Below are 72,089 nucleotides of genomic sequence, written 5' to 3'. Positions count from 1 at the left end.
ATCATTAGGAAGATTCCTGTCGAGGGAATTTTCAAACAAGGAGAAGTAGAAAATTATTTTCAGTTTGACAACATTGTGTGGCACCTAGCCTATCAACCATCTGAGGCAGTCTAATATCAAACGAAAGCAATTAATATTTTCTTTAAGTATATAAAATTTTCTAAAGTGAATACAGAGCAGGTTTGCACATTTGTGTGGTTTTCTTTCGATCTAAGGTATTGATTTAGTTGGATCGAAGCTTATTTGCATTTTTAGCATACACATGTTCGTAGAGGCACATAGAAAGACAAGATTCAAAACAAGTTTTGTCATAGGCACAGATGAGTAACCTGTTGATTTCGAAAACAAATCCTTCAGGTCTATGAGGTTCGATGAAGTTGGATTTTCTTCAACTTCGATTATTTTCCTAAAACAACAGCAGGCAATAGACAATTTTCTGAAACAATAGTAGGCAATAATGCACCCCCCCTCTATTCAATATATAGTCATATAATTGCACATTGTAGGGAAAGGGAAAATTGAATGAGTGAAATTAAATAAAGGTCATGCTTTCATTCCTGTTTAATGCAATTTAATCTGGGAATAAATAGGTTGGGATCCTGGAAATAAGTTAATTGAGGTGATGTGGCTAATGAGCATAGGCTGGAGACTGCACAGGAATGGTTGGTCATTTCAAATACAGGGAATTGACACAAGAAAAATGGAAGACCTCAACTAATGGATGACTTAGTCGAGGCATAGAACCTAAAAACCTAACAAGACTATAAAGGGGCATGGAGTAAGTACCAGGATCAGCCCAAGGGATGTAAATGGACATGGAGCAAGTACATTTTGGAGCGAGCTAGCTTCTCATTTGGTAGGTGAAAAAATGGTAAGAACTCTGCCTTTGGAACTCTTAAATTCTCACTGGCACTCTATGTCTGGATATATAGCTTATGGCTCAACATGTTGCTAAAATAAAATCTCTCCGTGACAGGATATAGATATACATTCTAACTAACACTATGTGCAGGAGACAATTAATTTTTTTTTATCACTCCAGCAAACGACAAGAGATTGTATTTGGGATTCCACGCATCACTATTCATGGCTTCTCCACAAGATATTTGATGTACAGTCCGTCCAGTTTGAACATAAACAATATCAATAAAAAGAGCCTCATTGCGAGAAGCTATGTATTTCCTGTCATGATTGAATATGATTGTCAACAGTGGCTGCTAGAGTTTGGTAAAGGTTCGAACACATGACATCTCAAAAACATCCTAAAGGCTTACAAGGGCATCTGCATTTCCTTAGCGAGCTATAAAAATTCAACTATAGGTCACTACGGACCCTCTAACTGAGAAAACTTAGGTGCAGAGAATATATTTTGCATGGTGCTTTCCCTTTAGAGTTTTCAGATAACCAATAACAAGTATTACTCACATGGCAACAATAATGTAAACCACCTAAGTTACTCATAAACACACCCATAATAGGAATCCAAAATTCCTCTGATGTCTTGATTTCCTATGGATAAAAATGTTTGAATAGCTACAGTTTTGTTTGATAAGGTCAAAAAAAATTATTTTCACCTTCACGTTTGTATTTTAGTAGTTTCAATTTTTAAATACAAATGCAATGAGGCATAGAAAAAAGATGCCAAATCCATACCTTCTAAAGATGACCATACCTATTCTTTCCTTGATTATATTCTTGTCTTTATCGCTGTTTTTTTTTCTCCTATCCTTATAGACCTTAGGAATATAGAATAGGAATGGTTACCCATGACTAAGAATCACCATGACTGTGTACATTTAAAGAAAAGGGGGCGAAGGGAATAAACTTAAGTAGGCTAAATGCACTAGCCAGGTTCAAACACGTACCAGAAAAAATAGATAACAAGAACATCTTTTAATGGTACATATTTGGGAATTGTTTATAGCTCATACTTCTCTAGTTCACCTTGCATATATCATGCTTTCCAATTCCAATATTAAATGCACACCTCGTGATTATGGTTCCAACCAAAATGAAAAAGAATGCATTTACTGACACTTTTAGAGGAGACAAAGGGAGGAGGTACAACATAGAACGTTATCTAGCACCGAAGATTTAAATAAAAACAATGTATGTGTATACTTGAAGCCCTACATAGCCTATAAGGATCCTAAGAGATTGATTCTTCATACAAATTTACAATTTCTCATCGATGGTATTTAGTTGATACCCAAAGAAATTGTTCCTAATCAAAAATAAAAAAATGCCTTTACCATAAGAAACTGCCATGCTCACCATAAAAGTATGTGATAAAGAATAAACATCGTTTCCATCACAATTTCGACAATGAAATAGACATGAAGGTGGGAATTATATTTGAATGTAAAACCATGAAATCATGGTATGTACACATTTTCAAGGCAGGAGGTACAACACAGAACGCGATCCAACACTACATATTTAAATAAAAACAATGGGCAATAGAAACCCGCACTATGAGGGCAAAAGAGTATGATCAATATTTCTGTTAGGGCTTGGAATTTCACCTCAGGCTGAAAAAGGTAAACTCCAAGGCAACATCAAACCACTTAGCCTCGTAGCTAGCCCTACGGGGCAGGAGAGGGCTCTCTCCGGTCTATCTCAGTAAAGATCTTCAATGGGCGAGATGACCAATAGGGAAACACTGATTTTAGGCTAGTAAACTGATCAAGAGGTTTAATTTGGGATTTTTAATGTTTTGGTGGAAAATTGGGGAATGACAATTTCAGGTGCGGGGATTGGACACAGTTTTTGCAGGGGGTTCTTTGGGGCGAGGTAGGAGACAGTATTGATGCCTTTGATAGAGGTGGATGGATGAGAATGATTGGTGAGGAGTTAAGGAGAGCAAGCAATAACCTTGAATTCCCCTTAAACAGTTGAAAACATTGATATTAAGCAAACTTAAAAGCAGAGCATGACAGTCATGAATTCTACTTTAACACTTCATTTGCCTAATTTGCAGAAAGAAAAGTAAGGAAATGATTCACATAACACACTTACAAGTACAAAGAGAAACACACCATCAATACATGTGACCACAAGAATCCCAAAAAGGACTGCAAAACCCTGGTCTTCCTTTGCCAAAAATTGCAGAGATACAGTGAGTAATACAATAAGAGCTTCTCCCTCAAGAGTCCAACCATGAAAATGAGAAAGAAAGTACATAATATAGGCCATCTAACATCTTTCCCTGCCTCTAGGGGTCGAGCTCACTATCCTAGGAGCTGTTTCAACCAATTCTAAACTAAGCACTGAAAATTAGGCAATCAAAACAACTTGCCTCTATAAGCTAGGAAACCAATTCATTCATTAAATGCATGCTATTTCATGAATGAATCTTCTAGAGAAGGTAAATAAGTGTCATATCAACATGAAAATACATAAATTACATCAAAGAGGGTGAAAAATCCCATCATAAGTCAAAACTAGTAAAAGCTGGGCGCATTCCTGAGCTGTAGGTGAAAAATTGTGAAAATTGCCTGATGGGTCGCGCGCATTTCCTCGACGGGTCGCGCGCCTTTGGAGGCACTTTCGAGGCACTTTCTGGTGTCCAAATGCAGCAAAAGTGAGCTTGTTGGAAAGGTATGGATGTCTACTTTCCAACCCAAGTGGAATTTCTGAATTTGGTGATCATTTGCCCCTCCAAAATTGCAATCTCCCAAGACTGCTTCATGTGTGTCAAAAATGTGGCAGAAAGTCATTTTTTGCTTGTTTTTTGACTTTCTGGAGGCCCAAAACTTGGTGAAATTTCTTATTAATGGCTGAGCAAGTGTAACTTTCCATGAAAAATCCAGAAATGCTGAGTTTTTCCAAAATGGAGTTGCCAAACGAAAGGGTCGCGCGCCGTCAGGGAGGAAAACCTGTTTTTTGCCAGAAAAATAAAAAATGACCCAAAATACTCAAAATTTTTTGGAATTTGTGCTGGAGTTGAGTTATCTAGTACCATGCTCCTTCAAAAAAGCCTCATCCAAGATGTGGAGGGGGTCGGGCCTTTTCCTTCGTTTTTGTGCTTTGGCCAGCCATCTTTGGAGCACCTTCATTTTTGCCTTGCATACGTGCATTCGTGCCCAATAGTGATTTTTCATGTTCCTGAGCAAGTCCTTATCTTGGTTGGCCTTGGCTAGCAACCTCTCCCAATGAGCATTGACCCGGAGAAGCATAGCCTCTCGAGAGATAAAATCCTCCCATGGGATACCCTGCTGTTTTGACTGTTTGAGATGTTGTTTCAAGGGGACAAATAGCACAAGGGAAATGTTAGGGAAGGGAGATTTTGAAGGGAAATTGGGAAAAACATATGAAATAGGGAGTTAAGGGAAGGAATCATGATATATACCCCATCACATATTTATGATTTGCAAAGGCTTTATGAGAGGTAGGGTTTAGTTTGAGATTCTTGATTTTTAGGGATAGGGGTAGGGTTTAGGGCTTTTGGTATTTTTTGGTAGGGAGAATGAGTAAAATGATGAGGGAGGTGGAAATAGGATGTAGGGAAAAAGTGGGGGTGAAAAGGATAACCTTGAAAACAACAAGACAAACCCTAGCTCAACCAACACTTTGACCTTCTTGAGCAAATATGCATTGGATTCATTATTTCAAAATGATTGGCTTAAACAACATTCACATGCTTTTCAAACTTTGGTAAACAATGTATTTTCATGAGGAGAGGCCTACCTGCAACCTTGAAGCAATCCGGGGTTATTTGGCAGCTCACTGGCAAATTTCTGTGGAGAAATCCCCAACGGGTCGCGCGCCCTCAATGGGTCGCGCCCGTGTAATTTTTGCACTGGCAAAGGCACTCTGATGGGTCGCGCTCGCCCAACGGGTCGCGCGCTTTTGTAGGAGGCTTTTGGAGGCCTTCCCAGTGTCGGAATCGGGTGCAGGATAGCTCGTTGGAAAGGTCTTTGAGTCTACGTTCCAAATCAACTAAAATCTGTCAATTTGGAGTTCATTTGACCTGTCAAAAATCAAATCTCCCAAGACTGGTCAAAAAGTGCCAAATGAGGCTGCCTCAAGGAAGAGTGTTGTTGCAGTAAACTTTTGAATGCCTTCCGCAACCCCAAATTGATCTCATGATAGCTCATTGAAAATCTCTTTGTGTCTAGTTATCATTTTACCCATCAAGAAAATCATTTGGCCAACCAAGCTAGGAGAAAACTTGATTTTCCCAAGGTCACTTCAGAGGTGTTTTTGATTCTCCTAAAGAAACGGTATTCTTGACATTTCTCTCAAACCATGACACCTGTGCAAACAGTGAAGGAGGTTTTTCGTTTTTGGCATGTTGTGGATAAAAATGTCTCTCTGTTTCCCAAAATTCATCTTTTATTTCTCTAAAACATCTTTTGAGTGAAACTTATCCCGATGTGTGAAACAAGGAATTTTGTCGAAATGAAGCGAAATGAATGGGATAAGGGGCTTCTAAATTCTTGGGGAAATTTTTGGAAGTGGGGAGGGATGTTAGGAAGTAGGGGAAAGTGGAATCTCAGAGATTGAGTGAGGGGAAGGGGTCCAAAAGGGCAAAACACAGGCCCAACCTAGAAAATTGCCAGGTTGTAGCTAGAAACTAGGGTTTGTGCGAAAATGAGGAATTTGGGGAATATCAGTGATGGGAAGCATTTGGTAAGGTACTTTAAGGATAGGGGAAGGTGTATGAACATCTGGATACAAGTTTTGCTAATGATTTGACCATCCAAGAGAAATTGGTTTCAAAACCCTAGGGGAGGGAAATGACCTTGCCAAGGCACAACTGAAGCATGAACAAGGTGTAAAATGACTCATTAGACACTGACATGATAATGAAAACCCTATGAATGATGATAGACTCAGCTGAATGATGACATGGACTGCCATTTGGACAAATTTGAAAAGAGTGAAAACAAACCCTAGACCTAATGCCTAGTGACCAAATTTTGCTTGAAGACTCACTGAAATGACGAAATTTGACCTTGACACTTCAAAATCACTTTGTAAGAGCACATTTGATCACTGGAGGAAGGCTGGAAAGACTGACACTAACATTGGCTCCAATGGGGATGGTAGCTCCTTGGAGGTGCCAAGAACCGCAGATCTCTGTAAGAGCTAGACAGTGCCTTCATCTATTGGGCAATGGAGTCAAAAACTCAAGCTGCAATGCATGACTGAAAACTGATGACTTGACAACACAAATTGACTCTCACTCAACTAAAAACTGACTCAATACTTAAACACAACCGACAAACTGAAAATGATGCTCAAAGTGGAGCTTATTCATCAAAACCTACTCTAACAGTTTCATTCATCACCTGATCAAGTGAAATGAAACAACCAATGCAACCAAGTAAGTATTTTGTCTGCTGGTTGAATTCTCCACAAGTTCTCGCTTATGAATAACAAGAGAGAACTACTGAAAGGCAACTCCCATGACAACTTAGAAACAGATCCGTTGAAAGATATGAATTTTCTATCCACCTCCAAAAACACTGCATAAGGATCTTGAAATTCAAGCACACTGGAACTTAGCTCATCCAATGGATTACTTCTCTTTCCTTCATACCATGAATGCAAACTTTGATCTGAGCCTTGTGACGAGACCTTTGCTGAAAATAAGAAAGAAATTGGCTGCCGGATCAAATTCATATCAGCACATGTTTCAAGCTCACATGTAGTCAATGGAGAAATACTTTGACTGCAAACCTCATCCAAAACATCAGCTATTGGATCATGAAAAAATTGAAAAGACTGCTGCAATGTATCCATTGAAAATGTATGACATCCTTCTAGCTGTTCATCTTTTTCTTGAGATATTTTACGAAGATTCTGCCTTATAAACTGAAATGCTTCGAAACAAAAGGGCATAGAATCTTCCTGCATCATCAAATCATGTATTTCGGCTGCCATACCTTCATCTGTAATCTGCCCTTCAAGTTCATTTGGTGGCTGTAAATCTGATGCTACAGGCTGCTCAAGAATTTTGTTATCTGTCTCATCCTCAACATTAACACTAAGAGATTGTTGATTTGTTATAGGCTGTTCATTTGAAGATTTACTATGCAATCTACCCTTCAAAAACTGAAATGATTCAAAACAGAATGGTACGGAGTCACCTTGAATCATTAAATCATGTGTGTCCACTTCCAAGTCTTCAGCTGCAACTTGACAATCAATGGCTTCCGGGGGTTGCAAATCTGAATATGTAAAGTCTTGAACAAAATTTTCATTGCTCTCAAGATGATTCAAATCAAGACTTGTTGACATTTGATTTCTGATTGCATGGTAGTTATCTCTGATGAACTGAAACGAATCAAAACAAAAAGGCAAATATCCTTCACTTACTTCAAACTTTGATGCACTTTCCTCGGCAATGTCATAGCTGATATGTGATGGCTGAACATTGTATTCAAGCTGCTGAAAATGAACTTTTTCCTCCCACAAACTAGCTGTTGATTTGTCTGCAAGATTAGCTTCTGTTTGGAGAACATAATCATCATCATACTGATCAAACTGAGGCAAATCATCAGTATAAAAGACATCATCAAGCATACATGTCATATCAACAGATCTCTCTTCTCCAAGGTGATCTACAAAACAATCATTATCAGATCTATGACAACTAGGATAAGAAAGAAAATGTTTTGGATCAGCAACTTTTTCCTTTTCAATCAGCGAGCCTTGAACTTGAACATCATAATCATTCCTTGTGTTGATCTTGTCCATCATCTTTTCCACTGCACTTACCAAAATGGCAAGCTTCACCTCTAGAGATGTTGATTCGGCCGGATCTATGTTTTTCATCTCTTCTTCTTTCAACCTTGCCCTTCGGATCAACAGATGAGCTTCTACATTTACTGCACTATTTTTCATCTCGTGAAGTGTTGCAATATCCCTTTCTCTCAGCTGAAACTCCATCTCCGGATCAAAGGCACCCGGATAGTGCAAGAGAGAAGATCTAGGAGAAGGTCTAATATCAACTGGCATCGAATAATAAACTTGGTTAAATCTGGCTGAAAACTGTTGTACTGTCTCCCCTGGTAGTCTTTTCAGCTGGTTATACTCTTCTATAATCAAGAAAAGGTTCTGCCCGATCATCCACCTGTCGAGAAAAACTTTGACAAACTGCTGGAAATCTGAAATGCTTGCATCAGGCAGGGTTTTGAACCAACTCTTCACTTTGGCTTGCAAAGAAAGAGCAAAAAGCCTAATACTAACATCTTCATCATCAACTTCAAAAAGATCTAGAAAAGTCTCAACATTCTGCACATGTTGCTCAACGTTGATATTCTTACATTCACCGTCAAACCTCGGCAAGTATAGATCATAGTTTTTGGGGAAAGCATGGAGAACAGAAGGTAAAACAAGAGGTTTATACCGATCTGGAATTTTACAAGGTATAGGGGTATGTACAGAAGGTATAGAATCAGTCTTGGTCTCTTGAGATTCATCAATCTGAAGATGGTCATCACAAAATTTAGAAGAAAGGTCTTGATCAAGCTCAAAGGTATGCAAATCTTTGGTATTCACAATCTTCAAAGGGAAAGAATCAACTGCAGGCCGAGGATCTCTTCTCAAATACAATATACTTTGCAAAGCCTTCTTGACATTCTTGGGAAAAGAGAAGAAATAATTTATGACAAAGAACAAAATGTCTTGGATGAAATTCCAACTTGAGTACCTGATATGTCCATATTGTCCTTTCATGTTTTTGTTGGTCGGGATCATCCTCCAGTGGAGTCTTTGGATCTGATCTCAAAAATGATTTAGAGTCACCAAGTGAATGATTTCAGCCTTTCAAGTGTCTGATCGTTGTTCACCATCAACAATCAGATCTGAACTTGATACATGTACTGGGGTAAAATACAAATGAAGTGCTGTATCCACAAGCTCACGGAGATTGACTGAAGCAGCGTTTATCTACTTCCGCTAATGCAAAGCAAAAGCGTTTCGAAGGCTACCTGGCATAACTTCAGGCTCCGTCTAAGACTTATGAAACAAACACATCAATCAACAAACAATTTGTTCTCCCCAGTATGGTCGCCAGTATGTTAGCACTTGGAATTTCACCTCAGGCTGAAAAAGGTAAACTCCAAGGCAACATCAAACCACTTAGCCTCGTAGCTGGCCCTACGGGGCAGGAGAGGGCTCTCTCCGGTCTATCTCAGTAAATATCTTCAATGGGCGATATGACCAATAGGGAAACACTGATTTTAGGCTAGTAAACTGATCAAGAGGTTTAATTTGGGATTTTTAATGTTTTGGTGGAAAATTGGGGAATGACAATTTCAGGTGCGGGGATTGGACACAGTTTTTGCAGGGGGTTCTTTGGGGCAAGGTAGGAGACAGTATTGATGCCTTTGATAGAGGTGGATGGATGAGAATGACCGGTGAGGAGTTAAGGAGAGCAAGCAATAACCTTGAATTCCCCTTAAACAGTTGAAAACATTGATATTAAGCAAACTTAAAAGCAGAGCATGACAGTCATGAATTCTACTTTAACACTTCATTTGCCTAATTTGCAGAAAAAAAAGTAAGGAAATGATTCACATAACACACTTACAAGTACAAAGAGAAACACACCATCAATACATGTGACCACAAGAATCCCAAAAAGGACTGCAAAACCCTGGTCTTCCTTTGCCAAAAATTGCAGAGATACAGTGAGTAATACAATAAGAGCTTCTCCCTCAAGAGTCCAACCATGAAAATGAGCAAGAAAGCACATAATATAGGTCATCTAACATCTTTCCCTGCCTCTAGGGGTCGAGCTCACTATCCTAGGAGCTGTTTCAACCAATTCTAAACTAAGCACTGAAAATTAGGCAATCAAAACAACTTGCCTCTATAAGCTAGGAAACCAATTCATTCATTAAATGCATGCTATTTCATGAATGAATCTTCTAGAGAAGGTAAATAAGTGTCATATCAACACGAAAATACATAAATTACATCAAAGAGGGTGAAAAATCCCATCATAAGTCAAAACTAGTAAAAGCTGGGCGCATTCTTGAGCTGTAGGTGAAAAATTGTGAAAATTGCCTGATGGGTCGCGTGCATTTCCTCGACGGGTCGCGCGCCTTTGGAGGCACTTTCAGGTGTCCAAATGAGGCAAACGTGGGCTTGTTGGAAAGGACTGGATGTCTACTTTCCAACCCAAGTGGAATTTCTGAATTTGGTGATCATTTTCCCCTCAAAAATTGCAATCTCCCAAGACTGCTTCCTGTGTGTCAAAAAGTCATTTTTTGCTTCTTTTTTGACTTTCTGGAGGCCCAAAACTTGGTGAAATTTCTTAGTAATGGCTGATCAAGTGTAACTTTCCATGAAAAATCCAGAAATGCTGAGTTTTTCCAAAATGGAGTTGCCAAACGAAAGGGTCGCGCGCGGCGCGCGACCCGTCAGGGAGGAAAACCTGTTTTTTGCCAGAAAAATAAAAAATGACCCAAAATACTCAAATTTTTTTGGAATTTGTGCTGGAGTTGAGTTATCTAGTACCATTCTCCTTCAAAGAAGCCTCAGCCAAGATGTGGAGGGGGTCGGGCCTTTTCCTTCGTTTTTGTGCTTTGGCCAGCCGTCTTTGGAGCACCTTCATTTTTGCCTTGCATACGTGCATTCGTGCCCAATAGTGATTTTTCATGTTCCTGAGCAAGTCCTTATCTTGGTTGGCCTTGGCCAGCAACCTCTCCCAATGAGCATTGACCCGGAGAAGCATAGCCTCTCGAGAGATAAAATCCTCCCATGGGATACCCTGCTGTTTTGACTGTTTGAGATGCTGTTTCAAGGGGACAAATAGCACAAGGGAAATGTTAGGGAAGGGAGATTTTGAAGGGAAATTGGGAAAAACATATGAAATAGGGAGTTAAGGGAAGGAATCATGATATATACCCCATCACATATTTATGATTTGCAAAGGCTTTATGAGAGGTAGGGTTTAGTTTGAGATTCTTGATTTTTAGGGATAGGGGTAGGGTTTAGGGCTTTTGGTATTTTTTGGTAGGGAGAATGAGTAAAATGATGAGGGAGGTGGAAATAGGATGTAGGGAAAAAGTGGGGGTGAAAAGGATAACCTTGAAAACAACAAGACAAACCCTAGCTCAACCAACACTTTGACCTTCTTGAGCAAATATGCATTGGATTCATTATTTCAAAATGATTGGCTTAAACAACATTCACATGCTTTTCAAACTTTGGTAAACAATGTATTTTCATGAGAAGAGGCCTACCTGAAACTTTGAAGCAATCCAGGGTTATTTGGTAGCTCACTGGCAAATTTCTGTGGAGAAATCCCCAACGGGTCGCGCCCGTGTAATTTTTGCATTGGCGAAGACACTCTGATGGGTCGCGCTCGCCCAACGGGTCGTGCGCTTTTGTAGGAGGCTTTTGAAGGCCTTCCCAGTGTCCGAATCGGGTGCAGGATAGCTCGTTGGAAAGGTGTTTGAGTCTACTTTCCAACCCAGCTAGAATATTTCAATTTGGAGTTCATTTGACTTGTCAAAAATCAAATCTCCCAAGACTGGTCAAAAAGTGCCAAATGAGGCTGCCTCAAGGAAGAGTGTTGTTGCAGTCAACTTTTGAATGCCTTCCTCAACCCTAAATTGAGCTCATGATAGCTCATTGGAAAGATATTTGTGTCTAGTTATCCTTTTACCCATCAAGAAAATCATTTGGCCAACCAAGCTAGGAGAAAACTTGATTTTCCCAAGGTCACTGCAGAGGTGTCTTTGATTCTCCTGAAGCAACGATATTCTTGACATTTCTCTCAAACCATGACACCTGTGAAAAAAGTGAAGGAGGTTTTTCTTATTTGGCATGTTGTGGACAAAAACCTCTCTCAGTTTCCCAAAATTCATCTTTTATTTCTCTAAAACATCTTTTGAGTGAAACTTATCCCGATGTGTGAAACAAGGAATTTTGTCGAAATGAAGCGAAATGAAGGGGATAAGGGGCTTCTAAATTCTTGGGGAAATTTTTGGAAGTGGGGAGGGATGTTAGGAAGTAGGGAAAAGTGGAATCTCAGAGATTGAGTGAGGGGAAGGGGTCCAAAAGGGTAAAACACTGGCCCAACCTAGAAAATTGCCACGTTGTAGCTAGAAACTAGGGTTTGTGCGAAAATGAGGAATTTGGGGAATATCAGTGATGGGAAGCATTTGGTAAGGTACTTTAAGGATAGGGGAAGGTGTATGAACATCTGGATACAAGTTTTGCTAATGATTTGACCATCCAAGAGAAATTGGCTTCAAAACCCTAGGGGAGGGAAATGACCTTGCCAAGGCACAACTGAAGCATGAACAAGGTGTAAAATGACTCATTAGACACTGACATGATAATGACAACCCTATGAATGATGATAGACTCAGCTGAATGATGACATGGACTACCATTTGGAAAAATTTGAAAAGAGTGAAAACGAACCCTAGACCTAATGCCTAGTGACCAAATTTTGCTTGAAGACTCACTGAAATGACGAAATTTGACCTTGACACTTCAAAATCACTTTGTAAGAGCACATTTGATCACTGGAGGAAGGATGGAAAGACTGACACTAACAATTTCAACAACTCCATTTCTTGTCACCACATACCACACAGCTTGCTTTTCTGTTCAGATCCCACCACCACGTAGCTTCCTGGTTGATAGCACACTGCCTGTGGAAAGTACACAGAGTCCATGTAGCTAGCTTGCTTTCCTGTTCACAATCGACCACCACGTAGGTTCCCCATTGACAACACACTTACGGTTGATAGCACACATAGTCCATGCTGGCAAATTACAATTGGGTGGAGGATGATGAAAATCAACGCTTGTGATTGGATTCGATGAATAGGGTTTGCCCACCCGAAGCCCACAGTGAAAGACGTCTATCGGCATAAAAATTGATGTGGAATTTTCTTATTTTTTAATTCTTCGGTCATCATGTATAGATTCTATTTGGTTATTAAAATATTTTCCACCTAATTTCATAAAAAAAGTGTTTATAGTTTTAATCCAATTGGCCATTATAGAATATTACTCCAATTGGTTCTAATCTCATGAGATATTTATATAATAAAATCCTCAAGATATTAATGAAATTTATAATAATAAAAGCACTTTCGCAATATTTTCTCCTCGCTACACCCTTCAACCATGGTCTACCATTTTTTACCAAAGTCAACCATGGTTTACTATCCTTAACCTTGGTTAACCATATTCAATCCTCAACTATTGTAATCGATATGCCAATTAACAATTGTAATTAATACTTAGCAATGGTCAACCATGGTAACCATGCTCATGTGACAACCCTTTTTATTTTTTCCCCATTTTTGTAAATATGACTGTGTAATTCTAACGTGGGAGCCATGGTTGGCTGAAGATATATCTTGTAAAGACATAAAACTATTATTTTGATGGTTGATTGAAATAGGGGATGACTTATGCATCCATTATCTAAGGGCATTATATTTCATGTCTTGAAAGACCTAGACATAAGCTTAATGTCGAATTACCATTATACGCCAACTAATCCACTCCTTGATAAAAAAATCCGTGTGACATGATTTGGGTGGTGATGGCAGAGAATAATGCCCATCCACCCTCACAAATCAAAGAGGCAAGCTGAGTGACCCCTCAAAGATGTAGGGATATGAGAGGAAGAGGGGGACAGTGGAACACTATGGAGGAGAATGAAAAACACACAATGGAGAAAAAAATGTTGTAGGAGAATCAAGGTAACCATTATTGTCTAGGCCCTAAGGGGGTCATGAAATTTCCAAAAGGAAAGAAATTCCCCTTAAATGTAAGTTATGTAAATTTGAAATAGTATGTTTTGATCTAATTACATGTGTCATGGTTCTATAAAGAATTTAGACGGTTAGAATACTAGGATATTCTAATGAGAAGATATTTTTCCCAATTGAGCATGTTTAATAGAAACAAGTGTCTAACTCAGTTGTGAGATAGTTTTAGGCATAGGGGAAAAATGTAAAAAAATAGTTGTGTGTTGGTTGGAGATATTCTGGAAAAGATAAATAAATATGTATATATATGTTTGTAGTTTGAGAAAATAAAAAAGGAGTCCAAGTAGAAAACGACCAAGTGCGAAGAGTAAAGCTCCTAAAGTTAGAGGGCTCGGAAAAGGGTCCATGTGAATTATTGTAAATATTTCCTTGTCAATTAATCAATATACATTTAAATCCCATTCATGTATATGTATGGTTTCTATTTGTAGTTATATTGTATGTGTGACTTCGCCAGTGTGGAGCTCAAGTAAAGAGCCATATCTCTGGTTTTCGAGGAATATGATGTGTTTTCCTTTCGTGCAGTGTAGCTAAAAATATGTGAAAGTGTACTGTTACTCTATAGGAGTTAAGTGTGTTTTGATTCCTTGTGTAGCGATATTGCAATAGATAATTGTAAGTTTGGTGTCATCTTAACAAGTATGCTCTAATAAACAAATTCTGCGAGCTTTGGAAATTGAACATGTTATCACAAAATCAAGCACTGAAGGCTGCCAATCAGCAAGATTCTGTGTAACTATTTCAAACCATGCTTTGGACTAAGGCTTAGCCTCCTTAGTTTAAGAGGGCTCTCTCACAGATTATGAATATTGACTAATGACAAGAAAACATGGCTAACTCTTATAAGACACGTGAAAAATATGCTGGCTGGACAACATTGAATTTATTCCCATTGGGCTTATGGAGTCTCTCATATCTCAGCAAACAAAAACACTATCTTTTCATGGAAATCAGGGCACTTTACATCTAAATGTTCAAACATAAATTTGAAACCACAGTTTGCCAAGGCATACAGGAAGTCAGAGCATGATTCATGAGTTCTGAGTGATTATGCATTAACAAAACTGTAAAAGAACCTTAAAGAAAGAATACCATCACACATTTGAACAAGAAGATCCATTGTGAATCCTGAGAAGAAAACACAGTCATTTGCATTACTGAAATTTGTTTATACATAAACCAAAACAGTCTTCTCCAAAACATCCAACCTCCATTACATCAAAGTCTGATCTATATATAGAGATACATCCTTAACCACTATGAGCTTCCTCCTCCAGCATGAGGGGAGCTCGAAGACTATTACTAATTACCCCTATCTACCAATTAACTAATTCATTAAATACATTAAGTGCTGACTGTAATTACAAAGAGTGCTAATTAAACTACATATCTAATTCTATCTTCCTCGTATCATGATCCTTCTTTGCTCTTGGACACCTGTCTCCTTTCAGTTTGGCCGAGATAACTGAGAAGCTGATGCAATGAACAAGGTTAGCATTGGATACTGAATGCGCTGATGGTTCATTGATCATAAGGATAAACCCCTGTTTTTCCGGTCCTTGTCTCCCACCATCCTTCGAAAGTTAAGCAACATGTTCCCAGCTCTTTAATACCCCAAAATTGATGAGCATCACCATATTTCAGATGTGTTGGAGGCTTCGTTGATGGACATGTGTATAAACCAAAACAATACTCCTCGTATGCCATTTCTGCCAAACCCTAACTGGTCATAAAGTACCTTTATAAAAGTTTTAACTTGAGACAAAATATTTCACCTTTACAAAAAGGCACACTTGTCATTATCTGAATGGCTAGGATAGCCTCATGTGGTCTCCCTTATGTTCCTTAGGCGTTTCCTTCAAAAATTTGCTGATCTTACCATTAAACTGTTTGTCTTCATCATAAAACAACACCTACAGCAGTTTCGTAGCGCGCTACGAAACTGCTGTTTTTGCTAAAACAGAGTATATTTGCATTAAGGCGTTCTTTGCTTGAACCTATGACTCTTTAAACTTCCTCTACAGGTGTCAGAGACTTATATGTCTTCAAAATAATGGAGCTTAAACAAAATTGACCAAAACTAAGAATGGCACCTTTTTCTTCAAATCAGTGAGCTAGTTGACCTAGCTGTATCTTTAAATCTGCAACCTCCTTCTTCAAGACTTTATTTTCAGCTCTCAGGCTCATGTTCATTTTTCTGATGAGTTTAGCTTGCTTGAGGGCTGGAACCGTCCATGTATACACATCAGCCACTGAATCTACCTGACCCACTAGGTTTTTGCTACCTTTTAACACAGCTCTTCGATAGTTGGCATACCTAACTGCAAGCTACTTAGTAACATTCTTCGCCTGGGCAACTTCATCTTTTGCTGTCCTCGCTTGGTTCTTTATGGCTATAACATTTCCTCCTTGGGTAATAATAACTTTTATGTTCTTGTCTTTATGCTTGACTGCCTCCACTGTTTTGGACAATACTTCAATTACCTCTGTTCTGGGCATCTTTACAACTTTCTCTCCTTTATGCACTTTCTCAGCTTCTCTAACTTGTTTCCTTGTAACCGGCCTTTGTGGTTTGAAAATAAACTCCTCACCAGGTTCATCAAACCTTAGTCTCTTCGAAGCTTTGGATTTCTTAGTGCTCTCCGGTGATGATTGAGTCAAATCAACATGCATGGGTTCAATATGCACCAGTTCTACCTGCTCAAACTCAATGGCTTCAAGAAAATCACTTAAGCTGGCCTTTGATATTGGACTTTCCTCAACAGCTACTGATTTTCCCTTCTCTTTGCTTAATTGACTCCTTGTTTTAACTCTTGATACTCTTTCAGACCCACTTGATCCAGGTACATCTTTCTTGTGCTTAACCTTTTCCTTTAATGATGGTTGAGGTGGCTCTCTAATAACCAAGGGCTTTACTAGTTTTTTCAACTGAGACTTGGTTTTCTTTTTATCCCTTGCCTCCTTTCTAAGCTCAGCTATTGTAGGTTCCTCCACTGATTCTTCTCTTTCTCTAACCGGCTGTGGGGTGAGGCCTGTTTTACTCTGGAAACCAGCCATATAGATGAAAGAATTCCAATCCCTGCCAATTTTCTGAAGACCATCCAGCACTAATAGTTTCACTAAACCATGGTGAAATAATGATGTCTCACAATCATCCTTCCTCAATTGGACTTTGTCACACATCTTGCTGAGACTACGAAACAAGTAAAATGGGATATCTATAGATGCTTTACCCGTAAAATGCAACAACAACTTAAAATGATAGGAATAAACCTTATTATATCTCCCCTCACAGGTTAAATACTTTTGAATACAGGTAAGCAAAAGGGCATAGTGCTCCTTAACATAATTTCTAGGCACAGCCTTGGTCAAATCTTCATTCACATAGGCCTCTTTCAAGAATTCTTTGCAGGGGTTCATATCAAATTTAAAGTTTTTAAACCACTCCTGCCCCCCTCTTGGAATCTCAGTTACATTAGCAATAGCCTCTGGAGATACTTGGAATTCTAACATAGATACTTTAGAATTTAAACCTGTAAAGTTCAAGGCAAACTCTTTTGTTACCTGAGCGTGGCCACCCTGCAGCTTTTCATAGAAATTCCAACAACCAGCATCCTTGAAAGCTTTCCTCACACCTTCATCTCTCAATGCAAGGTCCAATCCTTCAGGCTCTGTCCTCTGACATCTTCCAGACCGATGCTCCTTCCTCTCCATTCCGCTTTTGAAATTTTTCGCACAGAGAATCACCACCAGCTTCAACTCAAATGGCAAATTCAAATTTTAAGAACGCAGGCTCACTTGCAATCAGGCTCTCTTGAAAAAGAAACTCGGGCTCATTTGCAATTCAAATACCTTATCATACGAGCTGGCCACTTTATGCATCGTTAACAAACATCATAACATAACCATGCATGACAAAACCGTTTGAATGATTTTTATGTGCGTGGCTATGAATCTATTGGTGGAGTGATGGTTCATAAGTGCTTGGGAGGTACGTCAACTGACAACAACCGGACGGACACAATGACTCATCCCCAGACATGACACTTTAAGAATTTGCGCTGCAAAATGCCCGAATCCGCGATTTCGTAGCGCAGATAGTTATAAATTAGCAAAATGCGCTGCGAAATGGCTGGATACTGACGCGCTGCGAAATGGCTAAAACATAATTGCGCTGCAAAATCAACCAATTAAACTGCGCTGCGAAAATACGGAAAGGACCAGTGACATGCACAAGATAAGACATGACTTATACAATCATGATGGAGGATGACCAACGATATTTGAGAATGATTCACATTAAAATCCTTTGGAAACATGACCCCTAAGTAATAAACATAGGACAAAAACCATTTGACACCCATTTTTGACAGTAAACTTTGGACAAAAATTATATACATGTGACTGTAGTTCTAGGTGATAACAGAACAATTCTTATTAGGTTGAGGTTCAAGAACTTGAGTCCATGACGAAGCAAAGTAAGGGTCGTCATGGCCTTTCCTTCCAACTGATTGAAGGAAATCCCTTGGCTCAGGATCAAACCGTGGTAACCATCAATTTGTCTCGAGTGCGAGCATCAAGACATAGTAGCGTCATCCATTGTCTAAGGGTGTGAATGTTAACTCCAGTGCAAGTTCAATAGTCGAGTGACCTTGAAGCCGTAAGATCGAAGATGAGAGACATTGGGGTGTAGTGAGGAAAAAAACATTATACGTATCTGGAACATGAACAAATACATAGGTCTTAACAATTTGAAAGCATTGTGGTTCGTGCTAATCTTGGGTCTCAGACTACATGATATGTCTAGGCCAAATATAGAATTTGAATCCAAAAAGAAGCTGGGCTTTAAAGCAGAGTGAGCACAGGGTAAAGGATTGGACCCCCTGAGTAGCGTGGAAATGAGGAGGTAGACCCCAGAGTAAGGCCTTGAGTGATATTAGGATAAAAAATTAAAATCGTATTTCTAAACAAATTTGGTGTTGGACTTACATTAAATATTTAGGGTGTAGGGGAAGTAAGTTATAACTGGATCCATCTGGACGCCTGAATAGCATGGGACCCTATAACATCTAGTTTTATGAATTTCATTTATGAAAACGAGTGACATTAGACAACGACTAAACAATTTTTTCTTAAGAGTTAAGCCAGGTTGTAGACATAGTCATGTTACGAAGAGTGTATTAAGCGAGAGCACCGAGGGTGATAAGAATTATGTGTTATGTGCATGATGTATCATGTTCAACTAGGAAAGTGTTGAAAGTGCTAACAGAAGGTTGAGTTAGTGCTTCAACCACGGGGAGTGCTAGCATGATTCTTTTGTTATGATGAGAAAATGGATTTACAAGGACTAAAGCTCAAGTGTTCTAGCCCAGGGATCAATGGTTAGGTAAATTGTTGATTCACAAGGCATGCTAACTAAAGAAATTCTTTTGTAAGCATCTCTCCATTTTCACTCACAAAGTACAATTTACGTCTTGGCAAAATTTTAGGGGATAATATTTGCAGATGGGCTAATTTTCCATGTTTTTTCCAAAAAACAGATTCGCTAATTCCCATTTTTTCCTAGCCCAAATTTTATAAGAAAAAAAAATTACCTTAAAAATCGCCAAAAAATTATAGAGACTATATATAAAATCATTAGATGTTTGAATATTTTTACTAAAATATCACTAAGAATTTTATAGTTTTCATATTATGGATTAGTAAGATTTGCCAAAATTTCTAATATTTAAGATAAATTTCCATCCTTAAAATTTTCCTTGGACACAAACAATCACCCTCTTCATAAGCTTTGAATCACATTACACAAACAATCAATCAATGACTCCACATCAAACATTTAAAATAGGGTTCGATGAAACAACCATAACCATTTCCTAATCGTCTATAGGAGCAGGAACCAATTCAATATCCTCTTGATAAGCCAAATGAAAATATGATCCAGCATTGTAATCCAACTTTATGAATGCTTCTCGTGGCGAGTGATGCATGTTGTCGATGGCATTTAGGTCCTTATAATAATCATTTTCCACAAAATCTTGGCTCAATTTCTTGAATCCTAATTGGCAATTTCAATTGTCAAAAACTCCTAGACCTCAAAAGTGAGAAGTAGTCTTACCTCTTACTCATTTAAATGACGATCACAAAACTCCGTCCAACGTCGTATTACATTCCAGGAATCAATATGATTTAGACAACCACTATTTTCTTAACGCAGATGCTACAAATTACCGTGAGCTCAAAATTTGATCATGGTTTACAATAACATATGTTCCATGCTCAATATTAAATTTATAATAGATCTAGATCTGGGTTGTAGTTTAATACAACAACCACAGATGAAAATACTACCCATTATAAACACAATTGTAATCACATAAATAGGTACCAAATAGAAGTGAAAGATCTTTTTAATTCCATCCATTCCCTGAATTACTGGCACTATGACTGGATAGATCAGCATTCTAATGGTCACTTATCTACATTCACAAATAATTCACAAACTATAGATGCCCTTATCGCCCGTACGGGCCTACTTTCATTTCAATGGTTGCCCCACTCATGCTTGAAGATCCATAGATTCCACGTAGTCTCTTCAAAATCAATGCTAGGTCTCTGTAGAATTAATACAATATCTAAAAATTCTCCCATAATTTGGTTAATATTTGACCATAACTCCTTCAATGGTTCGGCTGGGGTGTTTTCACCTTACAATGAAATTTCCAAATCTCAACACAATTATATTATCACATGCACATCGATATTGAAGATTTACCAATGCTAGGTTTCATATAGACATGGATTCTTTAATGAGCATGCAGATAGTTAAGAAAGTCTTAAAATGCTAAAAGGCCTCTTCACATTCACGTGACAATTCAAATTTTACACCTTTCTTATGTAGAGAAGTGATGGGATGGGCTATTCTAGAAAATACTTCAATAAATATTCTATAATAACTAATAAGTCCCATGAAAAACCTCACCTCTGTTACACTTTTAGGTGATGGCAATTCTTTGATGGGCTTAATATTTTTTGGATCCACAGGTATTCCATCCTTCAAAATAATATGACCGAGGTAATGTATTTGTCTCTGATAAAATGAGAATTTACTTAGCATGTCATATAGATGATGTTCTCTGAGTACGTATAAAACTAGCTTTAAATGTCGTTCATGCTCCTCTTCAGACTTGGAATACACCAAAATATCATCCAAGAAAACTATAACAATTTTTTCTAAATAATTTTTGACGATTCCATTCATCAAACACATAAAAACTCCCAGTGCAATGTATATTCCAAAGGGCACCAATACAAACTCATAACGACCATAACAAGTTTGAAAATTTGTTTTGTTGATATCATCCTCTTTAATCCACAACTAGTGATACCCTGACCTCACGTCAAATTTGGAAAATACTTTATCTCCCTGAAGTTGATCAAATATATCATCTGTCCTTGGTAATGGATATTTATTCTTAATTATAACTTTATTCAATTGCTAAAAATATACACAAAGTCATAATGTTCCATCTTTCTTATCAAAAAAATGAACTGAAGCACCCCACAATGACACACTAGGACATATATATCCCTTCTTTAACACAACCTCTATCTACATCTACAATTCCTTTAGTTTTGGAGCAATCATTCGATAAGGTGCTTTGGGTATAAGAGAAGCTCAAGGTACCAAATCAATGGAGAAGCCTTTATCTCTTAGTGGAGGTAATCCTATAATCTCAACAAAAACATCTACAAATTCTTTTAATATTAGTTAATTTTCTAAATTTGATTGTTGATCCATATTTTCTTCTTTGAAGTGAGCTACAAGGACTTGACATCCATTACAAAAATTTCTCTTCAGTTGAATAATTGATATTTCCCTGATGTTTATCGACCTTAGTACCCCATGGAAATTCCTATATCGTCTCTCATTGTCAAGGTAAATAAAAGATTTATTATAGTAGGGCACACGTGTCACACCTTCAAATAATTTCAGTTTAGATGTTGTTTCAGTTTTAGCAAATTCTGTTTTTGATAAAGTTTTTCTATTATTGGAGCTTTTCTTTTGTTATTTTTAGCATGCATGATCTATTCTTACTAAGAGGGTGCAAATCCTTAGTCAATTATAATACTTATGCATGAGAAATTCCCATCTTAGGTAGAGGACATAGATCTCAAGGAAGAAATGCATGCTTGCATGCTCCGGTTCATCTTTTGATGGAGACACACTTACTTGGCACTCTTACCATGCAATGTATATGATGCACTAGGTGATCAGATTAGGGTTATGATTTGACAAATTCCAGCTAAATATGATTTTCCATGTATCCATATTCATTGTACTTTCTCTCCTCTTCCTATTATATAAGTGAGATGAAAGGTGTGCCATTGTGTTGGTTATCAAGGTTTTGTAATGAACTATTGTAGTGTATCTTTTGTAGTATTAAATAGAAGATAAATTCAATTTAGGATTCAAATCTATATATTTTCCATTCAAATTTTCCACAATATGTATTTGTAGAAAAACCAACTTATATCTACCTCTTTTTAATTGAAACTTTCAAGTTTTCAGCTACCTAGTATTTAGGTTATTCTTTCTAGGTGGAGAATCTGCTTACCATTGTTAATGAAAATAAAGGGATATAAATATAAAGGGGTATAAATATAAAAGGGTAGAAAAAATGTTAATGAAAAAATGGATATCTATAATATGTAGTGAAAATAGGGGCTTTTTAAATTGGGAAGGTGTATTGGATTTGTATTGGTAGAGGGGTTAAATAAATTGAATTTTACAGATATTTTCCAATATGTAGTCAAATTAAGGGTATTGTTTAGTATTCCACGAATGCATGTGCTACGTTAGAGGTTCATTCAATGAGCTCCCATGCCCAATGACATACCTTTGTATCTTGTCTTTTTCATCTTTGATGAAATCCACATACCTCAATAGCTTGTAAACTTTTGGCCATACTCCTCCATGGTCATGTTCCCCAACTTGAGCTCAAAGAATTGTTACACCTTTCTCTCATATTAGTGCTCTGATAAATATTTCCTTTGGAAATATTCCTCGAATTTCCTGCATGTAATTTTCCTTTCATCCAAATGTTTCACCTCCTTGAGTTGTTCGTGCCACAAATTGGCCTTACCTTTTAAGTGATAAAAGGAAATTTTGGCTCCCAAATTCGAGGAATAATTGTACCACTACAAATATTTCCTTATCTTTAGTAGTCAAACCTTATCTTCTTCTCCTTTCTTATGCTCCCAATTACATGTGGGAGGATTAATTTTTCTAAGATTTTCCTCTAAATTATCCATGTTTGATCATCTCTTTCACTTTTTGACTGGTGATACACTTGGGTTGTTGTCTGATTCTTAGGTAGTGTAAGCCCTCTTTCTTGACCTCCTTACTAAGTGATAATGCTACTAAGAAACACCCCTAGAATGACTTGAGCTTCTAGAACCTATTTCTCTTATTTTGGCTTCATACCCATGCACCTATCTAAAGTCAATTTTTTGGTACAACTCTCTCTGAATTTTGTTATACTTTGCAATATTTCATTTTTAATTTGTTGTTACTCCTTCACTAGCCTCTCATTGTCATCCTTGACGTTGAGTACCTCAATTTTGAGGCTTCTCATGGCCTCTTCTAAATATCTATTCTTAGGCCTATCCACTCCACGCCCATTTGACTCTATCCCAACATTTATCATGTTGACATTCACAAACCTCACCTCTTCCTCACTATAAAAAGGAATGGGTTAAACCCCATAATAACAACCTTAATCATCACTCTACATAGCCCCTAATGTAAAATAAAAGGAGATGAAAACCCAAAAGGAATACCAACATAACAATTAACCACCACTTGAAGGCTAAAGCTCATGGTGATTTATGCATAAGATGAAAAATAAATAAACAAAATCATAATTTATAAAAAACAAAAAGTGGTAAGATAAGATAAAACTAAATGTGCTCGCAGAAGCAAAATCAAATAGGAGATGCAATCATCAAGAAGTGGAAGATAGATGGATTTGATGTCATGACATCTAGAAGACCACATCTCCCTCATATCCAAAGTAATCAGTTAGAAACTATCTAATACTAAAACATAGTGTTTCTAATACTCAACCATAGTCTATATGATAAAAGAGAATTTGCAACATTTACAATCATTAGAAGATCATTCTATAATACACCAAAAAGTAGAAAATGTTAAACATGTATGTCAAACTATCAAGTGGCTTTGTTGTTCAAGGAATGGCTTGCTTCTAATATTGATATCATTTTTGTGACCCTTTAAGCTAGAAGAGAAACATTTTAAGCTATGTCACATAAGCTTCCAAAGTACAAGAATAAGGTGGACGTCGGAACGGTTGACCATAATAGCTAGAAGATCCCCCCAAATTTCCATGAAATCACATGTTGGGAATGGAAAAAATGTATTTAAAAAATATGAAAATACATATTTAAAAGAAAAAACCCAAAAACTAGAAGACAGATGGATTTGATGTTATGACATCTAGAAGATCGGGCCTCCCTCAAAATGGATGTTCTCCATTAGAAACTAGCTAACACTCAACCATAGTGTTGCTAATAATGAAACATAGTCTAGAAGGTAAAAGAGAATTTAAAACATTTACTATCATTAGAAGATCATTACATAATACACCAAAAAGTAGATAATGTTTAACATGCTTGTCAAACTATCAAGTGGCTCAATTGTTGAAGGAATGGGTTGCTTTTGATCTTGACATCCTTTTTGTGACCCTTTTTGCTAAAAGTGAGCATTTTAAGTTATTTCACATGAGCTTCCCAATTATAGGAATAAGGTGGACATGCAAATGGTTGACCAAAATGTCTAGAAGTCACCCCAAAATTTCCATGAAATCACAAGTTGGGAATCGCAAAAATGTATGCTAAAAAAATGAAAATACATATTAAAAAAAATTCCAAAAACTATAGAAAATTAGCTATGAAATTGAAATTTTAAAAACTTAGACATGAGGCCTACATCATACAATTATACGTGGTTAACTATTTAGGGTTGTGGACTAGATTTTGAGAGAGGAACAAATGGAGTCTATCATGGCACATCTAAAAGCCATCTTTATGAAGCATAAGGGGGAATATACCAAGTACTACATTGAGCACTTCTTGATAATTCTCAACTAGGGTAGTAAGAAATTGATTGCCAACATTGATATGTGCAAACTCATTGTTGTCTTAAACATTTCCCGTCAACCAATGAGGAATTGTTATAATGTTGAAAAAAAGAGATTTACACTTGAGGTTTATGGGAAAATAGGAGTTATGTTGAAGGGGTGCAATATCCTCCCAAAAACATTCCATTTAAGCTTGATGCATAGGATATGTTGCAAATCAAGGACAAGACTTTCATTTTTATACTTATAGTTAGAATTTTTGTGAATCCTCATGCCAACCTTAATCTTAGTGATCTAGCTCCTCACGTTTCAACCCCCAATGCTATTTTTGCTACTACAGTGATACAAAAGAGGTTTATGAAGCCCAGAAGAGGACGAGGTGAGGATAGAATTAAGCAAACAACAAGTCCATGTCAAAGAAAGGATTGGAAGGAGCACAATCAGTGTCTAATGTTTGGCCCTCACATGAAATGGTCACCTATAACAAGTTGAAAATTGTCTATCTGCTAAATAAGTGTTTGATAAGATTCCAACTCAACAAGAACATTTTCAAGTCATGATCAAATCGCTCTCAGGGAAGACCCTTAAGATGTGTGTACATGCTAAATCTAGAGTAGAGGATGTAGATTCTAGTAGATCAACCATGACCTCTAATTGAAAGGAAACAAGTCAAGGATGAGGCTCTACTATCAGCCTATAGTATATGCAAGATTCAACTCTGTTTCTAACTTTACGCATGTATGGAGGAGTGGTGAGAAAAGGTGCATCTTCATCCTCCAAACCCTCTTTTAAAGGTGTGGTATGGAACAAATCACCAACTCCATCTACAGGGTTATCTGGCATGCCCACTACATAAATTTTGGATAAATCAAAAGAGGTGACATGGGTAGAGGTCTGAAACAATATAGGTCACAATACTCCACTTAATATTTAGATCATGAGAGATCATATGAAAATTTAATAGCCAATCCTTTAGATTTGAACTAGTATGTTCTTGTAGTTTATTTATTGTTCTGTTTTGTAATCATTTTAATCATCAAAAAATGTTTGAAGAAGGTCCCTAGTATTGGGGAAGTGTGGGACTTTATCCATGGTTTCCATATTTTGACCCTAACAATCTATAAGTCAATAGAATGCCCAATTTGGGTTCTCCTCCCAAATTTCCATTAAGTTTAAGCCATTTGTCAGTTCTTGAGGATATTATTTATACTTTGGGTAGCTACATGAAAATATATGCTGAAAAAGTTGCATTGGGATTGTTCACTTATGTTCAGATTTGTGTTGATAAATACCTCAGTAAGGGTATTTCGGAAAATAATTCTTAAGAGAGAAAATTTTATATGGACAAGGTTTTGGATTATGAGAATACAGTTTTCCAGCATCAAATATGTGATTAAATAGGACATCTAAGGATACTTGTCCCCATGTCCAAGTCCATCCTCCATGAAAAAAGGGCCCAAACCAAAACCAAAAAGATTGGATTTTGAAAATTTCATAAGGAATTGAAGCCCAACGATGAAGGTGATCATGATGAAGAATTTGAGAAAACAAAAGATTCAAAAAAATTCAATCATGCCTGTTGAGAAGTGTTTAATGAGGAAAAACAATTCCATGTGCAGGCTAGAGAGGAAGACCAAAATACAAATATTTCTCCTTGTGGGATGGAAGTAGTTAAGGATCTTGCATCAAAAGTAATGAAGATATCTCATGAATTTGATAAGTTTTCCTCCTTCAAGGAGCATGTATCTTCAATGAATTGTGGAAATCCAGTTTTTGAATTACAAATTGTCCCCATGGAACCACTTCAAGGCGGTGGGGTGAGGTCAAGAAGAAAAAATGGATGAAGCACAAGATTGAGGATTTATTGCATCCTTTTCTTTTTTCCAAGATTTCTTTTGTTTTTGTTTTGTCTTAAATTAACTACTAGGTAGTCCATGCTCATCTATTTTTATGTTAACCTATTAAATGTAGGGATTTGAATATTCCCTAATATAATGAACTGCTCTTGTAATATCTGTAGAATGTAACCTACTTTCTTTGTTACGAATTAGAAATTACAATTTTTTCCATAAGTAAAATAAAAAGAAAAAAAATCATAAAATTACACACTAATACCATTTGTGATTTTATAAACAATATGAATAAAATTAAATTAAATTAAGAGTTTCTCAAATGGTAATATTTTTGATTAATTGTAGAACTGGGTAGTTTCTAGTTACATAATCCAAAATGGAAAAATGCACAAAACAATATTAAAGTACTAGTCTATAGTTTCTAGTGGAAAAATGCCTAAAAAATAATGAAGTATTTGTATGTAGTTTTTAGTGGAAAATGCCTAAAAAAATAATGAAGTATGAGTATGTAGTTTTTAGTGGAAAAATGTAGAAATATCTCAAAATTTGTAGTTGCTAATGAAATTAAACTGAAATCAATAGACACGAATTTCTTCTACTAAATTTTGTGGAAGGAAAACTAACAATAGAAACACATGCAATCATGCAATCACAATGAACACAATTTTTACTAGGGAACCGATCTGGGAAGAAACCCCTCTCTTTGTATTATATCAGATGAAAACAATGATTAATTACAATGACTACTTCAATTCTTGAAGCTCAATCTGCATTGTAATTATAATCTCCTCCTAAGTCTTCTCTACCCAATACTTACCCAAAATAGGCCTCTTGCTTCCTCCTATTACCTTGCGTAATTCTTGCTCCTAAAGAATAGGGAAGCTCCTATTTCGTTGCACAATTCCTGAGGAAATTAGCTCACCTACTACATGCAAACATTGTACACTCACTAGTATATAATAATGATTACATTATGCCTTTTCTCTCTAACTTCACTAGGAAATTCGAATTGCATGCATGACTAGGGCTATTTTTAGTAAATAGACTAGTTAACTGAGAGTTAGTTGAGTTTACAAAAGTTACAACTACTCAAATGAACTCATACTACTCTATTCTATACTAGAGCTTAGATAATTGAATTTGACTAAAGATAATACCTCGAGATAGCTATATCTTAGCCACCAAATTGTACACAACTCTACTTCTAGCCCATAAAATCAAATTGACTAACTTAACTGAGTGATTTGGCCATGTCACTCCTACTAACTTCCTGAAAACTCATCTTGCTAAAGTGGAAATTCAAATTTCTTCATTTGACTAAGGCACAAGTCAAATGAAGCCTTTTATTGCTACAATTTAACACTCCCTCTTAGCAAGAAATTCTTTCTAAAAAACCCTAATCCTGCTCCCGTGGCACTTGAAATTGTAACTTGACAAAACCTTTGCCAAGATGTATGCATCCTACTCCTCTATATGAATGTATTGTAACATAACAATCCTCCTCTACACATAATCCCTCAGGTGATGATACATGCTGTTTATATGCTTAGACCTATCATGAAACACTATATTTTCATAGAGTTTTATAGAACTCTGATTGTCACAGTGGATCATTGTAGGTTCCATCCCCTAACTGAAGAGACCAACCAGGATCTTCCTCATTGTTATGAAACCAGCTCACAAAAAGATAGAAAAGAGAGATCCACGACTTAGAATTCAGCCTCTTCGAGGGGGCAACCTCCTTTACATTACATAAATGAACAATTCTTGGATGATACAAATGAAAATACCTCCTTTCTATATATAGGAGTCTAAGTGGTCCCAATACAATAATCAAAGCCTACATAACAATAATATTGTAGGGCACAAAAATAACAATAGAGGGATTCTATGTGGCACAATAGTAACAATATGGGCACTACATGGGTACATCAATATAAATAAGGGGTATAACTACAATAGTAATGGGGTAATCACTAGTATTATAGGGACCCAACATGCCCCTCTCCTTCAAAAAAGTGTTGTCCTCAACGCTTGAGTAGTTCTGGATACTTCTGCATAAAATTCTCATCCTCCCATGTGGAATCTTCAGCGGATAAGTTCTTCCACTTGATAAGATACTCTGAAATTGATCGATTTCGTAGCTGTCGAGTTCTTGTTTCTATGACTGCTTCCGGTTCCAATATAATTTTTCCTTCCTCGTCAAGTTCTGGCAATATTGTTTGAACTGGGAGCTTGTCGCCTATAACCTTCTTTAAACATGAAACATGGAAAACTGGGTGCAATCGAGAAGCTGCAGGAAGCTCCAATTTGTATGCCATAGTACCAATCTTTTGCAACACCTTGTACGGACCATAATACTTTGGTGATAATTTATTATCCTTCTTAGCTTGCTTGAGGGACATTTGCTTATATGGTTGTAGCCGTAGGAATACCCAATCACCTACATCAAAACTTCTTTCACTGCGATGTTGATCTGCCTGTTGTTTCATTCTATTTTGTGCCAACACGAGGTTATCCTTTAAGAGTTGGAGGACTTGTTGTTGATGTTCGATGTGATGTTCCACTGCCTGAACCTTAGAATTTTCTCTTAAATATGATGTGATGGATGGTGGTTGATACCCATAAAGTGCCATAAATGGGGTCATTTTTGTTGCTGTATGAAAGGAAGTGTTATACCACCATTCAGCCAGAGGCAACCATTTGACCCATTGTGTCTGTTTATCAGATACAAAGCAACGAAGATATCCTTCCAAACATTTGTTTACTATCTCAGTTTGCCCATCAGATTGAGGATGATAAGATGAGCTATGAGCTAACTGAGTACCAAGACAAGAAAATAATTCTGTCCAAAAATTTCCAGTGAAAATGGGATCTCTGTCACTTACAATAATCTTTGGGTTTCCATGTAGCTTTTGAATTGTTTCCATAAATGCAGTAGAAACTGTACTGGCTTTAAATGGATGTGATAATGCACAAAAGTGTGCATACTTGGTAAGTCTGTCAACTACCACCATGATGACACTCTTTCCCTCAGACTTGGGTAAACCTGTGATAAAATCCATTGAAACCTCCTCCCAACGTTGGCTTGGAATGGATAAAGGTTGTAATAGACCCGGTGTCTTAATTGTTTCAACTTTATTTTGCTGGCAAACCAAACATTCTGCCACAAACTTTTGAATATCTGATTTAAGGCCATCCCAAAAAAATTCCTTCTTAACCCTGTGGTAAGTTTTTAAAAATCCTGAGTGCCCTCCTAAGGGAGAAGTGTGCAATTCCATAAGAATCTTTTGTTTTAGCTGGGAATTCTTACAGAGGTATAAGCGATCTTTGTACCATAACGAATCATTTTTCCAGCTAAATGTATCAGACGTACTGGAATCTTGTTGTAGCTTTCGAATAAGTGCCCACACTTCTTCGTCATTCTTCCATTCCTCCCTTGCTTCATTTATCCAATCTGGTTGGATAATAGAAATGGCGCACAACAATGCTTCCACATCCTCATCCTTTCTTGAGAGTGCATCTGCCACCACATTTTGCTTCCCTTTTTTGTAGATGATTTCAAAGTCATAACCCAACATCTTTGTGACCCACTTTTGTTGCTCTTCAGAGGATAATCTTTGTTCTAAAAAGTATTTAAGGCTATCATGATCCGTTTTTACCTTGAAGTGTCTTCCCATTAGGTAGGGTCGCCATTTCTTAAGTGCATGGAGTATTGCCAACATTTCCTTCTCATAAATAGCTTTTCTTAAAAACTTTCCCTTGATTGGACGACTTTCAAAAGCAATGGGTCTTTCATCTTGCATTAGAACAGCACCAATTCCATTTCCTGAAGCATCACATTCCACAATAAAGGTTTTTGTGAAGTCCGGTGTAGCTAAGACCGGTGCTTGGCACATTGCCTCTTTAAGATGTTCAAAGGCCTTTGTTGCTTCCGGAGTCCATGAAAATGCATCTTTCTTCAATAATGTTGTTAGAGGTGCTGCTATTCTCCCATAATTCTTAACAAACTTGCGATAATACCCTGTCAACCCAAGAAATCCTCGCAGATGCTTTATGGATGTGGGGATTTTCCATTCCTTAATGGCTTTAATTTTGCTAGGGTCTACCTTAACTCCTTCATGAGATACAATATGACCCAAATATTCCACCTCCTGGACTCCAAAGAAACATTTGGATCTTTTTGCATATAATTGTTTCTCCTCCAATAGTTGTAGCACCCTGTCAACATGTTCAACATGATCCTTCCAAGACTTGCTGTAGATTAGTATATCATCAAAAAATACTAACACAAATTTTCTAAGGAATGGTTTGAAAATTGAATTCATCAAACCTTGAAATGTTGAAGGTGCATTGGTAAGGCCAAAAGGCATGACCAAAAATTCATAATGACCCTCATGAGTTCTAAATGCCGTTTTCGGAATGTCTTCAATCTTCATTCTGATTTGATGATATCCTGAACGAAGATCCAACTTGGTGAAGTAAATTGATCCATGCAATTCATCCAGTAATTCATCAATGACAGGAATGGGGAACTTATCTTTAATAGTGAGCTTGTTGAGCTCCCTATAATCCGGACACATGCGCCATGATCCATCCTTCTTGTGCACCAATACTACTGGAGCAGAGAAAGAACTTTGACTCGGTTGAATTATACCAGCCTCTAGCATTTCTGCAACCATACGTTCAATTTCACTTTTTTGGACATAGGGATATCTGTACGGCCTGATGTTTGGAGGAACACTTCCTGGAATCAGATGAATAGCATGATCATGATCACGCATAGGTGGGAGACCTTTGGGAGTCTCAAATACCTTGGAATGATTGTCCAGGACTTTTTGGAGATCTGGAGAAATAGATGATTCCAATGTGGAAACATCTAGCGAACATAATTGTGCAATTACACCTCTTTGCTCCTTTTTTAGAAGCTTTGTCATACCATTAGAGCTGATTATCTTTCCTGGTTTCCCTGCAATACCCCTTAATTCAACTTCCTTTCCTTCCACAGAAAATTTCATGAAAAGTTCTTGAAAATTAAAAGCTATTGTACCCAAGGATTGTAGCCATTGGACTCCTAGTACAACATCAACACCTCCCATTGGAATGGAAAGCATTGGGCTAGTCAATACATATTCTCCCATGGATAGCTTGATATTATGGCACTTTCCAGAGCAATTTATTGTTCCTCCATTTGCAATCATCACTTGACACTCTGGTGCTGGATATAGGAAGCAATTCAATTCTTTTGCTACCCTACAATGAATAAAATTGTGGGTGCTTCCTGAATCAATCAACACTATTACCTTTTTCTTCTTGATTTGTCCTTCTATCTTGATGGTTTGAGGAGTGGTAATTCCCGCCAATGCATTACAAGATATGGTCGGATTTATTTGTTCTTCATCTAGGCTTTGTTCCTGGAATATATCCTCTTCTTTTGACCTTTCTTGCTCCTTTTCTTCTTCCTCTTCACAATCTATGTAGAATAATTTCTTCTCAGCACACTTATGACCTTTTGTGTATTTGCTATCACAATTGTAACAAAGCCCTTTTGCTCTTTTTTCTTCCAATTGTTGTGGTGTCAACCTTGTAGGTTGTGGAAGACTATGGGCAACAACACTTCCATCTTTATAGTTGTGAATGGTATGCTTCCTAGTTGCCATAATTTTGCTTTCCATTTTTCTTGCTAACCTGAATGCCTTCTCTAATGAATCAGGTTCCCAAAGGCGCACATCATGTTGGATATTATCCTTTAAAGACCCTATGAACACATCAATCCTATGCTCCTCTGGAATATCTTTTACCCTTATGTTCAATTTTTGGAACTCCTCAATGTGCTCCATTATTGAACCCTTTTGTTTGAGACTTATCAATTGGCTAAAAAAAGTGTTGCTTTTTGTATCCTCATAATGTGCTATCAATTCTTCCGTAAAAATTGCCCAAGTGATAAATTGTTTACGAGAACAAAGCCATTGATACCATACAAACTGATTTGGTTCCAAATATAAAGTTGCCATACGTACCTTTTGTGTGTTTTGCACATTATTGAGATCGAAGAATTGCTCCATCTGTAATATCCATGTGGCGGGATCCTTGCCATCAAACTTCCTCATATCGATTTTTGGAACATGGTGAGTCTTCGATCCAACATTAGAGTCTATGGAATCATGATTAACATTTCTTTTGTTCTCATCATGAGTTTCCTTTACTACCTTTTCACCATTAGTGACCCTTTCTTGTAGCAACTTCTTCAATTCATCCATCTTATCATCCATGCCATCAAATTTAGCGTCAATCTTAGCTTCCATGCCATCCATCTTAGCTTCCATGCCCTTTATCTTAGATTCCATGCCATTTACCTTAGATTCCACGCCATTTATCTTAGATTCCACGCCACTTATCTTAGCTTCTGTTAGCTTTTGTGAGCGTGACATTTGTTGCACTTGTTCTTGTAATTTTGATATATCATGTAGCATTTCTTCCTCTTCTTCATGAGTCATGCTAGAGCTTTCAGGTTCCTTACTAGGTGTTTGCATTTTCTTTCCTCGAGGCATCAGTTACCGATAATAATGCTTTACTATGCCCTTTGAATTCCGTTAAACCAAGCTTACACAAAAATTTAAAAAAAAAACTACACACCTTTTTTCACTTTATAGAAGCCTGATATTGAATCTGATGTATCTCTGTAATTTCAGATCATCCAGTTCTAAAATTGCTATCTGTAGTAGCCTTCTGCGTCCTCTTTCCAATGCCACAAGTCTGAGCCAAATTGGATTCTCCAAGGAAGAGTTATGTGAAATCTCCCACAGTGACTTGCTTTTAGACTGGTTCAGTAGAGTGAACTTGTACGACGTGCCACGAGTCACTGTTTCAACCTTTGAATCTGAAACTCACCCACAAGAAACTAAAGTCCGTCCTCTTTATGTTCCTTTTTACGAAATTTCAATCTGATCCTCAGAGAGAGAGTTATGACGATTTTCCCCAGGTAATGTAATTGAGGGGTCTGAAAAAAGACCAACTTCCTCAGATCATATCTCCGAAAATATCACGAGAAAAGTTCTGAAATTTGGACCCAAGGTTCAGCACCAATTCTTCTCAAATGGGTTTTTTTTTGCGACTTCTGAAACGTCACAGAAAAAAAGTTATAGCGAAAATGCCACGATGACCTGTTTGGAGCAGCGAAACCCTAGAATCCAAAGCTCTGATACCAAATGTTATGAAACCAGCTCACAAAAAGATAGAAAAGAGAGATCCACGACTTAGAATTCAGCCTCTTCGAGGGGGCAACCTCCTTTACATTACATAAATGAACAATTCTTGGATGATACAAATGAAAATACCTCCTTTCTATATATAGGAGTCTAAGTGGTCCCAATACAATCAAAGCCTACATAACAATAATATTGTAGGGCACAACAATAACAATAGTGGGCTTCTATGTGGCACAATAGTAACAATATGGGCACTACATGGGTACATCAATATAAATAAGGGGTATAACTACAATAGTAATGGGGTAATCACTAGTATTATAGGGACCCAACACTCATCCAAATAACCTTGCATGTTGCTGGACTAGAAATCATATACTCGGACTCTATTGAGTTGAGCACTACAAATATATGTGTCCTGTTGTACCAAGAAAATGTTGTTGACCCAACACTATAGACTTCTCCCAATGTGCTCTTCATATCTGAGGGACTCCCTGCTAGTCTGCATCTATGAAGCCTTCAAGTTTCACTCCATCAGTTTGCTTATACCATAAACCAAATTCTCTTGTGCCTTTGAGTTATCTTAGAACATTATTTTCTACTTTCTAGTGAAGCTTTGTAGGATCCACCATGAACTGACTAAGTTGGTTCACTGCAAAAAAAATATCGGGCCTTGTGTTCACCAAGTGCATCAAGGACCCCAAATTTTTTTTGGAGATAGTTCCATCTACTACCTCACCTGTAGAAGCATTATTCTTCCTCCATATAGTACCAATAGGAGCGTCCATGGGTTTGCTATCCTACATGTCGAATCTGTAAAGGAATTCATAGGTGTACTTCCCCTATCCAAAAAATATCTCTCCATCTCCATGCCACACATCCAATCTAAGGAATTGGTGAATAAAACTCATATCCTGCATCTCAAACTCTCTTGCAATGTCCAACTAACAACACTGGATCAAACTATAATCTCCTCTGAGTATCAAACCATCCACATAAATAACTAAGATGAGTAGAAAACCATCTACCCTAATGTAGTAGAGATTGGATTCTACTTCACTCTTAGTGATTCCCAATCCACTGAGATAAGAATCTATGCAAGTTTACCAAGCATGAGGTTCCTACTTGAGACCATATAGGCCTCTCTTGAGCCTACACACATGTGTCTCCCTACTAACTTCCTGAAAACTCATCTCGCTAAAGGGGAAATTCAAATTTTTTTATTTGACTAAGGCGCAAGTCAAATGAAGCCTTTTATTGCTACAATTTAACACTCCATCTTAACAATGAAATCTTTCTGAACAACCCCAATCCTACTCCTATGGAACTTGAACTTGCCTCTTGACAAAACCTTTGTCAATATGTATGTATCTTTCTCCTCTATAGGAATGTCTTGTAACATAACAATCCTCCTCTACACAAAATCTCTCATGTGATGATACATGATGTCTATATGCTTAGACCTATCATGAAACACTAGATTTTCAGAGAGTTTTATACAACTCTGATTGTGAGAGTCAATCAAAGTAGGCTCCATCCCCTAACTGAAGAGACCAACCAAGATCTTCCTCATCCAAATAACCTTGCATGCTTCTTGACTAGAAATCATATACTCGGCCTGTGTTGAGTTGAGTGCTACAAATATATGTTTCCTGCTATACCAAGAAATTATTGTTGACCCAACAATGAAGACTGCTCCCGATGTGCTCTTCCTATCTGAGGGACTCCCTGCTTAGTTTGCATCTATGAAGCCTTGGAGTTTCACTCCATCAGTCTGCTTGTACCATAAACCAAATTCTCTGTGCATTTGAGTTATCTTAGAACATTATTTTCTACCTTCTAGTGAAGCTTTGTAGGCTCCACCATGAACTGACTAAGTTGGTTCACTGCAAAACAAATATTAGGCCTTGTGTTCACCAAGTGCATCAAGGACCCCAAAAAATTTCTGGAGATAGTGCCATCTACTACCTCACCTGTAGAAGCATTATTTTTCCTCCATATAGTACTGAGAGGAGCGTCCATAGGTTTGCTATCCTGCATGTCGAATCTGTAAAGGAATTCATAGGTGTACTTCCCCTGTCCAAAAAATATCTCTCAATCTCCATTCCACACCTCTAATCCAAGAAATTGGTGCATAAAACTCATATCCTGCATCTCAAACTCTCTTGCAAGGTCCTACTAACAACACTGGATCAAACTATCATCTCCTGTGAGTATCAAACCATCCACATAAAGAACTAAGATGAGCAGAAAACCATCTACCATAATGTAGCAGAGATTGGATTCTACTTCACTCTTAGTGATTCCCAATCCACTGAGATAAGAATCTATGCAAGTGTACCAAGCATGAGGTGCCTACTTGAGACGATATAGAACTATCTTGAGCCTACACACATGTGTCTCCCTGCTAAAAGTCTTGAACCCCCTAGGATGCTCAATGTATATTTCTTCATCAACCACTCCATTGAGGAAGGAAGTTTTAACATCCATTTGGTGGATCCTTAACCCAAATTGTGCTGCCAATACAACTAGAGTTCTAATAGATGAGTATCTTTCCAAAAGGGAAAATTTCTCCTCATAATCAATCCCCTCCACCTTTGAGAAGCCTTTGGCCACAAATTTGGCCTTGTAATTCTCAACATTACCATCAACTACATGTTTCACCTTATACAACCACCTAGAAGCAACAATTGACTTGTTCTTAGGTCTAAGCACCACCTCCCAAACATTGTTCTTCATGATGGAGTTATCCTCCTCCACCATGGAATCTACCCACACTTGCTAGGAAACTACCTCTTCGAAAGAAAATGGCTCAGAATCAATCAACTCCAACATGAGTGCCATATATCTAGTATATCAGTCTGGTGATATCCTTTTTATGTGCAAGGAGCTAGGAGGTCTAACTTGCTTCTGAGCTTCCTGCACCAATTTTTCAACCATCCTAATTCTCTTACTCCCTTCTCTGGAAGGTTTTTTGTGAGTGGTTGTGTCCACTCAGTCTGCATTTTGATCCTCCATATGTGGCTGCTCCACATCAACCTCCTAGAATGTCCTCTTTCCTTTGAGAAATATCTGGATATGTGGATTTGACTGAGGCTCCTCCTTTGTAGCTAGAAGCTCCTCCTATGGTGGTATTCTCAACTCTCACTCCTGACTTAGGGAAAGTACACCTAGTCAATATGAGGTGTCTCAATATAATCCACAAATATCCCCCTCTCTGCAGCGGGCTCCAAATTTGTCCTCTTATCTTTGGAGACATTACAATAGACTATGGATCCAAAAATGTGAAAGTGGGATACATTTGGCTTCCTTCGAGAGAAATCCTCTTCAGGTGTAATCCTTCCAAGAATCTTATGAAGGCTCATGTTCTGCAAGTAAACAATTGTATTGCAAGCTTCTACCCACAAGGATAGTGGAAATCCTTGGTCATGCAACATTGCTCTGGAAGCGCGTGCAATACTTCTATTTATCATCACTACAACCCCATTTTGTTGTAGGTTGTGGGGTGCAATCAATGCCCTTCTAATACCCTCCTTCACACATAATTATTTGAATGAATTAAACACATACTCTCCTCCATTATCACTTCTCAAGGATTTAATTTTATTTCCAGTCTCATTTTCAACTAAGGCTTTAAGTTCAACAAACTTTGAATAAATTTGATCTTTCTTCTTCATGAAAAAAATCCAACATTTGTCGGAAAAATCATCTATGAATATCACATAATACTTGTTCTTCACACTTGAGACTATGGAAAATGGTCCACACACATCTGAGTGAACTCACTCCAAAATGGCTCCAACTCCACCATCTCAGCCCTGGAAGGAGGATTTAACATATTTTCTAAGAGTGCATCCCTTGCAAACATAATGTTCATCAAGGGTGCATTTTGGAAGTCTAGTGGTGATCTGTTGCATTATTTTCAAAGCTCCATGATGTAGGTTTCTAATGTGCATATGCCGAATATCTCCAACATCTGGGCCATGAATATGTTCTTCCTTGTTACTCAATGCAATGCATAGATCAACTTCTGGGTTGTAGAGATTTTTAACCCGATCACCAACTTTTGTTACTGTCCAGTAGCAACATGCTTAAAATAAGCCTTCCATTTATTGAACACCACATAATATCCTTTGTCTTCAGGTACTTCTACTTAAAATAGATTTATGTTCAAACTAGGAACATACATTACATTATTTAGGTGAAGATGAGAGCATGACTCCCTCTTAAAGGAGACAATTCCAATCCCTTTGGTACTATACCTTCCATCATCTTCAAGCTCTATGTGTAATTCATGGGGGCTTCACTGATAAAAAAATACCATATCACATGCGTTCATATTGGGGCATAAATAATATGGAAAGAGTGAAATAATATATTGAGCATATAATGGGCGGGGGGGGGGGGGGGGCGCTCGATAAACGAGTTATATATGTTGTATAACAATATGTGTATAATAAAATATTGTTTATACAATACTATTTCTACACAGAGGCAAAAAATAAGTGGGCTAGAGAAATAGAGGTTCACGAGTATTGTGGGAGTATCGAGAGTAGGAAGGAGAAAGAAAAAACTATGGTAATATTACGTCCATAGTAGCCTAATATTCAAACCTATGGCCTTAATGTTGACATGCAATTCATGGTAATGATAAATTCTCAAAGTAAAAGTGACATTCTCCTTTATCTTTCATTTTCATCCTTTTACTTAAAATTTTAACATTACCATGACATGACTTAGGATGATTGAGAGTGGTTCTAGCCTCATTAGATTTCATATGGAGAAAGTGGAATTTTAGATCTCACTTAGAATCCAGTAGACTTATTAGGTTTTCAAGATTTCAAGATTGGGGGGATTGCAATGTTTCCATTATTTTGTCACGTATTAGGGTATGAAACTCATATTTATTCAAGAGAAACAAGCTTTCTATGTACCTTGATGTTAGTGAAATTAGTTGTCTAACTCCTCTAGCATGACCCTACTAAAAATGTTCCAGTCACTCAAAGAAAATCTTGACTTCACATGCTACGTTTCTTCTATCTTATGTTAATACTTAGAGTGTGATATTAATGACAAAGATCCCAAGGTAGACAATGATTTTGATGATATGTAGGTATTTGTTGTAGCATTATTTTTTTGGATTCTAGAGGTCATCCAAAGCCTATTTTTTGATGTATTTTTGGTTCAGATATGGATTGTACGCGGAATTATTTTGGTTATGTGCACCCTCACATGCTATATAAATGAGAACTTTTAATTTGTGTACTCGTGGTTGATGAAGATTATAACTACTAGATGAATGATGTTATATGTTTTAATCCATGTTTATAAGTTTTTTTTATCACAAATTGATCATTCTACATGCTTTTTTTGACATATATGGATCAACATATAAAAAAATATATATTATATAAAATTCACTCTCAAAATCGCTCCCAACCTGGGAGGTTTTGAAACTATCACTCCTCGCTCTTACTTCCACTCCCACTTCCTGCTTCCGCTCCCAAGCAACCTTGCTCCATAATAGACATTCATCACATTACTAATACCTTTATGATCTATGTGAGGTGTGTGTGTTAATATTTTTTTACCTATTACTCAGTTATTGCTCCTCCCAGTGATGAGGCAGTAGAGAAGATAACAAATATGGCACCTTCACCATTTCCTTACATTAGTGATCAATAGGTTGAATGAAAGTGATGGAGATAGTGATACCGACAACTTCTTGGTGGAGGGCACATGCATGCCATAGGAGATAGTGATCTGGAATTTATCCAGGACAAAGAATTAAAGGTATTACAGACTCATGTGCATGGATGTGCCTATGTTACTTTATGCAATGGACCGATAAGATTGATAGAATACATAGACACTGAGGCAGTTATAGAAAACATAATAGTCAAACATGTAAACACAACGAGTTTAATAAGGAGTTCACCCAATGCTCCTGGGCTACGTCTCCTGGTCCAGCCTTCTGTGGTGGCCTCTCTATTATGTTTTCAAGCAGAGTTTTTACAACAGTGAGCTCGATTTGAGTCTCACTAAACAGATAAAAGTCAGTAGGACTGGAGTACATAGAATCTCCTTACTGAAACTCAACCTCTAAGGGTCACAGTAGTATGATAGGCCTATGTTGAGGAGTTTGCTTGAACCTCTCAAGCCTTCTCTGGAGTACACAGACTCTCTGAATCTCTCTGGCTCTGTCTGGCTCGATGCTGCCTTCAGGTCAGCTCGGCTTCTACCCTCTGTTCTCTGCTCTTAGCTTTCTTCAGCTAACTAACTCCCTTTCTGTCACTGCCTCCTCTGCTTCTGTCATTTCATGGCTTTAAAGCCAGTCTGTTCTTTGACTATTCGTTTCCGCTTCCTGACCTTCTAGTTTCCGTGCCTTTGTCTTTTTGATTTCCTTTGCTCTGCATCATCATCACTGGGTAATGCCTTGCAGGGAGGTGGCCACCTGTTTCCTAATGAACTGAGTGTCAGATTCCTTGAATCATTTTTGAATGGCCGTTAATTCCATTTGCTTCAAGATTGCCCGTGAATCATGACTCATTTGCCAATTCATCGTCCACGTTAGACTTCAAATCCCCTGTAACCTTGCTTTATCATCTGTCAAATCTGATTAGTTATTGGGATGCACCTGTGCCATTGATCTGAGCCCCCCAGATCCTATGGTCATCGCTCATATCGGGCGGGTAAGTTTCCTGACATTTACCCATCTGATGCGGGCGGTTTTCTCTCTCATCCACCAGACGCGTGTCACTCGGTGTGTGGCATTGGGCAGGGCTCAGTCAAAACTGCTTACCACCTCGAAGCCTTCCGATATCCTGCCGATTTGAGGAATCCCGTGCTACGAAACTGAAACGGTTACTTTTCCGCATTTCACAGCGTTTTTGGGTCCGGGCGCTTCGGGGTTTTCCTTCACTGAGGGGGACGCCCTACGATACGTAATCAGAATCCACCTCCATTTCTTGATTTAGCCTCCGGTTTTGCCAATTTGTGCCATCGCGCTTTACCATGGGCCAACGGTCTACATGCTCTACCGAGGGTCCTCGTTGCTCCACTCTGGTCACAACTGCAACTGTCACAAGGATTCCTTTTGATAGCTTGTTTTCTTCTAAGACTTGAATCTTTTGGCATAATTTGAAACAATCATGAAAACTTAGAGAGTGTTTAGGATCCAATTCGGATTAAGGCCTTCCCACTGAAAAAGCTTTTGGGATACCAAGAGTTGGTTTTCTTTTAAGCATCAATCAAGTGAGGGTATAACTTCCTCACTTGCTCAATTTCTATCCGTTTCTCACTGCTTGGCTTTGAACCTTTGAGTTTAATCCTGAGGTACTTAGAATTCCCTCTGCGTGTGGTTCTCACCTTCTTCTCCATAACTGTATCTTCCTGCAACTCAATAAGATATTCAGGTAACAGATCATCAATAGAAGGCAATTTACTCTACTCTTCAGGATCTTCAATTAATGAAGGTTCAAATAGTCTCAAGCTGTCTGCATTAACAACTGAGTAGATGTGCATGTAAGCTAGTAGATCAAGGCGAAAAGCATTCTCACCAATTTTCTCAAGTATTTTGAAAGGTCCATACCTTATTGGTTTCAGCTTCTTACCTTCACCTTGCATTCTGTCTTTGCTGATATACAGCCAGACTTGATCACCAACTTGGAAACTATGCTCCATCCAATGCTTGTCATGCCTTGCCTTGTACTTGGCTTGGCTCTTTTCCAGCTGTTCCTGTACTGCCTGGTGAATCTCTTAGATTTTTTCAATGAACTTGGTTTCCTTGTCCACATCACTGTGTCCATCAACTGCTATGTCTTTACCAAAGGCAAAATCCAAGGGAGACCTTGGTGTGAAAGCAAAACAGGTCTCAAAAGGAGATCTCTAAGTAGAAGAATGTTTAGCTCGGTTGTAAGCATGCTGCACATAACATAAATGTTCATCCCAAAGCTTGGGATGCTTGCTGCAATAGCCTCTGAGCAACTAGATCACTGTCCTGTTGACCACTTCTATTTGGCCATCTGTTTGAGGATGAAAATCTATGCTCTTTTTCAGTCTGGTGTCCATCAATTCCCACAAGCTTGACCAAAATTTCCCAACAAATTGGGTATCTTGATCAGATATAATGGAAGTGGGTAATCCAAAGTGAACCCATACATGCTGAAAGAACAACTTTGCAGTTTGTTCAGTTGTAATCTGTTTGTTACAAGGTATTAAAATACACATTTTTCTGAACCTATCCACAACAACATATAAATAGTCATGACCTTTCCTAGATTTAGGCAGTCCTCCAACAAAGTCCATGGAAACACTTTCCCAAGGATGAGAAGGAACTGGTAGTGGAGTGTACAAGCCTAGCTTTCTATTTTTGGGCTTGCTTTTAGCATACATGGTACACCCTCTTATGTATCTAGAAACTGTCTCATTCATTTTTAGCCAATAACAAAATCTTTGCAGCTGTGCAACTTTTTTACTTACACCAAAGTGACCTGATATTAGAGAAGTGTGTGCTTCTCGAATTATCTTTACTCTTTCAGTTTTTGGAATGCATAGCTTCCCAAAATGATACAAGAGCTGGTCCTTAACATGATAATCCAATTCTCCTACTTGTTTGCCTTGACTTAAAGTTGCATATACATCTTTAAGATTTATATCTTGAGCATATTGTTCAATGTAGCTTTCATGTAGTATTGAATTATGCTTAAGTATAGTAGATGCATTTATGATCGGTCTGGACAACATGTATGCAACTTTATTGTGTATGCCCTTTTTATATCTGATGATAAGATGAAACTGTTGTAGAAAACCCATCCATCTATAGTGTTTTGATTGCTGCAACTTAGTTTGGGAGTGTAAATATTGAAGTGGTTGATGATTAGTGTGTATAATTGTCTCTTTACCCAATAAATAATGTTTCCACTTTTTCACACTTTGTACTAATGCATACAATTCTTTATCATATGTGGGATAGTTAACTACTGCAGAATTAAATGTCTTAGAATGATAACATATGGGTTTACTGTGCTGCATCAACACTGCTCCCATGGCATAGTCATTGGCATCTATTTCGATCTCAAATGGTCTTTGAAGATCAGGCAGTGCTAGTACTGGTGCTGTACTAATCTTTTATTTCAAGGTGTTGAAGGCTTTCTACTGTTTGCCTCCCCACTGAAACACCTTGTTTAATCCTGTTAAAGCATGTAAGGGAGCTGCAATTAAGGAAAAGTTAGAAATAAACTTTCTCCAATATTGTGCTGCTCCTAGGAAGCTTCTAACTTCTGTAGCAGATTTGGGCTTAGGCCAGTTTACAATGACTGCAACCTTAGAGGGATCTATCTTTAGTTCACCAACAATGTAAACTTTGAAACGAGAACTGATACTGTTACCCGTTTCGTAGAGATAGCAAAAAAGTGACCTGATTTTGAAAAGGGGTGATGCTGAACGCACATGTTTTTTTTAGAGCATAGTTTTTGGCACTTTATTTTTTTTTATGTACATTACATTTTAGAATGGTAGTGATTTTCATGCTGATTTAAAAAAGTGAGTATTCTGCATCACCCCCTTTTTTTAAAAGACCTGTTTTTTGGCTTTAAATTTTCTAATGTATAAAGTGTAAATAATTATTTTGTAAATTTGATCATTTTTGAAGTGGTCGTTTTCTTCACATTTTCTTGTTTTTTATTTTAATTTTAACCTTTTTTTTAGTGAGGTTTTTATTGTTTTGCATTTTTAAATTAGAAGATCGATATTTAGAATTTTCGATATTCTACATATTTATACATCCTTAATTAATTTTTTAATCCACATGAAATAATTGTTTCTAAAAAACAATATTTTTTAACAATGGACATAAAAATAACCATTTTTAACATAAATATAATTAAAAAACTACACGTTTTGATAATTTTTTGCTAGAATTGACATGTCAAAATCACAATTTTTATACGATAATTTTAACTAAAAATGGTTAAATAATAGTTTTTTTTTTTATGAATTTCATGTCAAAAAATAATAATAATCACTTTTTTTTTTTCAAAAAATAATGATTAACTTAAAAATCAATGCGAAAATCACATATTACAAATATTGAACGGATAACAACCCTAATTGAGTGTTTATTCTTCTCATAAAATGTCAAACTCAAAACATTGCAAAGCTTGATTTACAAGCATAACTAAAATTTAATCAACAATGTCACGTAATCCAAACTCTTCGTCCTCTAGAGTTTCATCATTGTCTTCTTCCACAATATTTTTTGCTTCCTTTTGCTCATTTTCCTCTTCTAATGGATCTTTGATGTCTGCAAATCTCCCAATGTATGTCTTTCCAAACATTCCATGTAATGGTGGTTGGGGTTCCTTTGCCTTTTTTGCCACACGTGATTCACTAAAGTCCCCTTTCTTCAACCCAATTTCTTGCATTGCATCTAGAAGAAATTAAAGAGCATTAATTCTTTGCTGAATGAAATTGCATTGTAGTGGATCTTTTTCAATTGCAATGCAATTTCTTCCTTTTTGAAGGCAACATGCTAGTGTTGTACCTAATTATCAAGCACAAAAGAAATAATGAACTAAATTTGTACAATGACATATTAATTAAAAAATAACATATTGAAATTCAATTCCATATAATAAAACTTACCTAAGCCAGAAAATAAATCCAGAACCCAATCTCCTTCAATTGAACAAATGTCTATAAGATAGTTAATCAATAATTGTGGTTTTTGATAAATGTTAACTATCTCTCCTTTTGCTTCTTTGTCTTCATATAATAGTTTTCTCACAACAGCATCATAAGTCAGTATTTGGCTATGACTCTTTCCGTCTACCCAATTAAAAATCATAGACATATTGCTATCATCTTTTGCCCAACTATCAATATGAATGAACTCACAATCATTTATAAATTGTTGATCTTCATTGTTAAGAAGATTTGACTTTTGCCTGTCACATGAAATAGTAAAAGTTCAATTAACTTGTACATAAATGAATTTTTCAACATTAATCAAATATACATTTTAAACGTCTTACCATGTAAGCTGCATCCTTGAATTTGTTTTCCCCTTGAAGCTTGACAATATCATTGCCAATTGTGTGTTTGAATGAAATGTCACAAATCTCCAAAATGGTGATGACGCGACTTCTACAAATCCCGCAACCACTTTACTAAGAGCTTGATAAGTATAAGGGTCACTATCATAGTCAATGTTTGGAATATTGAAACCATGGGGAATATCTACAATGACCACCTGTCGTCGAGCACACCCGCCCCACCTGCTCACTCGCACCCTCACCTGCCCTCACCCGCCCCACCCCCTCACCCGCCCTCACCCCCCCCCCCCTCACCCCCTCACTCGCCCCCTCACCCGCCCTCTCGCCGAACCCCTCACACACCCACCCACCCACCCCCTCACCCGCCCTTGCCCACCCCTTCACCCGCTCACCCAGCCCCTCACCTGCCCTCACACACGCCCACACCCACGCCCGCCCGACCCCCTCACCCGCCCTCGCCCGTGCCACCCCCTCACTCGCCCTTGCCTGCCCCACCCCCTCACCCACACTTGCCCACGCCCATGGCCACACTACCCCCTCACCCGCCCACGCCCACGGCTAGGGCGCGCCACCTCGTCGGCCCGCCCACCGGCCCGGCTGGAGGCTGGGCGATTCCGGGAATCGCCCAGCCACCAGCCGGGCGGGCAGGCGAGCTGCCAGGGTGGCGCAAGCACTGGCTGAGCCACCCCGACAGCCAGCCCCCGCGCCCAGCTGGTGGTTGGGCGATTCCGGGAATCACCCAGCCACCAGCTGGGTGGGTGGGCGGGCCGCCGAGGTGGCGCCAGCCTAGGCTGGCGCCACCTCGGCGGCCCGCCCGGCTAGTGGTTGGGCGATTCCGGGCGGGCGGGCTGGCGGCTGGTGACTGGGCGATTCCCGGAATCACTTAGCCACCAACCAGGTGGGCGAGCGGGGCGCCGGGGTGGCGCCAGCCCAAGCCGCGCCACCCCGACGGCTCGCTCGCCTGCCCGGCTGGTGTCTGGGCGATTCCCGGAATCGCCTAGCCACCAACCGGACAGGCAGCGCCAGCCTAGGCAGCGCCACCCAAGTGGCCCGCCCGCCCACCTGGCTAGTGGCTGGGTGATTCCCGGAATCACCCAGCCACCAGTCGCGCGTAGCCGGGCGGGCAGGTGGGCCGCCGGGGCCGCGCGGCCCCGGCGGCCCACCTACCCGCCCGGTTGGTGGCTAGGCGATTTTGGGAATCGCCCAGCCAACAGCCACCAGCACCCGCCCGCCCAGCTGGTGGCTAGGTGATTCCCTCAGGGTGGCTTGTGACTGGGTGATTCCGGGAATCACCCAGCCACCACCCAGGCGCCCGACTGGTGGCTGGGTGATTCCGGGAATCACTCAGCCACCAGCCGCCCGAGAATCACCGAGCCACCAACCAAGCGCCCACCAGCTGGCACCACCTCGGCGGCCCACCCACCCAACTGGCTGGTGGCTGGGTGATTCCCAGAATCGCCCAACCACCAGCCGGGCGGGCGGCTGGTGGCTGGGCGATTCCCGGAATCGCCTAGCCACCAACCAGGCGGGCGAGCAGGCCGCCGGGGTGGCGCCACCTCGGCGGCTCGCCCGCCTACCCGGTTGGTCGCTGGGCGATTCCCGGAATCGCCCGGCTAGAGGCTGGGCGATTCCGAGAATTGCCCAGCCACCAGCAGGGTGGGCGGCGCCAACCTAGGTCGCGCCACCCGGGCGGCCTGCCCGCCCGCCCGGCTGGTGGTTGGGTGATTCCCGGAATAATCACCCAGCCACTAGCCGCCCATAGCCGAGCGAGCAGGCGGGCCGCTGAGGCGGAGCGGCCTGCGTTAGTGCCACCCCGGCGGCCCGCTTGCCCGCTCGGTTGGTGGCTGGGCGATTCTGGAATCACCCAGCCACCAGCCGCCCATGCCCACCTGCCTGGCTGGTGGCTGGGTGATTCCCAGAATCACCCAGCCACCAGCGGGACGCCCGGCTGGTGGGCGCCTGGCTGGTGGCTGGGTGATTCCCTCCGCCCGGCTGGTGGCTGGCTGATTCCCGGAATCACCCAGCCACCAACCGGCTGGGTGATTCTCGGAACCACGCAGCCACCAACCGGCTGGGTGATTCTCGGAACCACGCAGCCACCAGCAGGGCACCCGGCAGGTGGCTGGGAGATTCCGGGAATCACCTAACCACCAGCTGCCCGCCCGGCTGATGAATCACCCAGCCACCAGCCGGGTGCCCGGTTGGTGAATCACGTAGCCACCAGCCGGGCAGAGGGAATCACCCAGCCACCAGTCGGGCGGGCAACTGGTGGCTGGGTGATTTCAGGAATCACCCAGCCGGGCGCCCGACTGGTGGCTGGGTGATTCCCTCCACCCGGCTTGTGGCTGGGTGATTCCCGGAATCACCCAGCCACCAGCAGGAATCACCCAGACACCAGCCGAGCACCCGGGTGGTGGCTGGGTGATTTCGGGAATCACCCAGCCACCAGGCGGGCGGGCGATCAGGCCGCCGGGGTGGCTGGGTGATTCCGGGAATCACCCAGGCTGGCACCACCTCGGTGACCCGCCCACCCGCTCGGTTGGTGGCTGGGCGATTCTAGGGCGGCTGGGCGATTCTGGGAATCACCCAGGCTGGCGCCACCCCGGCGACCCGCCCCGCTGGTAGCTGGGCGATTCCGGGAATCGCCCAGCCACTAGTCGGGCGGGCGGGTGGGCCGCCGGGCGGGTGGGCCACTGGGCAGGCGCGGCCTGGGCTGGCGCCACCCCGGCGGCCCGCCCGTGCGCCCGGCTGGTGGCTGGGCGATTCCCAAAATCGCCCAGCCACCAGCCGGGCGGGCGGGCGGGCCGTCAGGGTGTCGCCAGTCTAGGCCTCGCCACCCCGGCGGCCCGTCCGCTCACCCGGCTGGTGGCTGCGCCACCCTGGCAGCCCGCCCGGCTGGTGGCTGGGTGATTCCGAGGAATCACCCAGCCGAATCACCCAACCACCAGTCGTGCGGGCGGGCGCGGGCGGCTAGTGGCTAGGCGATTCCCGAAATCGCCCAGCCACCAACCGGGCGGGCCGCTTGGGTGGCGCGAATCACCCAGCCACCAGCCGGGCGGGCGGGCGGGCAGGACGCCGGGGTGGCGCTGCCTGGCTTGGCGCCACCCCGGTGGCTTGCTCGCCCGCCTGGCTGGTGGCTGGGCGATTCCGTGAATCACCCAGCCACCAGCCGGGCGGGCGGGCAGCCCGCCGGGTGGCGCGACCCTAGCGGCCCACCCGCCCACCTGGCTGGTGGCTGGGCGATTCCGGGAATCACCCAGCCACCAGCCAGGCGGGCGGGCGGGCCGCTGGGGTGGCGCGGCTTGGGCTAGCACCACCCCGGTGGCCCGCCCGCCCTCCCGGCTGGTGGCTGGGCGATTCAAAGAATCACCCAGCCACCAGCCGCCCGCCCCGCTGGTGGCTAGGCAATTCTGGGAATCACCCAACCACCAGCCGAGCGGGCGGGCATGCCACCGGGGTGGCGCAGCTTCGGCTGGCGCCACCCTGACGGCCCGCCTGCCCACCGCCCGGCTGGTGGCTGGGAGATTCCGGGAATCACCCAACCACCAGCTGAGCGGGCGGGCCCGCCCACCCCTCAGGTGGCTCGGCGATTCCGGGAATTGCCCAGCCACCAGACGCCCGCCCGGCTGGTGGTTGGGCAAGTCCGGGGAATCGCCCAGCCACCAGCCGGGCGGGCGTCTGGTGGCTGGGCAATTCCCGGAATCGCTCGCCCACCCGTGTGGGTCGCCAGGGTGGTGCGGCCTGGGCTGGCGCCACCCCGGCTGCCCACCCGCTCGCCCGACTAGTGGCTGGGCGATTCCGGGAATCGCCCAGCCACCAGCCGCGCCACCCCGGTGGCCTGCCCGCCTGCCCAGCTAGTGGCTAGGCGATTCCCGGAATTGCCCAGCCACCAGCCGGGTGGGCAGGCTGGCCGCCGGGGTGGCGCGGCCTGGGCTGGCGCCACCCCGGCGGCCCGCCCGCCCGCCCGGCTGGTGGCTGGGCGATTCCCAGAATCATTTTTCTTTTGTATCTAGCATGTTATGGTTGAAAACATGTTGAATTTATACTTTGGAAAGAAAAATGATATCCTACCAAAAACATTAATGTGTTTTTTTCCTCATAAACAACTTTGTTTGGCACATAAAAATTTGGTTTTACTAGCATTTTTTAAAAGGTTTGAAAATTGACCCTAAAAAAAAAATCATTGTTCTAGTATCATCACTTTCGTTTTGAAGCTATATTTTGCACTAAAATTTCGTAGTAAATTTCGTAGTCACTACCATTTTTAAAACATATTCAAAATTGACCCCTAAAAAATAAAATCATCGTTCCAGTATACACACTTTTCATTTTTAGCACTGTTTTTTATGTTTTTTCAGGGTTTTTTTGCCAGAGTTCCCGTTTTGAGTTTATAGTTCCCGTTTCAAAGTTTACATAGATCACCCCCTACTATATGACCCAAATAATTCAAAGATGTTTTGCAAAATTCACATTTTGAGAGTTTAACATAAAGATTTTTTCTTTTCAAAACATCTGGAGTCTGCTTAACATGATTTAAATGTTCTTCCCACATTTTGCTGAATATAAGAATGTCATCCAAATATACAATGTCAAAATCATCAAGAAAAGGTCTGAGTACATCATTCATTACTCTCATGAAAGTAGTAGGAGCATTAGTTAAGCCAAAAGTCATAACCAACCACTCATACAATCCCTGCTTTGTTTTGAAAGCAGTGTTCCACTATGCAATTCTAACTTGGAAAAATAAACAGCTTCTTTCAACTTATCTAATAGATCATCGATGCGAGGAAGGGGATAATGAATTTTGATCGTTATTTTATTCAGTGCTCGGTAATCAATGCACATTCTCCATGAGCCATCTTTCTTTCTCACCAAGACAATTGGAGATCCACATGGAAATGTGCTAGGCCTTATGAACCCTTTCTCGAGAAGCTCCTGTACCTTCTTCTTGATTTCTGCATTCTCTAAAGTAGACAACCTGTACATTCTGATGTTAGGCAATGGAGCATCTTGCTGCAAATTAATATCATGCAATATTTCCTTTTTGGATCGCAGATCTTTAGGTTCTTGAAATAATATCATATTCTAAAACAACTTTTTCTAAATCAGCTTGTTGTTTAGCATCACAGCCCTCAAATACACTGGTTTTATCAGGTTTCTTTTCCTTTACAACCATCAGTAAAAATTGCTTGCATGAATTTACAATCCTTTTCATCTGCCCTGAGTTTATGAGAGTATAATTATTCTTGAGCTTATGAGCTCTTATAATATATTCGATTCCATCTTTAACGAGTATATACTTGTTCTCAGCTCTATAGAAAATAGCTTTTCTATCATACAAGTAAGGACTTCCTAAAACAATTCCACATATATCCAAAGGAACTATATCTAACTCAACCTCATCTACAAATACTGACCCAAAAGAAAACTTAAGTTTACATTGTCTAGTCACTTGTAGCTTTGCTTTATCACATAACCAACCTAATGGATATGGTTTCTTGTGAGGTGTGGTTAGTAATCCAAACTTCTTTACAATTGCTTCAGAAATTAATTTTACTTGTGAGCCACTATCAAACAAAGTATCAATTTTTTGATGATTGGAAATAACTCGAATATGAAAAAGCTCATGTCTTTTCCTCTCATTTTCTTCATTATCAGTAAATTGTGCAAAATGACTAGTAGATGCTTCAGAATTTTTACCTTTTATACCTATGGCTACGATTGTTGTTTCATCCCCTGAGTCTGACCCCAAATCCTTTTGAATAGCTGCAACAATCTTCTTCCTTTTGCCCTTGTTTTTCTTGGGTTTCAGCTTCGCATGCAGAATCCAGCAGTGCTCATCATCATGCACATCCTTATTACAGTGAGTGCATGAAGACTTGCTCTTTTGTACAGTATTTGTCTTCCTCTCTCTCCATTTCTGTTTTATTTTCTCCTTATTCTTGCTTGCAGTAGGTTTGGATGATCCCCCAACTTTTGGGTTACCATTCTTACCTCTAGCTTCTAGATGTGTAGCCTAGACGGATACCCCCTCTATGCTGGTGGGATTAAACACGAGGATAGTGTGTCTCATGTAGTTGTGTAGACCACCTATATACTTCAGCAAAGTTTCAGGTGAGTCTAAGGAAATTCTTAGAATCAAAGTCCTTTTCCTAAATTCTTGGGTGTAACCTTGTACACTTTGCCCCTTTAATTGGCGAAGAGTTTGCCAGCTCATCATGGCTTGCTGCATATAGGCTAGTGGATAGAATTTCTTTTTAATTGCAAAAACAAATTCATTCTAGACAGAAAGAATCTTACCATGTTTCTTCATGTCAGCTTGTGTCCTGCCTTCCCACCATACCAAAGTAGTGCCACCAAGGCGTAGGCTGGCTAGCTGAATCTTACTTTTGTTTGAATCAATGCTCTGCACTCTGCAATAAACATCAATCTGTATAATCCAATTATCCATCTTCTCTGCATTCAACTCTCCATCATATATTGGCAAATCAAATTTAACATCTAATTTAATCAAAGATGCTTTCCTTTTATTTTCAGGGCTATTAGTAGGTGTCAGCAATTTTTCTTCTTTCCCTTTGCCTTTAGAGTGGTCATGGAGGAGAGATTCTTCTACTCCTTTGTCTTGTTTGGAGTTTGATGAATCTTCATCCTTACATTTCCTAAATTCTCTATACATTTCCTCCACCATGGACTTCATAGTCATAAAACTATCCATGAACTGGGGGTCTGATTCCAAGGGACTTTCTTCTGACATTTTCCTCTTAGAATAGAGTCTTCCAATTTCTGGGTTAGTTTCAACCAACTCTCCTTCTCCTAATTTCAGCTTTGATCTAGTTACCATTCAACAACAAAATCCAACACAAGCTTGTCTAACCTTAGTAACTTAGAGCTCTGATACCAATTAATTTGGAATTTATCCAGGACAAATAATTAAAGGTATTACAGACTCATGTGCATGGATGTGCCTATGTTACTTTATGCAATGGATCGATAAGATTGCTAGAATACATAGACACTGAGGCAATTAGAGAAAACATAACAGTCAAACATGTAAACACAACAAGTTTAATAAGGAGTTCACCCAATGCTCCTGGGCTACGTCTCCTGGTCCAGCCTTCAGTGGTGGCCTCTCTATTATGTTTTCAAGTAGAGTTTTTACAATAGTGAGCTCGATTTGAGTCTCACTAAACAGATAAAAATCAGTAGGACTGGAGTACACAGACTCTCCTTACTAAAAATTGACCTCTAAGGGTCACAGTAGTATGACAGGCCTATGTCGAGGAGTTTGCTTGAACCTCTCAAGCCTTCTCTGGAGTACACAGACTCTCTGACTCTCTCTGGCTCTGTCTGGCTTGATGCTGCCTTCAGGTCAGCTCGGCTTCTACTCTCTGTTCTCTGCTCTTAGCTTTCTTCGGCTAACTAACTCCCTTTCTGTCACTGCCTCCTCTGCTTTTGTCAGTTCATGGCTTTAAATCTAGTCTGTTCTTTGACTATTCGTTTTTGCTTCCCAGCCTTCTGGTTTCCCTGCCTCTATCCGTTTGATTTCCTCTGCTCTGCGTCATCATCACTGGGTAACGCCTCGCAGGGAGGTGGCCACCTATTTCCTAACGAACTGAGTGTCAGATTCCTTGAATCATTTTTGAATGGTCGTTAATTCCATTTGCTTCAAGATTGCCCGCAAATCACGACTCGTTTGCTAATTCATCATCCACATCGGACTTCAAATCCGCTGTAATCTTGCTTTATCATCTGTCAAAATAGGTCAGTTATCGGGATGTGTCCCTGCCGTTGATCTGGGCCCCCCAAATCCTACGGTCATCGCTCATATCGGGCGTGTAAGTTGCCTGACATTTACCCGTCCGATGCAGGCAGTTTTCTCTCTCATTCGTCGGACGCGTGTCGCTCGGTATGTGGCATCGGGCGGGGCTCAGTCAAAACTGCTTACTGCCTTGAATCCTTCCGATATCTTTCCGATTTGGGGAATCCCACACTATGGAACCGAAACGGTTACTTTTCTGCATTTCACAGCGTTTTCGGGTCCCGGCACTTCGGGGATTTCCTTCACTGAGGGGAACGCCTTGCGTATCAGAATCCACCTCCGTTTCTCAATTTAGCCTCCGGTTTTGCCAATTTGTGCCATCGTGCTTTACCATGGGCCAACGGTCTGCGCGCTCGACCGAGGGTCCTCGTTGCTCTACTCCGGTCACAACTGCAACTGTCATGAGGATTCCTTCTGATAGCTTGATTTCTTCTAAGACTTGAATCTTTTGGCATAATTTGAAATAGTCATGAAAACTTAGAGAGTGTTTAGGATCCAATTTGGATCAGATAGTGAAATAGATTATCATTTGGAAGAGGGTGCATGCATACTAAGGGAACACATGTCACACCTTCAATTAATTCCAATTTATATTTTGTTTCAATTTTAGCAATTTCATTTTTTGATAGAGTTTTTATAGTATTAGATATTTTATTTTGTTATTTTTAGCATGCATGATCTATTATTACTAAGAGGGTGCAGATCCTTAGTCAATTAGAATACTTATGCGTGAGAAATTCCCATCTTAGGCATAGGACACAAATGTCAAGGAAGGGATGCATGCTTGCAGGCTCCAGTTCATCTTTTGATGGAGACACACTTACTTGGAACTTTTACCATGCAATTATTTTGCACTAGGTGATCAGATTAGGGATATGATTTCAGAAATTCCAACCACATAGCATTTTTCATACATCCATATTCATTTGAATTTCTTTCCTCTTCCTATTTTATAAGCGTTATGAAAGGTGCACCATTGTGTTGGTTATTGAGGTTTTATTTTGAAATGTTGTAGTGTATATTTTTCAGTATTTAATAGAAGATAAGCGCAACTGAGAGTTCAAATCTACGCATTTTCCATTCAAATTTTCCACTATATGTATTTGTAAATAAGCCAACTTATATCTGTCTCTTTTTTATTGAAACTTTCAAGTTTTTAGCTACCTAGTATTTAGGTTATTCTTTCTAAGTGAAAAAATCGTTTACCATTGTTAATCAAAATAAAGGGGTATAAAAAATGTTGATGAAAAAAAGAATGCCTACAATATCTAGTGAAAATAGGGTCTTTTTAAATTGGGAAGGTGTAATGGGTTCACATTGGTAGGGGGTTAAATAAACTAATTTTTAGAGGTATTTTCCAATATGTAGTCAAATTAAGGGTATTGTTTAGTGTGCCACAAAAGAATGTTCTATGTTAGAGGTTCAATGAGTGAAGCCACTGTGATAGATGGCATCCATCTTTGTTGCTAATTTGATCAGATTTTAAAACTCCAACAACTAGATTACTCAAGTCAAAAGATTCTTCTAATCACAAATCTAGAGATGTATAAATCGGAGAAATTTCATGAGAAAACTAATTTTAGGGTTTTTCCTCATGAAAAAATGTGAAGGATACATGATCGAAAGTGTTATAGGCCATTTTGTCACATTTTTTCAATAGGCCTACAAACTATATCCATAGGCATCCATGAACACCTTGTCATCATACCTACACAAATCCCTAAGAATGACTCTCAAATCCCTGAGTTTCTGACCTTGACTGATTCATTCTAGTTCTTTTAAGGCTGAGTGTACCCTGGCCATTTAGGCACCTACGTTCAAAAACAAGTTTCTCAATTCTACACTAGCTCTTATTTGAGTAGGTTGTCCCATGTTGGGGTTGCGCTGATTCTAGAAATTCAAGAAAAATAATAGAATCTCAAAGCTTCTTCTTCCAGAAGCTTCTAAGAGTTTTTACAACCATTTACCCTAGATAAGAAATTTGAATCCTATCTCATCCTACCTTGGATTTTTCACCTCTTATCCCTTGAGCTCATCCTCCCATCAAGAGTGGATCTCAAGCCTAGATTGGTAAATGGATAAGAATTCCTAAACTATCATCCTCTCCTATATATTTACTACCATCCACAAGCTAGAGGTTGGATTTTAGTGACTAATCATACCCTTATATTGTTGCTTTGATCATAAGAGAGTTATCATTCCCATGCATTAAGGTGGATTTGAGGTGTACATTGTGGCAAGGAAGGACAAGTCAACTTGGGAGGACTACAAAATCAACTTCCACTTTTGGTTGTAAAATCTTTGCCTTTCATACAAATAAAAAGACTATATCATTTTCCTATATTTTTACATTATGTTTACATTAATATATTTCAATGCTATGTTTATCCATTGAATAGAATGATTGGATAATGCTACATAGTTGTCGTAGATATTTAGTTTGTGCAGGTTCCAATTATAGTGATCAGAGCTATGGTTGGAGTGTGTAAGCCAAGAGGAGAGAAGAGCTTGTGATGGATAACAAGTAAGCATATTTCCATTCTCCAATTTATCTAAGGAGAATTTTATAGTATTTGATTTATGTTGTTCTAGACAAGGCCACTAGTTCTAGGGAAGACACTTTTGTCCGTAGTCATATATTTTGTATAACAAAAATGATACTCAAGGATTTCATTGTTTCCTTTTAATCATATGTAACCTCACTACCTTGTTTCAACTCATAAGCTTACTCATCAGATGAAGAACTTAAAGAGGAAGGAGTATCCTCATCGCAATTTGATGCATCAGAAATGGCAGAACCCAACGGATATTGAGACGGAGAGGAAGCTTCCATAATAACATATTATTTGACTAAATTACATTCTAGATCTAAATCTTTCAAATCAAAATCTTCTCAAGAAACCAAAAGACCAGCTGGTGTGCTTCAGAATTCACCATTGCATATATCAACAGAGTCGTTATCATCAAAATGATTGTTGTCCAAGACTACAGATCTAAACAAATTGATTTCAATTAATCTCTACCGAGACTAGTATACTGAAAATCATCCAAGAATGGAAGAGCATCATCTTGACATAGGTTAATTTGAAAAAGGGAAGAGCAATCAAAACTCTCTTTACTTTCCAACTCCTCTACTTGTACACCTCTCTGTGCTACCTAGCACTATGCAAAACACTTGTGCCTCTCGCATTGTTGCAGCCTGCTAGCTATGCGCTGTCCTGGGATTCCCTACACTATCGTTCTCTCTGCCGCTCCATCCGCATCTGTCTCTACCCAATCAGTCAATTCCTACTACTCCACATCAGGGCTCCTGTAGCAAGGTCTCATCCAAGAGGTTGGGTACCTCAAGGATCCTACCCCTCCTCCTTGGGACAATCACTCTATATCGCCCCACCTCCTACCTGGAGGTATGGCTGCATGTGATACCTCAACCCACCTGGCTCGAAGTTTCCCCCTATTGGAGGTCTTTGCATGAGTAGATGTCTCTACTCGATCTCCACTCAGCTTCTCCTATTGTGGCTGCTCCACAACCTCCTGAATCTGTTGCACCAATCGTGGCTCCTCCACAATCGTCTGAGACTTCTTCTAGAAAATGAACTGATTTTAAATCATCGATATCTCCCTCATCCGAACTCTGATTCAGCCGATTTTTTTTTTGATTTTGGGTATTTTTCCGCAAGGAATCCAAATCTGCTATTTGTTTCTGAAAATTTTGTACAAAAATTTTCAGATCTGCTCTGCAAACTCTCGGCCCAAAACTCAAAACTTTGAAATCTCCTCTCAGTATATTGTTCTTGCTTGATCACCTGTGCTCTGATACCATGTAGAAATTTCACCTGTAGAACAAACCAATATATGCAATGCCCTAAAGCATAATACTTGTTCTACTTCTACAAAACATTAAGCGGAAGCATAATCGAATTCATGAGCAACATCAAGTAGAAACATGCATAACTGATCAAGAGAAATCAATCACACATAACACCCAATATATCACTAGGGAAAGCACCAGCATAAAACCCCAACACTATATTATCAATCAAGTGGAAATCCTCTTCACAATACAAAAAGAATCATCTCAATAGCTATCCTGCTCTCTCTGTACTCTGATCATCTTCAATCAGAAGATGAAAATCATGGAATACTCAGGCCTCAATATATAGGCCACAAGTCCTTCAATCTCCTATAATAGATCATTCTCCATGCAAGGAATACTTACTAGATATATCCAACATCTGATAGTACACTGTCCCACATCTGATCTCAACTGGGTCTCTGACAGAATTGACATGCAACAGTTATCCATGAGTGAATTCTCAGTTATCTAAAATAATAGTTGTCACATGCATGCAAGCATTAACAAACTATATTTTATTATTTTAACAACTTGTTAAAATAATCTAACTGGACTTGACTAGTTAGAACTAAGTCAACTGATTCTCTCATTATAGAACTCATACTTATTCCCTTAATCAGTGGAGGAAATTAAGGATAAATTCCTTAATCAGTGGGACAACTCATGTGCATGCTCACAAAGACTTCAAATTCAAATTTCCTTAACTAATTAACTCAACTGAATTAATTAATTAATATTTCCAACTGTTGTTAAGACCAAAATTAATTTTACTTCCTATAGATAGACTAGGGACTGTTATAAACAGGAAGGGACCCAGAAATGCTATTTTTAGAACTTTTTATTTTTAGCAATTTCACCTCTCACCCAATGTGGCCAATGACCTCACTGGCCAAACTGCTATTTTTAGACATGCTATTTTTAGCAGGTCTATTTTTAGCACATTCTAAATTTAACATTTCTTGTTGCACATTTTTCAACAGATGTGGCTGGTAGGGTATGACATGATCAACTAACTCAACCTTCAACTATGAGGCAGAAAATAATACAAGGCACATCTCCATAATCAATTTCATAATGTTCACACAACCTAAGAAAAAGAGATGCATGGTCAGTAATAGGTGTATCACCCTCACTATCAAACTTAAATTGCGACCAGTAATCAAGTTGTTCTATGGAAATGAAAAGTTGACCAGCGGTTAGGTTAGAGAAACATTCTGGGATTATTATTTGGGGATGAGCCATTTAAGATAAGAGATTCAAAATAGACTCAAAGGGCACAACTTATCATCAGGCCCTAGTTCTAGTGCCATTTGTTGACAATGTTTAAAATTTGTTCCCCAAGGGGGTATCCCTGATGAAATATCCCAATTAGAATTCACATCGTTTGGTGTAGGATCCCTCTCGTAAATAAGGATCGATTGTCATATGTTCTCATACATTTCCCTTGGCTACAATATTCATCACAAGAGAGTGATGCACAGGTACTTCATACGAATACATGAGTATGCATTATGGAATGTTCAACTGCAGAATGTATCAAGGTTGTTCTACCGAAAGGGGAGAGAGAAGTGAGCCCTTAAAAGACAAGTAAAAGTACTAATCGAGTAAAGAAACGAGCATATACATATGAATGAATTGTTGGAAAACTAGAGAAATAGTTCACATAGAAGCAATGATTGTTAAAACACATACACCACACCTTCAATGAGATAAGTAACAAAGCCACCGAAATAGTTCAATTTCCTTGGTACAGATGAAAACAACATACATCTCAAACATTCAAATAATAGTCTTACAATATTTATGGAATATCCATGAAAGTGTGTTAGCTCAACGAGTTTATGAATTAAGAAAAGGTTTCAAGATACATCAAGGTAGTGAACACCCCTAGCCCCAATAGTGGAGCATTAGAGCAACCACTTGCTCCTCCAAAAGAACTATTTTCCTCTCTAATGCTTGGTAGGAGGAGCCAACGTGAAAAGTCCTTTACATGAGCAATGAGGGTGTATGTATAACAAATTGTAGTGCCCCTCTCTAATTGACTAACAGTGTTATGGCACTAACATTTATTTAGCCCTAAGGCCCACACATTATTCTTTGAGGACCTCAGGTTGAGGATCCGGGCACATGACTCTATTATTAGTGGTTGAGATATTAGTGGTTGTGATGTTTATGTATGTTCTCCATTGATATTATGATAAACATAACATTAATGGTTATGTATGTTATCTGTTGCTATTATGATGATTGTAGCATTAATGGTTATGCATGTTCTCTATTGATATTATGGTGATTGTAGCATAAATGGTTATGTTTGGTCTCTATTGAATTTATGATAATGATGGCAATAAAGGATATGTATGCTCTCTATTGATATCATGATGATGATAAATTTGATGGATAGGTATATTTCTATTGATGTTACGATGTTGATAACTTGATGGATATGTATGTTTCCATTGATGTTTTTATGATGATAGCCATGATGGATGTGTCCCCTATGTTACCTACTTTCATTAATTCAGGCTTACAATGAATAATGATGTGAATGACTAGGTGTTGTTAATGATGTTATTATGACAATGACCAACATTGAGAAACCTTGTTACTAATTATTATTGAGTATGGTAGGAAACCACGAGAGGCACTCGCACATGATGAGTTGACGACACTACACTCTACCTTGAAATTGTGTATGGTAACCTTTCAAAGCTCTCTCCAATAAGCTGCAAATTTATTTTTGGTTTAGGAGAAAAAAAAAATCCTATTCATTCCAATGGTCTGCTGCAGTTCAGGTTATTTTCTCATGGGCTGGGTTTGAAGAATTGGACAATCTTGCTATCCCCTGAACTGCAGGATTTGTTTGTTTTTGTTTGTTAAATTTGGTTTGAAATGAAATGCCAAGAGCCCACAATGTTGTTCCTGGGTTTCCAGCTCTATTTCAAGGTTGTATGCTGCCTTGCGGTGCCATGGAAGATTTGAAACTCGGTGTTAGCTGCATTCTGAAGATTGGGCCATTTCTGTAACTACCCACTAAAAACATTAGAACAAATTTATAATAGCCATCCAGAGAGGGAAAACGTAGCAACACTTCTGCGCAAAGGCATGCTTAAAAATTGGTTCGAGTTCTGTTGCACTTAATTAGTGATTGACATGTACATCAATAATACTTCAAACTTTTGGGTTAACAAATAAACACATTTTGTTATATAATAATTTTTTGCGTTGTCAAATTGCAACTCAGAGATGCGGGTTTGTGTTACTAGTGTTACTAAGATATTTAATCAGTGCACTGTCAATTCGATCAACGGTGAAGAAATCATATCAGGGTCTCGGCGTGTCCATGAGCCAGAGATTTTAACCAAAAGATCAAAGGAGTGTGGAATTGATGTTAATACAATCTCAACATATATAGATTCCTTCAGGTTTGTTTATTTTCTGATGGGCTCAGAATATTTTATTCCTAATTTTGTTTTAAAACGTATTGAGCTAATGCTCTCAAGTTTGTAAGAGCCAAATTAGCTCCATTGCTTCTACACTCTAGCAATTGAAAATTGTGTTTGTACCCTGCAATTGAAAATTGTGTTTGTATCCTGAAAATTGGTTCAGTTCCCTTCTGTACCCACGCAATTCACCATACTCTGTTACACATAGTGTTCTCTGCGTAGATCTGGAGCAGTACACCCAAAGCTCCATGCTATGGTGGTCTTCACACTCCAACATTCCAGATCAGAATTAATTTTGGCTCCTTCTCACGACATTAATTCCCATCAAATCAACTAGACATCTTCCTTGCTCCGCTCACAGTAGCCAATGTCCAATTCATATTATTACCCCATTAGAATACTCAAATTTCTTCAGCGCCGGTCATTGGGAAAAATCTCCAAATGCTTCATTAAACTCAATGCAGACTCGCAGTTACCTTATGCCCAAAATTAATTAATAGATTAATACTCTAAGCTTGATCTCTCATGTTAGGAATTCGCCTCCAAGCTATATTTTTGAGTTCTGTTGAGGTCAAATTCTGTCATCTCATTCTAATTTTGGATTGAAATTACTCATTTAAGATTTCCGAAGGCACCTCGATTTCATCACATTGTCACTTTTCCATAGGAAACCACTCGTACTACTCTCGTGCGGTCGAATTTCATTCCTGCATTCTTTTCTCTCGAATCCCACATCGTTCAGACTCTTAAATGGATCGTTTTGATGCCATGCATATTGTGTATGGAAAACTGATAGATTTCATTTCCAACTGACGATAGTTGCTTCTTATCTCATGGCATGGCTTATCGGGCAAATCAGAAATCGTGCCATAAAAATCCTGTAGATAGAAAATAAATTGAATCAGTTTCACCCTCAGAAATCTATAATTATTAATTAATTATGCCAACAATGCTTTGCATCTGAGATTTGGGCGAGATTTTCGAGATCTGAGTGTAATTATTTGACATAAATTGATTCGATTGAAGATTCAAATTTCTCGGTGTTTTGGCGCTTAAGATATGGATTGCCTCAGTTATCCCAATCAGGATACACCCACTTGATGAGGTCTGGTGGAGATTCTTTTTGCGGTGCAATAATGTTGTCACACATCAAGATTGATTTGAAAAAAATTTCTGCAGTTGAATTGATGTTTGTCATAGTCTTATCCTCCAATGCCCAAGATTTGTTCTCAGCGTAATGATGTAGCCCTAGCAACTCGGGAGAAATTTCCCTAAAAAGGTATTGAACCCCGACAATGGTGTTTTCCCAATTTGGTATGCACCACAGAATCCCTGCTAGAAAAAGTTGACGGAAACATGGTTCTCGATCACCACCTCATAGAGTTAACGAGAGTGGACTAGACAAGCCCAAAACTACTAATGTTGGAGCTTATGATGAGGTATTTGATATAAATACTCCTTTCGGCACTTTCTCTGAAATAAAACAATGCTTATTGCTCACAGATAAGAAACCACTGGTGTTTACAAATGGTGGTCCTTGCAGCGAGTAGTGGAGGTGGCTGCTGTGGGGGCAGCAGTAGCAGCAACAGTAGTGGAGGAAGCTGCAACAGCCATGGAAATTCTTCAGCTCCTGATCTTTCCAAAATTGGAAAAGAGTTTGAAACCATGGTTGCCAGAGCCACTTTGAGTGAACGCGAGAAGGAATATAATACCATAGAGATGAAGGGGAACATTACTCTGGATGACTTTAAAGAAGTTATGAACGTTGGGCCTTCAATATTTGTAAGTGTTGTAAGATTTTTCTGAATCGTGACATATATGTAATGAACCCTATTTTGTTTGTACCACCTAAATTTGTGGAATTCACAACAGACATGGTCTAAAAAAAAAATATTAACTCGTATTTGCCATTTGGGTGTGGTGTATTGCTCATGTTTAAGGGTATTGAGATATAGTTGTGTCAGCGAGAGGTCGAGGGAAGAATGATGACTGTATACCTTGATATTTCATTTGCAGGATAGTGTAGCTGTGTTTGCGTGTGCAATCTGTATATTGTTTAGTATTTGCAAACTGGTGTTGTAAGTTGAATAGACTATTTCCTTGGTTTTTCTTAAGGAAGCGGCACAGACCTCTCAAGCCATGGTGAGAATCTGGGTGCCTAATAAGCATGCAATTACATTTCAGCCCTGAACTTTGCCATCGCAAAATCAAAATCAAATCCACAAGGTTTCCTTGGAATACTCTTGGGGCAGGAATTGTGGCTGGCTTTTAACTCAAGACAGGGGAAGTTGAGCTTTCCATTCAAGATTCCCTTTTGGATTCCTCTACCGGGAACCCTCTTCATAATGAAAAGAGAGTAAAGGTTGAAAATCTGGATTAAGTAACTGGATGATCTTGATCAAATATATACATGAGGTAGATTCCAGTCCTGTTCCGTGACTGCTTGATATAGAAGTACTTGAATATTTTTGCTGTAAATGTCCTAGATAAAGGTTATAACCTATCCTTTTCCCTTAGTAATGAAGGTAAGATTATCCCAACCCACCTAATGAAAGAGTTGATCAGGACCTTCCCTGAGCGGAGTAGGTTGGCCCTGGTGATGCAAGGCAAGTTATTTGGAAGTGGTCTGTCTCAAATAGACATGCCTTCTGTCATTTAAATTTGTTTGTTTCTTTTTCATTGACATGACCATTGGATTCTGAGTAACAACAATGCGATTTTTTCAGAAGCATTCCAGAGTCTAGACTGTTGGCTTTGTAGCCTTTGAATATGCAGTTTTTCTACTGAGTTGTTCTCTTCGAGTATCTGGTTGCTTTAATAAGCTGGATACTTTTGTATTGTATTATGAACTATAGTGCCATCCCAACACTCAATTTAATCTGAAATCAACGCCGTGTAAGTGATGACATTAGGAACACATCCCTTAGAAACTGAGAGAACGCTGGCATAAGTAAAGCGGTCAAGTCGGAAAATCGATCTCTGCATCTGGTGAAAGAGTTTCAACGCTTCTTCTGCAGGCCCGTGGGGAGAATATGATGTGATTAGCGTATTCCTAGAGCAGACATCTCGATGAAGCATTTCGTCGAACAATTCATGTGCGTCTGCCAAGCTCCCCAACTTCGCATACATGTTCATAAGGGTGATTGGGAGAGTCATGATCCCATCTCAGTCATTTGGTGCAGCTAGGAATGCCATTGGAACACGTCCCCACTATCAACGTCGTCAAGTTTATTAACTAAAAGTCCAGTGAATAAATAATAATGGCTCATTTTGGAAACACAACTTAAGATCAATCCTACAATTTATTTTTATTTTTGTGACTCCCAAAAGACACGACCATGATAAAACGAGAAAATTTGGAACTGGGTGTGTAGCATAGGAGATCCCTGTTACGCCGAACAAATCGTTGATGGTGTTGTCGAATCTGGTATAAGATCTTATATACTCCATGCTTTTAGTATTTAATGAGATTTCCATTTGTAATAAATTATTTAATTATTTAACACACCAATAAAGTAATATGAATAAAAAAGTATGATCATGCTTAACGGGATTCGTTGCCCTATTAAGATATTTAACACCATTATTTGGGGTAGATTCACTTGGAAAGCGTTTATTCATTCACTTAATAATTCACAGTGCAAAAATAAAAATAAAAATTTGTAACAAATGCTTCACTACATTATTGAAATGGGTTTAAAATTATGGTCAGATTAACTAGACTTGAGTCATAAATTTGGTCAGAAATCCATAGCAATAGTCTTCGGTGCATTAGCTACATATGTGCTTTTAAAGCTCCACCACTTTCTTGAAGATCATCCTCCACATTCTGATGAGATCTTCCTCCACATAAATCTCTTTATGTGAATTGTTTTGACTCTTAATATTTGTCAAGTAATTTTTTTTAACTTTTAAGATCCCAAAGTCCAGTGAAACCAAACTCAAGAAACCCGTCCAACATTTTTGAATGAATGATGAATGTGAAAAATGAAAAGCATTTTTGGTTTTTGTTTGAATTTAAAGCAGATCATATATAAATATTTCGACTTTTTGTGACCTGTGTTTAAAGTTGCAAAATAATGTTGAGTCTAAAAGTTTTTAAGGAATCTATTTTTACTAAATTTTTAATTTGGTCATTCACAAATTATAATATATTGAATTTGAGATATTACAATATGGTAATAATATTTTGTCAGTTATAAAAATATTTTATACTAATGTACAATTTGGTCATACAACAAGATTCTTGTAAATACAACATCAATATTTTTATTATCTAAAATTACTCAACAACTTGCATAAATTTTGGTGGGCATTAACCATAGTAAATCCACATATTGACATTTTTACTCAAAGTTAAATTATGCAAAAAAAAACAAAAAAAAAATAAAAAAAAATTTGCATGAATAATGGTGGGCAATAACTATGGGTAAATATGCTTCTTTACCTGAACGTAAATAATAACTCAAATAGCTCTTGCACTAATCTAGTCATTTACGCTTCTTGGTTGTGCTAGTTTAACATTGTGAGAACCATTACATTATTTTCATTATTAATTATTTTTCCATATAAATAATGGAATTTATTATTATATATGATTTCATTATTAATACTTGTTCTTAGATATCTTATATACCAAAGTATAACATTGTGTCATATCATACACTTTTAGCTATATAAGCACTTATATACTAGCATTTGCACCTAATGTTGCAAAGGAAACACCATAAGGCATAGTGTGTGGAAGAATATTGAAATGTGAATGGGCTTTTTTGAAAGCAAGGGTCGATGATAATGAGTTTGAATTGAGGAAGCCATGCCGAAACCCTATTCGGGGGTTAAAGTGGCTATGAAATGGAATAAAAGTAGTCATAAATATCCATTGAACTTGTTTAGATACCTTAAAGATTGCCTAGTTGAAGGTGAAGTTAAACAAATGAATTCACGCGAACAACAATTGGGTATCCATGTCGATATACAAAATTTTAAGGAGAGGTATGTTAATCTTTTCAAACAACATTCTAATGTATTTGCCTAGAAATATGAAGACCTTAAACCATATCACATTGTGATGAACTGAATCCCTGTCAGGATATATTCCTTATGACGCTATAGGTGGTTGATAAGGAGGTGAAAACAAATGCTTGGGCTCATGAAGGAGCTCTGTATTGTCCTCCAGCTATTGGAAATAATACTGAGGGGGGGGGGGGGTGAATCAGTATTATCAAATCAATAAAATTTTTTCATTTCCATACTTAGATACATATACGCTACTTCATTCAAGGGAAGCCGCGTGTATACGCAGTTGTGTCTAAAGCAACTAGCGTATATCCAAAATACTTATGATTCAGTTAATCCATTAAATGTTGATCTTTAGTTAGTGCATCAGAACTTCATTAACCATATGAACAGTAAGCAGGTGCAGTAAAAATAGAACAGATCATCACACACAAGAAGCACACATGAACACCATGATATAAGGTGGAAACCCAATGTGGGTGAAAACCACCTACTGCAATTCGTTTCTATCTTCCTTTATTAAGAAACTTCTTTTACAATGTACTAGTGCAGTCCTTTACCAGCACGCAGGCTACAACCTGCAGAAGGCTACAACCTTCTCTCGTTCACCAGACTCTCCAGGAAGGGAGCTCCAACCCCCTTTGCTCTTGTACTAGCTAAGATACTAGTACGTAGGTGCCGACCTACAATCTTCTCTCCTCCAGGTACCACGTTTCATACATTTTCAGACTGGATATTCCTGAAGCACAACACATAATCTGAAGGCCACGTTTCATCAAATTTCATACTGGACCCATAAATATCACTGAAGCACAAAACAGTCAATACTAGCATCATCAATTTCTGAATCACTGAAACACTGAAACCCTGTCAATAACACAGTCACCAGAACACAGAGCAGATAACAGAACTCTGCCATAACCATCAAATCCATCTGCAACTTCAAATATTATCCTTCATAATGTATACGCTACTATAATGAATCAAACCCGCGTACATACGCGCTTTTGCCAAAGACAACCCGCGTACAGCTCTAAAAATAATTTCTCATAACTTGCAGCTGTACCAGACATCATTCATACTTATAGAACAATACATGCGTCAGTATGTAGATCTAGAATAAGCGTCATAAAGATAGTTCATTTCAAACCATTTGATCCCGATCTCTCCTTAGATCTTGTTCTCCATCAACCGGTGAGATCCCTCCTTAGCTCAGATCAAGCAATGCATCATCAACCCATAACTTGCATCTTGGATCTCATACTTCTTCAAATATTCAAGACTTTTCAGATACCCTTGCCTAATGATCTTCTTCTCCTTTTATAGTCTTAGGCCTTGCTCAATACCACGGTCCAAGACCATAATAAATCAATACCAATAGCCCAATACTTGGGATCAACACACTTGTCGAGATACCATGGTCCGAAACCATAGGTTCAAATACCGAGGACTAACTACCTCGGACCAAAAGTAAGCTTTCCGACATGTATGCGCTTTTCCGTGCATGAAACTGCGTGTATACCCTACTTGGTATATAGCTAACCTGCGTATACGCGACTTGGTATATAGTGAACTTGCTTGTATACCCTACTTGGTATATAGCGAACCTGCGTATACGCGACTTGGTATATAGTGAACCTGCGTGTATACCCTACTTGGTATATAGTGAACCTGCGTATATATATTTTCTCTTCATACTTGTAGTCTGATCATCAATTCCTTGCTGCTATCCTTCTGCACTATGATTTGTCATCAGTGTGATTTTCCATCAAGGACAACACTTGTCTCATAATGCCAACAATCTCCCCCTTTGGACTTGATGGCAAAGCTAACTTGTCACACTTAGAACTTGATCTTCTTATTCCTTTGAGCTGTCCTGCATCCCATGCATTTAGTCACATCTGTAGATTGATCTAGTTATATGTAAGTGAGTTGTTCTTCTATGAGAGGGTTGCCATCAAGTACAACACATGCATCATAATGTCAACAATCTCCCCCTTTGGACTTGATGGCAACAACACCAAATCACTCTCCCCCTTTAACATCAAGGGCAAAGGGTGGACCAACATATTCTCTTTCCTTGATAAACATTCTGCTGTCCATACTCCCCTTGAGTAACTGCTGAAATCTCCAAATGTGCTCCCCCTTTGTATATGCCAAAGTGTACCAATCTGTCCATGCTCCCCCTGAGTACATGCCAAGTCACTGTACTGCTGAAGAGTGCTGTTCATGCTCTTCCTGACTGAAGGCAAGATCTGCAAAAAGATGTTCTTCAAGAAGAACCATGACTTATACATCATAAGAGACCTTCCTATCACCAAAAGGCTCAATACATACATCCATTTCCCAACCACGTGGGGATATACTAGAATTGACTCATCCACCCAACCAAGTGGGGATACATCAAAAGTTTACTCATGATAAAGCAAGAGCATTACATTTTCATCCCAGGCATAGTGGGAAAACCAATATAGGCCGTTTCATGACCTTGACATCATGAAAGAGATATCACAAAAGAGATATATGACCGAAATATCTAGAGCAAGACTTTATGAAAGTCACCAATAACTGATATCGCCAGCATCTGTCGATTCAGATTAGCAACCAAGAGATCCTTCTGCCTTTGTTTCACCTGAAACCAACAACAACCATGAACTAGAACCAAAAGCTTCTAAGATAATGCCAACAATGCATCATTGGAAGATTATCTGCTCCCCCTGAACCTGTGCCAGATGGTCTCTGTCAAACCCATATCAGACTCTCTGCAACCAACATCTGTCCCTGCTGATTTCCTTCAAAACTCCATATACGCGTCTGCATCCACATAAACAAGCGTATATACGCGGATAGGCCTTATGAAACTCGCGTACAACCATTTCCATATCAGCAACCTGTAAATGTCCTGCAACAAGGTATGTGTGAACATAGATGTCAACTCCTCCTTTTAAACATCATCATGAAATCATTCACATTATATGTGAAACCACCATAGCCACTATATCAACGTCAAGATCTACATGATCCAAGTATCATTACTTGGGACCATCTGCATCAATCAACATATGTAAGTATCAACCTATCATCATATAGATAAGAACTCATCACCATGTCTCCAACAAAGCAACTTTGAGTAGTCATCCATGTATCAACACTATGTATCTTGAGCTCAAGCTCATTTGACAAAACTTCTTGATATCATCAACAGCAACAATCCTTATCCACAAGAGTGCCTGCATCATAACTGTATGCATATGATGATAGCAGCATATGAGTGACTCATCATCAAGTGAGGAAGATGTGTATTCAAGCTTTGTACTTCTCCTTATCCTTATGAAGATCACCATGTAAGCACCATATATGCATCATCAAAGAATCAACCATAAATCTGATCTGAACATCAACTATGTATCCCCAAGAATCATATGAGATTTTATCATGAACAACTCATAACCACATCATAGTAAGATATATCATTTAGCCATATAAGCATCATCACTAAGGACTATTAACCATAATGCCAACAATGAATTATTAAAGGCATATGCTCCCCCTCGACCTGTGCCATCTGTTAGATCTGATCATGCATATATCAACAATAAGCATCAAGACATCATCAAGTCAGGATCAAAACGCTTCTAGACATCTTACAAGTATCAAAACATTTCCACACATCCTCAGCACACTGTAACTATTAATCAATAGAGCAGATAATCATATCAGGTCCTTTTTCTCAGCCTGTCCCCACTGCTTTTCCTTAGACTGACATATACGTGACTTTGCAGTGTCTAACTCGCGTATATACGCGACTTCCCTTTATGGAACTTGCGTATGAGATTCAGGATACTGAAGTTTCACACTTTCAGCTCCCTCTGAGTTTGTTATGTCTGTGTTGTGCTGTATCTGAGTACATTGTGTTGTGCCACATCTTTCTGACTGTACTTCCTTCTTCTTCCATATCTTCAAGTGTGATGTTGTTTTCTCCTTTTGGTGTGATGTCCGTACTTTGTTCCTGCATTCCTTTGCTATATGTCCAAGCTTGTTACATGCATAACATCTTACATGTTTCATTTTTCTCCTGTAGCAATCAGCAGCTTTGTGACCAAACATATTGCAAGCAAAGCAATATCCATTAAAGTACCTTGAGTGTGATGATCTTTCTGCATGATGGTCTTGAACCGTTCTTCTTCTACATCTAGCTGCAACATGTCCAAGATTATGACATACATAACATTCAACATTATTCATAGGAGGAGTAAAACATTTTCTTTGAGGAGTCTCTTTCCTTGATTGTTGATGGGGTTGACCTTTCATCTCTTTGTTGATCATTTTAGATTTCTCTTTAGAGTTCCTTGCCTCACCTTGTGAACTAGATTGACCTTCAACAGATTCATGAAAACCAAGACCAGTCTTGATAGCAGGAGACCTTTGACTACTAAGAATATCATCCAAGGCTTTAGTACTATCTTGAAATCTCAATAGTTTATCCTTTTCTTCTAATTTACCTTTCAAGATATTTACCTCAACTTGAACTTGTTCCTCCTTTTCTAGACATTGCTTCTTCATGTCTTCTTCAGCTTTCCTTTCTTCTTCCAACTGATGCCTTAGTTTGAGAATCTCCTTTTCTTGTTCTTCATTCAGATCCTGCTGCATTTGACGAATTCTGAAGGCACATTCCAGTTCAGATTTTAAGCTGATATCTTCGTTTACCTGTTTTTCAATAGCTTGGAGTAGATCTTTATTCTGCTTCTTTGATTCTTCAAGATCTTCCTTTAGCGAGCGGATCGTGGCTTCAAGACTTTCATAGTAACTAGATCTATCTCTGAGTTTCTTGATGGTTGTGCTTCTTTCATTGACTTCATCTCTTAATGATGTCACTTCACCCTGCAACTTTTGACATTGATTTTCCTTGTCCTTGAGTAACTTTCTTACCTTGTTTCCTTCCTCTGATTGAGCTTTTAGTTTGGTAACTTCTTCTTTGAAAGCACATTCCCTTTTGTTAAATAGATCTTGTTGATCTTTAATTTTGTCTATAAGCCTTCTAAATACTGCCTCTATTTGATACTTTTCTTGCTCACCCATAAAAGCAAATTTAGTTGCTTCACTATCACTTTCATCTTTTCCAAACGGATAGATAGCTGGAACATCAGAGGATAGCAAATTCATACCTGATAGTTCATCTTCATTCCGAAATGATTCTGAATCTGATTCTGAATATGAAGAGCTTCTTATACCTAATCCCCAATCGATTCTCCCACTGTCATAGTTCTTCTGAGATGTCTTCTTCTTCTTAGGTGCTTTCTTCTTAAGCTTCTTTCCCATAGTTCCATGGATCTCCTTCAAGCGATCAAGCTTCTACCAAAGGACCTGCTCTGATACCAATTTTTGGAAATAATACTGAGAGGGGGGGGTGAATCAGTATTATCAGATCAATAAAACTTTTTCATTTCCATACTTAGATACATATATGCTACTTCATTCAAGGGAACCCGCGTGTATACACAACTGTGTCTAAAGCAACTAGCATATATCCAAAATACTTATGATTCAGTTAATCCATTAAATGTTGATCTTTAGTTAGTGCATCAGAACTTCATTAACCATATGAACAGTAAGCAGGTGCAATAAAAATAGAACAGATCATCACACACAAGAAGCACACATGAACACCATGATATAAGGTGGAAACCCAATGTGGGTGAAAACCACCTGCTGCAATTCGTTTCTATCTTCCTTTATTAAGAAACTTCTTTTACAATGTACTGGTGCAGTCCTTTACCAGCATGCAGACTACAACCTGCAGAAGGCTACAACCTTCTCTCGTTCACCAGACTCTCCAGGAAGGGAGCTCCAACCCCCTTTGCTCTTGTACTAGCTAAGATACTAGTACGTAGGCGCCGGCCTACAATCTTCTCTCCTCCAGGTACCAAGTTTCATACATTTTCAGACTGGATATTCCTGAAGCACAACACATAATCTGAAGGCCACGTTTCATCAAATTTCATACTGGACCCATAAATATCACTGAAGCACAAAACAATCAATACTAGCATCATCAATTTCTGAATCACTGAAACACTGAAACCCTGTCAATAACACAGTAACCAGAACACAGAGTAGATAACAGAACTCTGCCATAACTATCAAATCCATCTGCAACTTCAAATATTATCCTTCATAATGTATACGCTACTATAATGAATCAAACCCGCGTACATACGCGCTTTTGCCAAAGACAACCCGCGTACAGCTCTAAAAATAATTTCTCATAACTTGCAGCTGTACCAGACATCAGTCATACTTATAGAACAATACATGCGTCAGTATGTAGATCTAGAATAAGCATCATAAAGATAGTTCATTTCAAACCATTTGATCCCGATCTCTCCTTAGATCTTGTTCTCCATCAACCGGTGAGATCCCTCCTTATTTCAGATCAAGCAATGCATCATCAACCCATAACCTGCATCCTGGATCTCATACTTCTTCAGATATTCAAGACTTTTCAGATACCCTTGCCTAATGATCTTCTTCTCCTTTTATAGTCTTAGGCCTTGCTCAATACCACGGTCCAAAACCATAATAAATCAATACCAAGAGCCCAATACTTGGGATCAACACACTTGTCGAGATACCATGGTCTGAAACCATAGGTTCAAATACCGAGGACTAACTACCACAGACCAAAAGTAAGCTTTCCGACATGTACGCGCTTTTCCGTGCATGAAACTGCGTGTATACCCTACTTGGTATATAGCTAACCTGCGTATACGCGACTTGGTATATAGTGAACCTGCTTGTATACCCTACTTGGTATATAACAAACCTGCGTATACGCGACTTGGTATATAGTGAACCTGCGTGTATACCCTACTTGGTATATAGTGAACCTGCGTATATATATTTTCTCTTCAT

Source organism: Pinus tabuliformis, chromosome X (genome assembly GCF_031772625.1).
Source record: "Pinus tabuliformis cultivar Carrire ecotype Pingquan chromosome X, CPIR1, whole genome shotgun sequence".
Lineage (NCBI taxonomy): Eukaryota > Viridiplantae > Streptophyta > Pinopsida > Pinales > Pinaceae > Pinus > Pinus tabuliformis.
Note: the sequence above shows the minus strand (reverse complement) of the source record.